General features: G+C 33.6%; 1 protein-coding gene and 1 long non-coding RNA gene across 3 annotated transcripts; both read left to right on the top strand.

Moving 5' to 3' along the window:
• Positions 1 to 32,489: 32,489 nt before the first annotated feature.
• Positions 32,490 to 34,936, top strand: LOC123524276 (uncharacterized). The gene is made up of 2 exons (XR_006681250.2): positions 32,490 to 32,867; positions 33,679 to 34,936. It is a non-coding gene; the product is annotated as an uncharacterized LOC123524276 (long non-coding RNA).
• An 891-nt stretch (positions 34,937 to 35,827) lies between these two features.
• LOC123524274 (interferon-inducible GTPase 1-like) lies at positions 35,828 to 62,410 on the top strand. 2 transcript variants are annotated; one of them, XM_045302347.2, is made up of 3 exons: positions 35,831 to 36,652; positions 58,144 to 58,315; positions 60,203 to 62,407. In XM_045302347.2, exons 2-3 carry the CDS (start codon positions 58,223 to 58,225, stop codon positions 61,334 to 61,336), a joined length of 1,227 nt encoding a protein of 408 aa, XP_045158282.2. In that variant the 5' UTR covers positions 35,831 to 36,652; positions 58,144 to 58,222; the 3' UTR covers positions 61,337 to 62,407. The 2 variants fall into 2 exon arrangements, with proteins under 2 accessions (XP_045158281.2, XP_045158282.2); XM_045302346.2 differs by lacking the exon at positions 58,144 to 58,315 and having other exon boundaries at positions 35,828 to 36,652; positions 60,203 to 62,410.
• Positions 62,411 to 72,089: the final 9,679 nt, after the last annotated feature.

Here is a 72,089-nt window from a genome sequence, read left to right as displayed (position 1 = left end):
ACTGTGTTTGAAACTCAGCACAAGTCTTCAAATAGTAGCGGAATGTGTCTGTCTTAAAACAGGCTTTATACTTTAATTTATACATTAATAGTTAATAGTATTAATTAAATTAATTAATACGCAAATTGTAACCATACATAATCTTGTCACAATTTGTTTAAATTGAATGCGCTCAAGAATCGTATAATGTTTAATGCATAAAAATTATTTATATCAAAAATACATTTGACAAATCAGAGTCTGCTTTTATTTTACTCAGTTGCGCTGTATGCTTCCGAAGAACCTTTTTAAAGATGACTGTGACTCAATGCAGACTTGGAGCGCCGGTATAAATTACGGACTCCGGTACATACCGGATTAACTAAATTTGAAGGAAAATATCTTAAATGTATATATTTTGTAACCATGGTGATACTAACCCTAACCTTTAGTCAGTATTTTATGCATACAGTACACTAAATGTATGCGGACATGCAAAAATATGCATATTTTTGCCGTGCGCTACAACTGATAATCACTTTCGGGCATGCGCAGAAGACCGCTCCAAGTCTGCAATGAGTTACATCGTTTAAAGATTTGTGTCTCGTATAGAAGATACGAGAAATCCTTCTTACTCTTAATCCAGGGATGAAAGATGACTTTCGTTCTATAAAAGTAGTTACAGTGGAACCGGAAACGTCAATATATTTCCATATTGACGCCTGAATTTCATATCGTCATATAATGTGTGCTGTTGCATTAGTAATGTTATCTATTATCCTATCATGTTGTAAATATTTATTATAGATAAGTAATATCATTTTAAATCAGAACGATTTCCATTGTCCGCTCTTTATGAAAATATGTGTAGCTTGTTTGTGTGTTTCCTTTTTGTTCACTTGACCACTGTGATAAATATGTGTAACAATTGTCTGTATTACATGGTGTCTGTCTGTCTGTCTTCTTCTTTCTTTTTTTCTTGATTACTTCAAACGACTGGGCCAACAGTGGAATGATAATCACGATAAAAACAAAACTTTCCTTTCTAATTGTAATTACATTTACCAAGCAAGGCATATCAATTGGCATAAAATTGTACTAGACTAGATGGTGCAAATGTTGTTTTTGTTTTGGTTTTTTTGGAACTGCTTAAACGACAGCCCGTTTATTGACAATTATTACATATAGACACGTTTTTTTAACAATTTGCATCAAGACACACAAAAAAGCATTACAAATTACAGCTCATACTTTTCTAACAAAAATAATAAAGGTATATTCATATTCTTCTATTCTTCTACTTAAGTTATTTCTTTTCATGTCAGAAGTTGTCTAACAGTACATGTATTTTAGAAAGTCTTTAAGAACGTGTGTACATACATTTTTATTTTCGAGAAAGTATTAAAATATCGGTATACAAGATGTTCCAAATGTCCAGATGTTTCATTCTTCTTTCACTCAAAAAATATGATTTATATATGCAGTATGAAATTGTGTTTAATAGTAAGTTAATGTCATTATACTCCTTAAGTTCTATTTTATAACAAACTATTATGCTTTTTAAATTTTTAAAAGATTTATTAATTCCACATTTTCTAAAAGTTTTGTCAATTCTAGACCAGAATGAATCTAAGTATTTGCAATTGAGGAAAAAATGGTCATAGTCTTCGAATTCGTTGTAAAATTTGCAACAAGGATTACTTTCAATATTCCATTTAAATAAGTTAGAATTAGTTGCGAGTATTCTGTGTACGGCTTTGAATTTGAATTGTTTTATTTTGTTGTCAACATTACATTTATTCAAAATATAGTAGAATGAATTCCAGTTAATTTCACAGGACAGAATATCTTCTCAGTATTTATGTATATATGATTTTGTAAATTTTGAAGAAACAAAGATATTATATATATCTTTGTTCGTGGTTTCTTCGAGAAGTTTGCCTTTGATACGAATATCGTAATATGTTTTAACTTTAGTACGCACAGACGTTTCGGATTTCATTTTATGTTTCCATGCATTAGGCAAAGATTGTTTAATGATATTAATTTCTGCGATCCAGTTTTGCTTTCTGACTAATTTTTGGTAGATAAAATTGGGATCTATTTCGCCATTGTTTGAAATAATGTCATTTACAAAAATCAAATTAGAGTCGATCCACGCTTTGAAAAACAGGCACTTCCCTTTGTGTTTAATAAATCTATTTCCCCAGATAAGTTGCTTGCGAATGTCATAAAAGGTGTGTACTTTCTCTGTTTTATCCACATCTTTTTGTTTTATTTCTATCCAAATTTTTGTAAAATAATGGGATTTTCAAGTTTACGTTTGGAAGGCTTTTAACTGAATCTATATTAGTATTGAATATGAGAAGATTTTTACCATACTGGTTTAAGAAAAAAGATGGTATTACTTTCATGGTTTTATAAAAGGAGTAAATATCTATCATATCTAACCCTCCATCTAAACTGTGACCTATTGTTGTCGTTCGTTTTACTTTACACTATTTCCGTTCCAGAGAAATTTAAAGAACATTGAGTTGAATTCACTTAAGATTGTTTTAGGTGGAACTGTATTCTGTAGTAAATATGTTATTTTTGGTAACAAGATAGACTTAATTATCAGAATTTTACCATACATAGTAAGATTTCGTTTATTCCATGCGTTTATAAGTGATTGACATGTGTTTAATTTTGAATCCCAATTTAACTTATCACATTCTTTTGAATCTTTTCCGAAATGAACTCCTAAAGATTTGACATATGAATTAATAAATGGTATTTGTTCAAAAAAGTCAAGACTTTTTATTTTAGAACGTCCTATCCATAAACCATTTGTTTTACTTTTATTTAATTCTAAACCAGAACATTTCCCAAAATTCATCGATAATTAGTATGGCTGTTGAAATATCGTTTTCATTTTTTAAGAATAAAGTGGTATCATCGGCTAATTGAGTTAATTTTAGAGTTCGGTTAAATTGACTGTCTTTAACGGAAATACCTTGGATATTTTCACATTTTCGTATCTTTAAAGCTAAAATCTCGGCAACGATTATAAATAAAAGGGCTGACAGTGGACAGCCTTGACGAATTCCTCTTGATATTTTGAAGGAATCAGATTTCCATCCATTATTTAAAATACAACTTGAAATATTCGTATAAAGCACTTTGACCCAATGTAAGAATGATGTTTTAAATCCAAATTTTCTTAAAACTGTAAACATGAAATTCCATTCAACCGTGTCGAAAGCTTTTTTTAAAATCTAAAAATAGAATAGCCCCGTCAATGTTTAAAATATCTGTATAGTCTATAATATCTTGAATCTGTCGAATGTTATATCCAATGTTTCGATTCTTAATATACCCTTGTTGATCTAAACTTACAATATAAGGAAGAACTTTTTGTAATCTTTTTGCTAGGACTCTAGCTGCGATTTTATTGTCGATACAAAGCAATGAAATAGGTCTCCAATTCTGCAAATTTTCTGGGTCGCCTTTTTTGTAAATTAATGAAAAAATACCTTCTTTTTGACTTTTTGAAAGTTGACCCTTATCGTATCCTTCGTTTAAGGAATACGTAGAAATGTTCTCCAATCAGATGCCAGAATTTCATGTAAAATTCAACAGTTAATCCATCTAAGCCCGGGCTTTTGTTTAGCTTCATATCTTTTAAATAATTGAAACATTCATTTATTGAGAATTTGCCTTGTCATAATTCTGTCTGTTGGTTATTTAGTCTTACGTTTTCTGTAAGCGCATCATCTGTATAAGAATCACAGTCTTTACTATCTGTATCTATTTTTGAGTCATATAATGTTTGATAAAAATCAACTTCTGTTTTTAAAATATCTTCAGTTTGAGTTACTGTTTTGTTATTAACTTTTAATGATGTAATAACTTTTCTCACTTGTCGCGATTTTTCTAAACTGTGAAAATATTTAGAATTTTGTTCTCCTTCTTCGAGAAATTGCACCCTAGATCTAATTTGGGCACCTTGAGTTTTGAAATTAAATAATGATTTGATTTCATTTTCAAGTCTATTGATTTGTTTTCTTATCTCATCATTTAGTTGATTCTCGGATAATGAAAGAAGAGATTTTAGTTCTATTTCTAGCTTTTGGATTCTATTATTCCTTTGCCTAGCTTTTAATTTTGAAAACTTTATAGAATATTCTCTTATATCTAATTTACAGAGTTTCCATTTTGTTTGATGATTTTCGGTATGTATAGACTTTATAAAATTTACTTTTTAGTTATATTTTCGATGTATTCATCGTTATTTAATAAGGAGTTATTAAACTTCCAAAACCCTTTTCCTCTCTTATTTGGTATTCTGAGTTTTAAAGAAATTGCCATGTGATCTGTATACTGAATTAGAGCAGATCGTATATCACAAATTAATGTCATTGGTATTAAAGTTTTCTCAATCAGCCAAAAATCAATTCTACTTTTTTTCGGAACTGTTTTTTCTTCTCCAAGTAAACTGACATTTCTCACTGTTTTTGAATTTCCAAATATCTTTCAAATTATGGGATTTTATAAGACTTAAGTTTAAGTTTGAAACAGGTACTGATTTTGGTTTATCTTTATTGGATTTGTAAATACGATCATTCACTGAAAGAACATCATTGTGATCGCCTCCTAGGATTTTTATACCTAAACAAAAATTTATCAAGAGCTCAGATATTTCTTTGAAGAAAGAGTTTCTGTGTTTTTTATCATTTGGCAAATATACGCATAAAAGTGTAAAAACATTTTCATAGAGTTCAATGTTTAACAAAACATATCTGCCATTTGTATCATAAGAATCGTCTATTTTACTGTACTGAAGAGATTTCTTTATTAAAATAGAACAACCTCTACTATTTGAACTTCTAAAAGAATAAAACAAATTCCAATTACGAAACTCATCTTTCAATAGAATTTCTAAATCACTCGAATAGTGTGTCTCTTGTAAGAAAGCAATATCTGTTTTCTGATAACTCAACCACTGAATTAATCGTAATCTCTTACTTCTGTCTCTCAGACCTTGCGTATTTATCGAAACAAAATGTAAAAAGGGTACACTATCTTTTGTAGTCATTGTGTGAAAAAAAAAGATTTTATACATCATACATGTGCATAACATGTACGTAAATTGAATATACATTTTGTGTATACAGCAAACTTACACAGATATTTGCAGAATACACTTTCATATAATATAAGTACATGCACATTATTTTCCTATTCAGTATTTTCAACATCAAAATAAAATCATAAATGATGTCTGGCACGAATTTTTCGTGTATCACAAGAAATTTCATCTCACTATATAATATATAAAGAGATTTCCGACCACTACTGTAATCACAAGAAGAATAGTGGGACTATTAACTGTCATGTAACCTGAACACAGCATTCTCATAGTAGTCGATAAAATACTCGTATATCGAATAAACATGAATTTTGTTAAAATATTCGAAAACCTTAGAAGCAATATGGTCTTTTGATGTGCAAATTTCACGAAACGAAAAGGAAAGCTTTTACATCCAACCATTGCTTGTTTTGAGTTTGTAAACCACACACGACAAGTTGATCCTTTTAAAAAAAGAAGATGGTGCAAATATAGTCAAACAAATCGATTTGTTACTATGCATCTTTGAACTGACAGAGGTCTTTGAGGGTCAAATAAATTTGACGTAACGATAATTTGCACAGGTAAGTATAAACCTCTACACAAGCCTCTCTGTTAATATAGACAAAACGAAAGTTATGGTCTTCAGGAAACGAGGTACGGTGAGAGGGAAAATAAGACGAAGTGTATTGGGATGATGTTGACGATAATATATATAAAATGTATAGTATGTCAATAGTTAATATCTAGTTAGAAATCTATCTGTGGACTTTTCTCCTATAACCCGCACATTTTACGAATTTTTACTTCGTAATGCAAATTATGTATGTCTGTAACTTTTGCTTAATCTATACAGATCTTAGTGATGTGCACGTCAAATATGATAGCTATATTTTACATACCTTGATTATGACATATGTTTGTTGCCACACATATGTAAGCTATTCCGTCTTTACTCTTTCTGGATTGTGTACATGCTTTTTCTGTACGGAATACTAGTATATATCAACATTTTACGTTTACCTTCTTTAGCTTATTTCATATGCTTAAGTATTATTTAATAGGGAACATGTACTGCTGACCTTGTATTTGATTGCATCATGTTTTATGGACGAAGAGCATAATGCTCAAGTCTAAAATAAAATGTCTGTTCTGTTCTGTTCTAAAACAGTCAAAACTAGAAGAAACGCGTTTATAGCGATTATTGATCAACTCAACATTCCGCGTTGTTTTCATTGTGAACTATGAATATGCTTAATACATAAAAATTACCATAACAAGTGATTGAATGAAAAATGATACTTCACAAATGTTCTTACATAATGTAAGTATGTAGAGTGCAGTAGGTCTTAAATTAGAATATAATGCATATTCACAAGATATTTATAAATCAATTTTTCCAAAACGATTACGCATAGTAAGCTGATTACACTAATTGGAAAAAAAAAACAATTTCTAATTGTATGAAGTGTTCATGATTTTTAAAAAATGAAGAGAAACTTTAAATTAATCCAAGCAGGAAAAGATATTTTATTCAGACTGAGGATAGGGAAAGGGAAACTGGCAAAGTTTTTGTCGGCTTTGAGGGATTATGGAATGGAAGTTAGATACCTCATGAATAGAGCAAATAGGATGTCAAACAAACAGTTTGTTGTGGCGTGTGTTGTTTCAATCGATGAAATAAGAGACGAAAGTCAATATATCATAGAGGACAGTTTTAACAGTCTAAGTCTAATGGAAATGCAAAATGTGAATACGAGACAGCGATTTCTAACAATAGGTCGTATCATCGTGTTAATGAATATTCCATATTTGCACGGGGAAGCACGGTTGCTTGATCCAGAAAGAAAATTGTTGGATACATACGTGAAAGATATATCAGATATTGAACGTGAAAGAAAGTCAAATTCAAACAAAGACTTTTTAAAAGAACTCTATGGCAAGTTTCGACATGAACATGGAAATTCAGAACGTTCCATTTTGGTCGTCTATAGTCATCTTATTCCATGTACTGATCCATTGCACGAATGTGCCAAGCTGATTGCGAAATACGCAGAGACAAGCGACAATATAATCATTGTCGCTTATAATATGACATATCAAGGTACAGACACTGAAGAGGCTATAAAATGTATGACAAAATGTAAAAATGTTTATCTTTGTCATACATATGAAATCAGACCTTATATGAATGGGGAAGTATATGAAAAAAAGAAATATTTTGACCATCAACGTATGCGCCCGTATACTCCATTTCAGCAGTGGAAACTGAAATCGGACAAACTCTGTCAATGGCTTGACAAAGAAGAGCAAGGCCTTCCGACATTCAGTCGTATAAAGCGGAGGGCAAAATACAAAGGAACTAAAGTGACATCGAAACTTTTCAGAGGCAGGTCTATCAGAAGTAAACCAAGAATAAAGAGAAAAGGGAAAGAGTCTCTTCAGCTGAAACACCGTTTACTGTGGTAGCAATTTTAATGTATCAAAATAGAGCAGCTATGCGTTTTAAGAATACCATTTCTGTTATACATGTAGCAGGTTCATGGATATACTTGACTTTGGTCTAACAGCGATGTAATAAAGTAAACTGTGAGTCCTAATTATAGTGTGACGCACACTTTATTCAATTAAATCTATTGCAATATTTACAAATAGTTATTTATTATCTCTGATTTTCTTTATCGTGCTTGATTTCTTCATTACTCGTAAAGGCGTGTGTAAACGTAAATATGCATGTATTTACCTTCAATAAAATCTGAACACTATTCCTACAAGTAAAGCGTGTCAACTGTGGAAACGGCGTGCAGCAAAAATCTGATTTCATCCAAATAATCACCCGAGAGGAAATGGGAACATACTTAAGACAGCTGTGATTAAGAATTTAAGCAATATTTCAACAACATTATGTTCTTAATTATTGTGTATATATTTATGTATTACATATTAACTTTTTATTTATCAGTACCTGATATAAGATTTTACTTAGCATGAAGGAAAGTAATAAGGCTACAGTGATACTTCAAAATACCTTCATGACATCATACTGGCCGGAAGTTTTACTATTTGATTTATTTTCTAATTTAAGATTTTATTTCATACTTATATGTTGTATGTATACATTACGCATTTGACATTATGTATTTTTTTTTATTTTGCAAGTTATTATTGTTTACGCTAACCAAAAAAAAATCCGTCACTTTATTATTTGACGTGTTTATGAATCGAGTGATAGAAGAAGAAGAAAAATTTGTTTATTAAAGTGACATGTGATATATACAATATAGCAAAAACTATAAATAACAAAACAAGAATCAACGGGCCCCATGGACCTATAAGTCACTATCGAAATATAATGGTAATAATACAGTGTAAATTTAAATTAACTATAACGTAAGCATATATATATATATTTATGAACAACTTAACTAAGATTATATAGTGGTAAGTCATACACTAAAACCCTGTGTGATCATTTATACATTTAGATAAATAGATTTACGTCTATGCAAATATGCTTGAACTAGATATTTTGATAAATTTACAAATTTTTATTATTAAGTGTGATTTTTTTCATTTATCTCTGTCCGTTTAAATGTTTAAAAAAGCATGAGTATTTCAATAGAGTCTGATCGTTCCGTATATATAGAGTTTTTATCCGCGTTACCTTAATATATTAGAACTGACTTACTTCATGAAGGGCAATTTCTGCGAAGGCTGCCGTGAAAATCATATTTGTAATGAAATATAGTCGTTAGCACTAATAACAAGGAACGCCTGTATGAATGCATTTTATGTGTGATCAAAATTTAAATCATTTAGTAAGAAACGGACAAAAAAATTACTATTGACCTTTCACGATCCTGAAGTTGACATCGTACTTCACTGTTACCGTTTTGTGTATGAATAGCTAACTTAAAGACGTGTGCAGGAACCATACAAAAATAACAAAATGATACAACCAGCTCAATTGCTCAATTTTACCACCTGCTAATAAGTCCCAAACATTTCAATGCCGTTACTGCCTATTGATCAAGGAAGTCTTGCTAAAAGCTAAAACAGCTCTTGCAAAATTGTGCTGTAAGACGCAAGACACGTGATTAATTTCCTGCACCATATAATCAGTTGCATGTTATCAGTTTTCAATAAAATCATTTCCTCATGCATTATTCAATTTCTTCTCATTCAAACCATTCTTTATATAGAAATTCTAGAAATAAATCCCTGTAAAAATAGAATAAACAAACGCAACTACAGCTCGACATTTGTAAATGGGATACTTCAACCTTGAACGTGTTAAAATTTTAGCGCACATGTACTTTTCATGCGCAGTCGATCTCATTTAAAATCAACAAAAAAAATTTCGGACGGAACAGAATTATAAAATATACACTACATGGATTATGAGTATTTTACGCAAATACAGTATTGAATTGTAACATTATAATACATCAGGCAAACCAACAATCACATGTTTTATTTATTAATAGATAGTATTGACCGTAATACTACGCCGACTGACGAAGTCATTTCATGATGAAGTTGGCAATATTTTGCCTTATCTCGGCCAATACAGGATATTCTCGCCCAGAATCAGATTCATTTAATTTGACCGATTGATCAAGTCGGTCGAAAGCGATACAACTGTTGATTTTATCTTCAAAAACTAGGATCCGTTCTTGGTAGAAAAAATAAACGCCATCTTGAATAAGTTTCGTCAACAACTAAATAACGCTACTGATGTAAATGATTGAGGAGAGCTGAAAGAAAGCTCACAAGGTATCAGACCCTCACATGCAGCTGCACTGAGAGAGGAAGGAGGTCATGGTGTATTCCTGTGGAGGTTGGCTGCCGAGGATTTCCGGCACAATCACTGTGGCGCACATTCAGTAGACTGAGGTTATCCGGACAGTCACGAAAGAGAGCGCTATCGGCTATCGCCCGAGAGACTGAATCCGCCTCATTGTGGATCTGGCAGAAGAGGGAGGAACGGTAGATTGGTGGTCAAGCATAGACAAGAGACAGACAGCCACCTTGGCACATGAGACAGGGGTAGCAGAAGCTTACTATCTCCAGGCTGGAAACTGATCACTTCCGGTCGGTGCACCATAGGATGACGTTGTGGGTAAGCGCCGAAACTCTCGATGAATATGGAACCCACCTGATGATGGAGATGGTAGCAGCCCTCAGCGTTGTGTCTTACAACTAAAATTTCAAAATACAGATGATGAATCATTTTAAAGGACCTCCCTGGCCGAGTGGTTAAGGTCGCTGACTTCAACTCTCTTGCCCCTCATCGATGTGAGTTCGAGCCTCACTGGGGGTGTTGAATTCTTCATGTGAGGAAGCCACCCAACTGGCTTGCGGAAGGTCGGCGTTCTACCCAGGTGCCCGCTCGTGATGAAATAATGCACGGAGGTGCACTTAGGTTCTTCCTCCATCATCAAAGCTGGAAAGTCGCGATATCAACTATAATTGTGTCGGTGCAACGTTAAACCTAACAGAATGAAATAAAATAAATAGATAAATCATTCTAATGCCCTATAACATTCCTGATAAATACATATTAACCATGAATTGCGTTTAATAGGCTGTGCACGGGTACTAGATTTCAACATGTTTGTGACTGAGTTGGAAGCCATGTTTTCTATAGAATTCACATTTTGCATTAAAAGCTTCACCTGGTCGTTGTTTACTTCTTTTAAAATAATTATGACTATAAATCAGGGTAGAGATTATTTATTCCGAAATCATGAAAAAGGAAATGTATTTCTGCTGTCTGTCTAGGTTTACATCACAGTTTTAATAATGAAAGACGATAAAGTGTTTAAAGTTAATTCATTATATTATCATTAATTAGATGATTTCTTACAGGCTGTATTAATTGACCTTAAACTATCATATAGGCAACGGTTTAACGGTCTCGAACAACAGTACAATCCTCGGCCTTATAACAGAGCCAATATGAAACCACCCTATTAGTAATATTATGTCATTGATATTATGTAAAACGAGATGGTCCCATCCTCGGTAATAAATGCATTTCCCTACTTATGGCGTTCTAAATACAGCAAAATGAGAAGTTTACATTATAAAGTTTTTCTCACATGTTTATATATTAAACTATATCATTTTGTGTAGAGTTTAGAATTTAAAAGATTTATATTCTGTAGAAAATCTGGAAAACAATTTAAGAAATCAAGTTTAGTCAAATTAGATCATCCAAGTGATGTCTCGGGGGAAACGAGTATGTTATAACATAACAGTCAGATTTTTCAATTTTAGCAGTCTCCTAGATATTGTTTATGTAACAGTTTTACATTTTTGATGGTTTAACTCTTCGTCTGTATGATAAAACAAAATTATACTGTCTTCTGTGGGACAGTTGTATTGAGAACACTGGTGAGAAATACTGTTATCCTCGAGACGACAGGCCTGTTCTCATATTGACAACGTTTATTTTATCACATAAAGCAGTATGACATTTATATATTAAAATGTTTCATTAATTATCAAATGAAGAGTTTTAAGAAATAAACATTCTGTAAATATTCAGCTAAATTTCTGATGCGTTAGAACTTGTTTGATACGTCAAAAGATTTGACGTCATAAGCTAGATATCTTTACCCAGTACTTATCATAATGATGAACAAACCATAATAAACAGGGTGATCCATGATATATAACAATATAAATAACTTTGTCAGTTTTTGCGATAGAGAAATGGTTGAGCACTAGTTAGAAAGCTAATTGGCCCATGTTTTTATTAGGTAGAATGGTTGCATACGACGTCAGAATGATTACAATCTCGAAGAGTCATCTCTGTTAAAGTTACATTGTAAGTTTTAAGCAGTTTTAAAACCATTATAACCTTCTTTAACAATTGAATTATATTTATTGAATTACTTCTGGCTTTTAAAATGTATGTTTATCTTTTCTCAGAATAACACATTTACAAATTCCATGTATCACTACGTCACTCCCAATGTGTCTTGATATCTGTCTTCTCGCCTGTTTCGTCGGGCCCTTAAGGGTGTTTATCTTGTTGCTCTGTCTTCTGAAAAGGCATTGAGTACATACGTTTTTGTTCTAAAGTTTTGCTTTTTATATATTTATACACGAGCATTTTTGTGTTTTACATGCCATGCCTTTTTGTTTCCATTACGTGTGTTAGAGATTCACCTGGAGGGGATTACTTTTATTTACACTGTCCCGTGTCTTTAGAACATGGTGGGGGTAAGAGTGAGGTTGGGTGCGCACCAAAAAACGGTTTAAGCTCCCAAGTGGTGTTTTTGCCACTGACCGTTCCAAGGCGGTGCCCCACTGTGTTCCTTTGTTTGTTCGTTTTGTCCTCATGTGTTGGCTTTGTGTGTGTGCGCATGTATGTGTATGTGTGTGTGTGTTTGTGGTGTGCACGTCTGCGTGCTGTGGGTTTCGTTTTGGGGAGGCTGCGTTTTTGGTACGTGGCATTCCCTGTTTGATATTTGTCTTTGTTTTTTTTTGTTTTTTTCGCTATTATAAGTGGCAAATATTCATGGTACAGACTGTACGAAAGACATTAAGACAGTTAGATTAATTAACTCAAATATAAACATTTCAATTACAGTGATACTTCAGTCATATACAGACTATCATCTGTAATAGAATATGCATAGAAGTGCAACTGCTTTGCTTATGTTGTCGAAAAACAGTTTTATATGTTCCAATGTACGTCTTTTCTATCAAATCATTCATTCAACCCATTACAGTGCCATAAATCAAAATGCGAGTGTTCAATCTTGGGAGGACTACAGGGCTTGTTTAAGAAACTTGATAATGCCATTTCGCTACTTCAAGGGTTAAAGTAATAGACAAGTACATACGGTGGATGTGTAGGGTATGTTTCGTATTTAATTGGCGGTGCACGTGGCAAGTTTATAACGGTCGTTATTTCATAAAGACAAATTCACAGAAGTCATATTGTCAACTAAATTGATTTGAACGACTGGTATTTGAGTTTTGTTTTAATATTTTTGCTAGAACCACCATTTTGTTTCTTTCCATACAACAAAAATGTTCAGTAACTGTTACTATTTCTTCAGGTTTCATATTTCCTTAGTGATACTTCTTCCATACAAAACTTATTCCGCACGATGATTATTAATGGCAGGTGTTTTATCAGAAATCAAGACCACAAATCTCATTTGAATGCAAAGTAGTTATTCAAGTGTTCTTACAAACCAGCTGAACTTGCTGAACTAAAGTCAACAAATAATGTTTTTGTCTTCATCTTAATCGCTGGAAATTAGTAGTTACGTGTTTGAATATTTGAGCTGAAGAAGGAAGTTAATTTCTCAGAAGATGAAATTGTCCCCGATACAAGACAAAAAGGGGGGATATATGTGTAATATTTATGAAAATAATTCATCTAACAGAGAGCGAACAATTAATTTCAAAAGTTGAACATTACACACAATATGCATCACTACATGTTCAACTCCTCATATCTAAATTTCATGAAATTATTCTGATATGAAATAATTATGTCTTTCTATCTCATTATGGGCATCTGTGTTACGCAGTATTGCTGTTTCTAGGTTTTAAGGTGGATTCCGGTTATACGTATGACCGCTGTTTCTGTGACCCATGAGCTGACACGAAGACTGGCTGCAAAACAACGAAAACTTTGAGGAAGTAAACAAATTAAACATATATCTTGTGAACAGATTATGTAAAGTACCGTTAAGAATTTTTATATTTGTATTTTTTAATATAGTCTCAACATAATGTACATGTTCAGCAAATTTTTACATATATAAAACACATAACATACAGTATATTGTCATTTAGATACTTGCTTATACCCATCTACTAACCCATTATAATACAAATTGTGTCATTTACTGTTACTATGATGTCACATTTTATCTATAAGAAACATAAAGAAATATAACAAGTAACCATTAAAACTAAAGAAATAGTTTCAAAATGTAAAGACCTCTTCTTAATATACTTAACAATAATTTAGTGATAAAACGTTTCAAAGACGCTAAAATTTAAAACAGATCTTTTATACGCAAAAATGAAGTCTGACTCATAATTTCTTTATATCAGATATGAAGAGAACTGAATAGCACTGATTTTATACTATGCAGTCTTGAAAAGGAAATATTATGCAGAATACAATCTTATATATACAACAAAATTATTTCTTCTTCAAAGAATTAAAAATTACTTTTTGATAGTACACCGAAGCAATTCTCTGTATGTGGAAATGAAAACAAACTTTTAGTTTTCAGACATTTTCATAAAAACATTTTCTTTATTAATAGCTATCTGAAATAGATCATCCTATATTTCACAATTCATAATTACATGCAACTCATTCCCTACATTATCTATGCATACTGGGCATACTGTTTCATGTTTATGTAATCTTTCGTCTCTTCCCGCCTCTATTCTTATAGGTGCAACACTGCATCTAAATTTAGATAGCGCAGACCTATGAGATATGACAAAATCAGTTTACAGATGAGCCACGCCATGAGAAAACCAACATAGTGCATTTGCGACCAGCATGGATCCAGACCAGCCTGCGCATCCGCGCAGTCTGGTCATGATCCATGCTGTTCACTAATGGTTTCTCTAATAGCAATAGACTGCGCGGATGCGCAGGCTGGTCTGGATCCATGCTGGTCGCAAATGCACTATGTTGGTTTTCTCATGGTGCGGCTCAGATACTATTTTTGTTAATACTTAGATTTAAAGATCATAAACTTAACATTAAAAACAAAATTTTTGCTTGTTGGCGTCAGCATGCAATGTTCACAGAATGCAGCAGCTGTTGCAACGAGCTATTTGCGCACATGTGCATTTAGTTGCAGTTATTCGGATAGTCGCGTTTATATGTATATCGTTATAATAGGGGATATGTGTATTTATTGTTTCCAAATGCACTTCAAGAGAATGATTATTATTATTATATCAATATAACCTAACATCTCAAAACACGATATCTGTCATGAAATTTATTGACTTTTGGCAAAACGAATGGGAAAAAAAACACAGCAAATTGCGAGAAATGTAGTTGTTCAGGAGAATCATTTGACATAGACAATTTCAAGGCATTCTATTGTAACCAAGTTAATTATTGGAGTCGTTTTTCCGGCCGCAGGCCGGTACTGATTTCCCTTTTACTTCCTGTAAATATCTGGGATGAAGGTCATTTAACATCTGTTTATAATATACATTTTGATTGGTGGATGAAAAATTCCACAGGTTTTCGAATGGAATAGATAATATTTTAAGGGTTGTGCAGATGTTCTGAGCTGTATTGTTAGACAGTATAATCTGTTGCAAGACTCCTGTGGAAATAGCTTATGTCATAAACCTGAATCCCCTCGGTAGTGAAACTACGGCAGAATTCGACTAGAAACATGCCAACCCCACCACACTGATACAGAGTGATCTCCCGTAAACGATTTACAGTCAACTCGTCTCCTAGTCAACTCATCCCCCAGTCAACTCATCCCCATTTTGGTCATTTCGTATCCCTTGACGATTTCAAAAATGGTCATTCCGTCCCCCACTTTTCGGCCCCTCCTTTTTAGTCTTTTTTGTCAAAGTTTCCTAGATTATAATTAATATAATTATGATGTAAAAAATGTGTTCTGTAAATATGTTCTACATAAAAAACATGAACATTTTACTATAAAAACTACATTTTGTTTTGCTTTATAAATACCCGATCGTATGTAAAAGTGCAGAGTGCATGCACGTTTCGTAGCTTAAAGTGTGTATTGAGTAATGAGGCCGTGTATTTTTTTAAAGATACTTCTTGTTGTTCATACAGTATTTTTATGCTCAGGTGAGTTATTCTGATCGCTCGGTGTCCGGCGTCCGTCGTCTATCTGTCTGTCTGTCTGTCGTCTGTCAACATTTAGCTTGTGTATGCGATAGAGGCTGTATTTTACAACTGATCTTCATGAAATTTGGTCAAAATGATAACCTTGATAATATCTAGGCCAAGTTTAAAAATGGGTTATCTGGGTTTAAAAACTAGGTCACTAGGTCAAATCAAAGAAAAACATTGTGTATGCGATAGAGGCTGTATTTTTCAATTGATCTTCGTGAATTTTGGTCAGAATGATTGCCTTGATAAAATCTAGGTCAAAGTTGAATATGGATTATCTTGGATCAAAAACTAGGTCATTAGGTTATATCAAAGAAAGAGCTTGTGTATGCAATAGGGACTGCATTTTACACCAAATCATCATGAAATTTGATCAGAATGTTTGTCTGGATGAAATTTTGGTAAAGTTTGAATGTGGGTCATCTGGGGTCATAAACTAGGTCACCCGGTCAAATTAAAGAAAAACCTTGTGTAGGCAATAGGGGCTGCAGTTTACACTGAATATTTATAAAATTTAGTCAGAATGATTTCCTTGATGAAATTTAGGAGGAGTTTGATCATCTGTGGTCAAAAACTAGGTCACTAGGTCAAATCTTGTGTATACGATAGAGACTGTATTTTTCAATTGATCTTCATGAAATTTGGTCAGAATGATAGCCTTGATGAAATCTAGGCCAAGTTTAATTATGGGTCATCTGGGATCAAAAACTAGGTCGCTAGGACAAATCAAAGAAAAACGTTTTGTATGCGATAGAGGCTGTATTTTTCAATTGAGGTTCATGAAGTTTGGTCAGAATGATTGCCTTGATCAAATCTCGGCCAAGTTTGGATGTAGGTCATCTTGGCTCAAAAACTAGGTCACTAGGTCAAATTGAAGAAAATACTTGTTTACACTTAAGAGACCATATTTTAGGTCCAATCTTAAGAAAATTGTTCAGAATATTTGTTTCCATGAAATAACTATGTCAAACATGTTTACACTGTTATAGTATGTTTCTCAGGTGAGCGGACTAGGGCCATCTTGGCCCTCTTGTTATATTGCAGATCTAAGGGTAACCTGTCAAATTGCAGAGAAGTAATGATATTTTACACAAATGTTCATAAATAGTAAGAGTATCCTTTAATCTATTATAAACGTCGTTCCTTTTTTACTTGCTTTATCAGTTCGTATTTATCAAAGAAAGGCCATGAAAGAACCTTACCGTACATTTACTCGTGAAAGTATTCGTTTAAAAAAGAGAATATGTCCTGATACAACTGAGTAAATTATCAATACATTTTCGTTGAATCCCTTATCTGACGGGTAAAAAAGTATTTATGGCTAGCTATAGAATTAACATGTTGATGTGAAATAGAATCTACCGAAATATATTCAAGTGAATATTTTCAAAGTAAAAAAGAATGATTTTTTCTCTGTTCTTCCTATTAAGTTTGATCTTTATATTATGTTTTGTTAAGATGCACCCTTTTAAAGGTGTTTCTCTGAAACTGATAAACAAATTACTGGAGAAGACGCAGATATATCTTTTAATGAAAAATAATCAAAGGCATAGACATTTCTGATGACAAATAACCAGTTGACCTTTGCGAAAATCTTAGCCTTGGACGCCAATTCTCTGGTTGGTCGACATTGACAGTACATGCTCCATAGCTATATAATACCTGTCTTGTCTTGGACAATTTAAGGCATATTCTCACCGTATCTGCTTATTCTATTTAGCGTTTTAACTTTGTGATTAAGCATTTTATGACGTTAGTGAATCAATATTGTTTCAGTTTAAAGACGAAATGAGGTCTGAACGGAACTACGTAAATAAAGTACTGTGTAAACTGATTTTTCAAATTTAAATAAAACTCTTAGATAGTAAAAACCAAAGCTTCGGTATCGTAACTGTCACTGTTAATTTGCAACTGTTATAACAAAACTGATACTTGTCATTCTTAATTGTTAGATGCAATTATGTACAGAGCAACGATATGCGTGTGCTCACATAAGGAAAACAAATGCTGCATGTCATTGCATATTGTGTACTAATGTAATAAGAGGAAATATTTTGCTCAAACTTAACAGTGAAAAAAAACGAAATTTTCATCTCCTGAGCAAACTAATGCCACATAAATATATCTTTTTTCATATTTTCTGAAAGATATATGATCATAATTGTCTCAGAACAATGCCTAAAACACACAAAAAATATTTGCGAAAACAGAATGCGGTTTCCGTACTTTTCAGCCATTCTCCGTACATAATCGATTATTTCTAATTTCATTTCATGTGCAAATGTCACATACATTACTACACTATTTGGAAATTCATTTTCTCTGTCTACTGTGCGTTACCGGTGCGGTACGTAGATTAGAAATAAAGCAACGAAGTCTAGGTTACAACAAACTAAATAGCTGTTCTTCTTTATTCTATATAAAACTGAGATATTTCCAATGGCCGCAGCACACATCAGGACCCATTTTAAATGTCTGTAACTTACATTTACTTGAAGAATATTGTCAGTGCTGAATAAAAATCAAAAGAAAAGTGGGGGTCATGTTTGATGCAAGAAAAATATTTTCAGTCAAACACACAAACTGCAAAATCAGCTAAAAATGAGACCCCAAATTGTAGTGGTGGTGTATGATCTAAGTTTCTATGAAAAATTCTGTCATGTTGTTATTTCATTATGAAAATGCTATCTACATGTCAAGCATAGATCTGCCATGTGATTTTAGCAAAAAACAATGCAAAGAAAAGAAGGAAAATAACTCTACAGAGCAAAATAACTGAGGACTATTTGTATCAGCCATTATGCGACTACCATTTTTTTCGCGCCATTTCCTATTTAGTGTCTGTATGCCTCTATGCAGAGCAAACGCATAGTGCATTTTCCCAACCAATCTATAAATATGGTGGACCCTGAAAAAATACATTCATTATGCATTTTGAAATTTGAAAAAGAACCCATTTTATTCCACCATTTAGCGATGTCTTTGCAAATGATGTGTTATTTGGCCTACATACATACATAGGCACTAAAGATGAATGAATACATGTCAGAAAAGAATATTTAATGCGAATTTTGCGTAATATTAAATCACTAAAATAATGTTTGTATAACTTAATAATGGACAGAATACTTTCGCAACACAGTACAAGAGACGAAATCTCAACTGTTGTAAATACTGTACTCACTTTTTAAAAACTTTTTAGTCGTGAAAGATCCTTTGTCTGGTTCTTCTGCAAAAAAGTCAAAAACAAGCGCTATAGATATTCCATCACTCCAATTATATCTCTTCGTTTTAAAACTTTAAAACAGATACTGTCTTCATAATGGTATTCAAAGTTTTAAAAATTGGGGCCTTCAGTGCGTCTTACCGTAGTCAGAATCTTGGACCACTAGCCCGTGTGGGGTATTTTGTGTACATTGAAAGACCACGTCTGTAATTATTACATCAAGGACCGCTGTTTTTATCATTTTTGGATCATGAAATTTCCAAAGGTATCGTTGTGTCGTCTCGTTCAATAGTCCTAATCGTGTCTTACCACTGGAAGTAACAACAAGGTGTTGAACAGGTTATTTATTTTGTAATGTATTGCACTCGTAAAACTTACAAATTTTAGCAATGCCGAACATGAGATTAGCAAGATACCTGGAAACACTAGTAGGAACAAATAGCTGCGCGCATATAACTGAAGTATTATTGAAAACGTTGAAAACGTCACAAGAACGAGGTATTTACGACAATATGAAATATTCATTTGATTTTCAGTTGAGTATGTTGTAGTAGGAGAAAAATGAAAAAGAATATAACATGTGTTTTGATCACAGGTCCTTATTTTTTTGGCGTCAATGTTTAATAAGAAAAAATATTCAGTGTAACGTCTGAAAACCGCACACCTTCGGGACTAGAAGAAGAAAGTTCCAGTATTTGGAAGAATGGAGTGATTTGGACAAGTACAATTGCATTCCATAAGAAGTTCCTTGTGATTTTGAAGGATGACCTCAATTGCTAATACGGAGCATCATTTAGCAGCATACTTAACCAAATGTGAACATTTTGCTAAAAAATAAAACTTTTTTTAAAATTTATTTGACACAATCTGATATTTCAAAACAATGTTTAATACATTATACAATGCACATGTACAGCACATGAAATAAACGATAATTGATTAACATATATTGTCATTTACTGATGTCAAATTTGTCCCATCTGAATGTCTTACAGCCAGCTAGCTGCACACATTCTCTAAAGTTCATCAATGTTAACATACTAGTATTCTTAAAGAAGGAATCAATAGTTGACTGTTTCTGAACACACTTTGCTTTCATAATATTTCGTTCAATGAGCACCTAAAGTTCTTGGACAGTTTTAAGGTAGTCACAGTCCTTTGCCGTCGCAAAGTACTTAAATTTGATTAGAATCTCAATCACTTCTCTTTAAGTAAGTTCACTTCCAGGTAGCTCTTCCTGCACATCATCTGAATCACTCTCACTGACAACATCACGTGAACTGTCAAGAGATTCCTAAAATGACTCCAATAAATTACGTTCCCACTGATCTGAATCATCCTATATTCGCACATTTTGGTTGAAATTCTCCAAGTCCTCACGAGTATACAGAAACTGTTCAGAAATGACACTTACAGCGACTTCATCGTCATCGCACTAGTCATCATCGTCACTCTGATTAGCAATTTCACCGTTTATAGAGCAAAGTCTCACCGCCTTAGTACACTACTTTTGTTTGTTTAAAGCCTTTTTTCAACAGTATTTCAGTTACGGTGGGCAGTTAACTTAACCAGTCTTCTTCTGTACCAGTACAAAGCTGTTCTCCGCAAGTAACTGTCAACTTCCCCACCCACATGAATCAGAGGTGGGGGTCGAATGATTTCAGACACAAAGTCTTTTATCAAATCGTCACGAGAACATATGCTCCGCCCGGGGATCGAACTCACAGCCCCGCGATTCGTAGATCTGGGCTCTCCCTAGTGAGCTAAGCGGACGGGTTAATACACTTCACCACTGTGTCCGCCTTTACATTGTCCCAGGCTTTAACTACCCAAACAGTCGCGTCAAGACGCTTCACATTTTTGCGCAATTCAGCCACTGATTCTGAATTGTCCATCTTACATAACAAACATATTTACACAGACTTCTTTAAATAAGCCTTAAAATGCGCGGACAATTCCCCGATCTAGAGGCTGTAGATGCAAGGTTGCAATTTGCTGGCAAGAATTTAATAGCGACATTTGACAGATTGTACATAGTTCTTCTCTTTTCTGTTGGATAAAACAATATCCAAGAGCAACAGAAATTTACATCATTGCTTACGCATATCAGACTTTAAGTCTTTAAGCAAGTCTGCAAACACTTTGTTATTCGTCCGTTTTCTCAATGACCAACGGTTTAAGTTTTTCTCCATAACCACTGCACGCAAAACATAATGGAATCGCAGATGAAATTTTCCAGGAGGTACAGATTTGCATTCGAACAGATATTTACTTTTTTGTGTCATGTGGATTTTTAAGTCAAATTGTATTGAAATAAGTCACATTGTTCAAAAATATCGTCCCGTGTTCAGAAGTTATTAGTTTCAATATGGTTTATAATTATACAAATCAGGAGAAAAATCGGGACCGAGAAAATCGCCCGTCCAGTTTTTTAGAAGGTCCGGTATTCCAAAGTTCCACTGTACTTGAATCGATCATTTAACCAGGAAAGTGTTTCAAAGAGCTTTGTAAATGCAGTTAATTCATACAACGTACCTATGCTTTACTTATTAATATATTTCAGTAATATATAATTATATTACCAGATACAAAACTGTGATATGTGTAATTACACAAAAGCCCTGGAGTTATATAAACTATGTAAAGGTTCTGAAGTTAAAATAACTGTATATATAATATAAAATTGACTGGTACTTATTTTGTAGCGCAATAATACAAAAGGCAAATTATTACAATGTTAAACACATTTTAGAAAAAACATTTAGGACCAAAGGCTGTGCCTACATCGTCAAAATGAACACCATCACTGTCATTTTGTTTTTTGGATTTGTTGCCACAACCACATGTCAGCTGGCCGGCGCACCAGTAGAAGTAGATACAGACGATATGGTCATTCAACGCATGGCAGAATTTGCCGTCGGAGAGATAGGACTAGAGTACAAACTTATTAATGTTATATCGGCAACGAAACAGGTAGCTTTTGTTTTCTGAAACTAATTTAACAGTAAAATATATATGCCCTACGTATTTATCATCATGCTTATTGACTGGCTTTTAAATTCAAAACCTAGCGCATACACATGATAAAATAAAGAATTCGAATGTATTAGAAAGATTTGATGATTTCTGATGAAAATATAGAAAATTATTGACGAAATATCAAGTGTTTATCATTTTATCTATTTTTCACTGCTGGGATTTCTCCAGTGATACACATTTTCTGGTGATTTTCTTCAAACATTTTTGTACGGTTTTTTATTTTAGTATTCGCTAGTTATAAATAATGATGAAATGAAGAAAAAATATTAAAAACATATTCATGGAAACACTTCAATATATTCTGTGCATTTTATAACTTCCATTGAAAATTAGTCCTCATTACACTCCGTTTGATGAAATTTTCGTTTGATTTAAAGACATTTTCTTTATTTCCGTTTAAAAACAAATCAAGAAAAATGTTGTCATGAAATAATTAAATCAAACTGCTAGTGTTGTGTATTTTCAGGTAGTAAATGGCATGTTGTACAACATGAAGCTCGTAGCAAAAAGACGGATAAAGGGAGGGGTAAATATATTTTTCAATGTTTTCATAATAAGTGCCCATGATCTTTAACCTTTACCCTGCTAAATTTCTAAAATGGACTGGTCTATCATTCAATTTGGGCAGTAACATTTATCATTCGAAGGGGATATTCACTGAAAATGTACTGACTGAACAGCGAACAGTGCAGACCACGATCAGTCTGCACTGGTCGCAAAGGCAGAATCATTTGCCAGCAGCAGGCTAAAGGTTAAGGTTGCACGGATTTACACTGACAAACGGAACTAAGAGCTTTTCTTCGCCTTTCCATAAATTAATTCCAGGCTTAAAATAAGCTAATTTTACAACATGTTCACAGTTCTTGGCTAAAACTTCTGTTGTTACTTATCGCATATTTTGGTTGGATATTCAGATTATATCGTTTTGAAATGTATGATAAACAATCCCTGTTTGTACGGACGCATAACGAGTCTATGAGCATTTGTCATAACTGGTATGGGCCGATTGCTTGTAAAGTTTCAAACATTATACGACTTCCGTGATGATAGAGATATGAAAAACTGTGTATTGACCATATCGACATTAAGGATAAATCCCGTTTTCCGGTATTTCCGTAAATATGGTCAGGGGGGCTGGCGAGATTAACCGATATAAAGACCGTGTACAATATTAGCGATTATTTTTGCCAGAAGATAAGGATTTAGGAAAGTTCTTACTTTCTCACAATGGAAATACTATTCTACGACCTCGGCAACATTTTTTTTTTGCAAAAATAATCTGTTTACCTTGAAAAATGCGAATAATTTCACACCTTCGGTATCGAGCCACGGAAGCGGCAGTGTAGAATAAAAGATAAAATCTCAAAAATAAAGTAAACTTTGAGGATGTTTTTGCTACATCTTAATTACAACAATGTTTAAAGGTCCAATACTAAGGAAAGTGAACATTTTAATTTCATTTAAAAAGCACAGAAACTATTTCATTTTATTGGAAAATGAAAGTTGGTATGTAGAAATTCGAAATAAATCGCAGTATATGTACAATAATTTTTCTATGAAGTATGAAGAAAGTTAAAAAGACCTGGGGGGTCATTCTGTCGATTCATTGAAATTTCAACATAATACACATACATTTCTTTGAGTTCCAAAGACCTTCTGTAAATTTTGACCTGCCAATCTTCATTATTTAGTGTCTTGCAGAAGTCTATGCACTGGCTATGAAAAAAATTGCCAACTCACTTTCCCTTAGTAATGGACCTTTAATGATAATCTGCAATACTTTTTTATTAATTTTCTTTATTTAAAACTTGAAAAATGGATAATCTAGACACTACCGCCATGTAGCGTAATGGCCGATACCCCCCTCACCGTAAAACCGGGAACGGGCGTTTATTAGTGGTTTATACCGGAAAACGGGATTTTATCCATAACATCCCCAACTTTGAGCGTGAAATATACGATAACCGCAACTCTTGTCGGTATTGATTTTTTGCCTTGTGCGCCGTTGTAGTTGTTTCCCTTTACACTAAAATATCGATAAACCTGCTGTTTGGCATTTATAGGTAAACTCGGCTCTACATTTTCGAGCAACGCATCTTGGTTAGACAGAATTATTGAAGTATGCAAGTTAAAGCAGAACATAACACATCTTTAAGCTACTGTAATTAATCGTATTTTATGGACTTTGCTAGATACCGACATTGTTCCATGAGTTATAAATAATTATATTATATTAAACAATAAGTAAAATGTACGATTTTACAGTAAAAATACTTGTTTATCATGCGTATGTAATGTTGATTTTCTGTCCTGTATATGCTGAGTGAAGTTATAAGTTTCGTTGAATGCATGGACCGAAAATATAAAAATAAAAAATGCCACTTTTCAGTGGTAAAGGATATACATAAAACATCACACAGAACGATTCCTTTTCTTTCAAATCCCTTTTGAAAGCCTTTCCTCATTTTGCTGTGAAACGTGATGTTGTAAAATTATGTTCTCGAGCTTTTTTTTTTAAATTATCGCCCTGAAAATTTCGATTTTGACAATTACTGCATATTGACTGTAAGTGTTTTACGCGTGATGTTTTATGGACCTTTGCGAATACACCGGATGGAGACAAGTTAAACACCCCAGGCTATGCTAATTACCACCAAAATACGTCTGTAATAAAAATCATCAACTGAGACATACAGTAGAGATGTTCTGCCATATATATCTTCTTAAAACTGATATTTATTTATTAAATTATTTATCGGCAAATTGATCATAGATGTACTTTTTTTTACTTATTATACTTTTTTGCATAAAATTTTAGATGGGTGTAGAAAATTATAAAAGAAATTTAGGTGACGGTTAAGCAGTTTGTTTCAGAATAGTTTCGAACAGCTGGACAATACAACCTAAACTGAATTAAGCACATATATAAATTTTGGCAATTTCTAGTGTCATGTGTGTTTTTAAATGCCTAGATCCACTACTATATAAGTTCAACATTTCATTTGAGTCATCTTTGTGCACATTTACATTATACATACATTTGTTTGAAAAAAACAACAACACATTTTATAATTGTCTAAAACACATACTATCTTACATTTTACAATTAACCTAAAGTATCTATTTGCTATTAAAAATTATTGTATTACAATAAAACTTCACTTTTTCACAATATTCGCAGTAAGACCATAAAACATTTGTGAAGAGGTGTCCTACACGACAAACCAATCTAAAACCCCCGTCTTATCTGCTGCTTATCAGCGATTATGTAATAGTCGCTAATTGATGGGCAATGTTGCACAACAGGGGTCCCCGTGGACCATGAAGATTTGTGGAGTAGGAATTAATTTTCCTTTATGGAATGTAGAATAATAATATAGTTATAAAAATGTCTTTGTTTTCATAAAAGATTTCTGCCAATATCATGATAATGAAAAAGGTCATATACCGGCGAAAGTGATTATTGTATTTGATAAACATATACTTTTTTTTTTCAATTTGAATAATAAGTTTCGTAAAGTGTATCTTTTTTCATCTTCTACTGAAATGTACGCACGGGTAAATAAATCAAGTTATCACCACAGTTAATATGACCATCATTCATTAATATGTAATTTATACCTTTACGTTCACGCAGTGATCAGTGAACGTAAAGAAGCCATGGTTGTATGTAATATTTTAGGCCCATACATAACAACATTTTCGCGAAATGTTTCAATTATTGAACAGTTTATTGTAATATCGTCAAAAATTATACCGGCATACAGTTTGTAAAGCAATTACATAGATTTAATTCTAATTGCCTTTTTAATTTAATGCGGACTTTTTAAGACCAATTTATTTCCAATGAAAGATGTGACTTAAAGTTTGCCAATTCATAAAAGTTTTACTTTTAATCATAATAAATAAATAAATAAATAAATAAATAAATAAAATGCTCGAACAGATATGCAACACATTGATAAGCATTGCCTTGTGCCGTCGTACCGTCAAGTAAATATTTCTGAAAAGCGTGCTCAAGATTGCGATTACTTCATTTTCAAATTAAAATGGAAGCAATTTGTCATAATTCAATTTTAAAATAAAAAATACCCAGATAAGTTCAGACAATGGAGAATACTTCACGAGGTTATAAATAATGTCATTTTGATAGAAATGTTTTTATAGCCTTTTAAAACCTGACATAACCGATCTTTTCAAAATTTCTATATAGAAATACATAGAAACCATAGTCATCAACTTCAAACAAAAATGGAAGCAATAAGTTTTTGTATCACATCGATAAAAAATATATTGAAATAAAGGGCAAAAAATGAAGATTACTTCACGAGGTTATAAAATTTTGTTAAATAACGATAAAAATACGTTTTTAATGTTTGAAATATATTTTCCTATACAAATCTATAGTAAAACTGCTTATCGATAAACGTTATCGGGTCCGCGATCCGTGTATATTCAAGGGAGACTACTTTTGCCGAAACTACTGGTCAGTGTATTGGAATGTTGGCCATGATGTCGATATCGAGAATATTCGATACAGTATGCTGCGATTTCAGTAAGTGTATTCAATATCAATCGTCTGATTTAAGAAAGATCTGCATGTTAGTGTTCTATTTTATCAAACCATATTTGTTTCAAAGCTTCATTGTATCCGAAAGAAATTCTGCCAGTAAAAATAGGGCCGTGTACTTATCTTTTGGAAATAATGACCAATCAGTCAATTCGCACGGTGGGCTTCTATGGGAAAATCGCTATTTTGTGACATTTCCCCGTACAGAAAAAATTCCACAATGTAGATTTTTTATGAAGCATTTTATAAACGCAGATTTACCGACTTTCAATTATATGGACAAATAAAATCTATGGGTCCGTGTACTTATTTTTTTTTTCACAATTGCCCAAACATTAATAGGAGTCCTTACATTGCTGCATTTTTACGCTATAAATTGGATAATTTTACATCAAAACCTATCTGTTGTCAAAATAAACCTCAAGAAAGACAGTGAGGCTTAAACGGGATATAGGTGATTCCCGACAACATTTATTCTACCTGTATAACGGATAGCAGACATTATTCTTGGTTTTCCGAATAAATGATGTTACGCCGACACTTCCAGTCAGTCAAACTTAAAGAACATGAATAAAAATGCTCGTTACACGTTTAATAACTTTAAACTTTGGCACTGCAAGTACTCTTTTTACGTGCACGGTTAATTGCGTGAAATTGTAATACACTGAATATAAACACCGACGTTTGAAAAAAAAACTCTAATGAAATCCTGTATGGACAAGAAGGAAATCACAACCACTCTATTGCAAAAAAAGAATGGTGCATTACTAGAGAAACTTTGTATGAACCAAGTGTTTTTGTGCCTATAACTTTTTTGTGCATGTATTGTGTACGGAATCGTATAAGGGCAATATCTTTTTCGCGATAAAACTGCGGAATTTGAACTTGGCATTTTCGCATTGTCAAATTATGAAACAATAAAGCATGTCTCGCCACATGTATAATATATATGAATAAGCATTTGCTTTCACAACGTGATCAAGCTAGAGTGACCGAATACCTAGAAACTGATAATAATGCCAGTACACCACAAGGATAGACGTCATGATCAACTTACTCATTGTCGGTCAGCTCGATTATGCAATAAAACAGGATGGTCAGTAAGGTGTACAAGAATGACCTATCATTAATTAGGCTAGACCATTTATGAACTTAGTTTTCAAGTATGCCACGTTTTGGCCGGGCTAGATCCGGAATGCCGTGGACGTCTCCACCTACTTGTCCATGTTGGTTATGAAACCAAACCTCGGCCAATCGTTCCACAGTAATTTCAGTGTGGTCTAGTCAGATGATCAGTCCAGGTCATATGACTTGGTCAGGTGACTATGTGCATAAATAGAGGACCGCACGACGGCGTGGCAGTCAATTTTGGAGGGAGTTTTCTTTTGAGAGCAGTTAGGTTGTAGGCTGGTTAAGTCTGGGAGTTGGCACGGCGGACTCTAGTTTGATTTGCGTAAATAATGTTACGCTAGCGAAAAGTTTATTTCTTAAATGAACGTATTAGAGGTGTATGGACATTATTGTGTATAGAGAAACAAACTATTATAAAGAACACAGTGTTTTTTGTCTAAGGTGTTACAATTAAATGTAATGCAAAACTAAAAGAAACCACATTTACAATTTTTACCATTGAACCCATTTTGCAAATTTTAGGCCGCTTGCAGTGCGTAAGCATACAATTTACAGCTTACTTTTCGCTTGTCGCAAGGACACTTGTAGGATTATGTATTTGCGTGGTAACAATTTTGCTGCATTTCAAAGTGACACAAAAGCACAGAGCAACAATTTGATTACATCGTAATGTTTACTGTGAACTGCTTATTAAGCGTTGCAACATTCCCGTCTATCTATGGTTTAACGGCCACGATCGGAACCAGTGAAATCTATTTACTGATAACAATAACTTCAGCTGACATCGTTTGTTTATTCAAAACCCTTAATCAGAAGTCGTTATTCCTACCGTCTAGCATATGTTCGTAATACACAAGAAATATTTTTAAAACGGCATATATTTTAAACTTTGCTTATCTTAAGCAGAAACCAAGTCAAGTTATAACTCTAACCTTATTACATTTATTTTTTGTCATTAGCAGTTCTGCATATGAGGTAACGATTTTAAATGACAATATATGTCACCATGGTAAAAGTACCAAAAAAACCCATGTTTTCAGGAAATTGTTTCAACATTTATTTGCCAATGGCAAACTAATTGAAGTTAAAGTTACCAATGGTGAAACACCACAAGCACACATGTAATCAACACCGTTTAAAATTCAATGTTTGCAATAATTGTTGGAGATTTTGCTACGTTGACATTGGAATTGTTAAGTCAAAATTACCTCCTATTGTTTATCTTTTCAGAAGAACAGAAAAAGAAAATGCAATGTTCTTGTGTATGAGATAATGCACGAAGATTATCTCGAACTGGAAGAATTCCACTGCCGTTTTACAAACAAGCAGCCAAGCAAAAATTAACATTTTGTTTACGTGTATTGATCAGCTAATGTTTCCTCCGTCAAGTGCAACGCTTAAATGAAATCAAGTAAAAAGATAAATATTAGATGTATAGTTGTTTTGTTTTATATTTACTTCATTTAAACTCAGTGGGCAATAAAATAACTTTGCACCTTCCGAGTTACTTCCAAGTCTGCTTATTCTAACGACTGATGCCAGTCTAGCGAAGTTCAGCATTTCAGTTTATTAGTAAAGACGCGAGTTGAACATGCATTGTTTTCATGCAATACAGTTACAACATAATAACAGTATGTCAAAAACGTTTCAGTTGCTACATAAAAAGACAGCAGAAATGGTTATGGTAACATGTCAAATCCCTTTAGGGCTTCCAGAATGAGCAGCTATCCCTAGCTATTTAAACTCTATAAACTATATTACCACGTTGGTTTACGGCAACCTAACGCAACAGAACTAACATAAATAACGATGTACAGTACACCCAGTCGGCGTCTTATCGCCCGACACGTCACAAAAGTAAACTACAAAAACTCGATTTATTTCTTAAAAAAATACTTTGCTTTTGCATTAGCAATAATACATCTATATGGTCCTTGTGTTTCATATAAGTCTAATAAACTTACATGTCTATGACATCTGATAAAGACGGAACATCGCTCGATGTGCTACTATAGCTTGCATATATCACGTGGTCATACGAGATACGTGTATTTTACCGGACGTTACCCGTGGAAAGCGTGCGTTTATGAGTAAGAACACTTGTTCTTGTATGTTAGACAGAATTTTCCTGTGCTTTTGCCGGTGCTGGAAAAACTCACGTGACTCACATGCTGAAATTTATTAATGAATGCGTAAATTCATAGCTAATAGAATAAAATAGTACTTCAAGGAAAAATATTGTTTCATTTATTTCATTTATTAATTATAAAATAAGGTATACAAAGAAAAAAGAATCTAATACTACTTGAAGGTGCGGATGGAAAGATCTGGCTCATTGATAACTGTTTTGCGTAACTCGATAGAGCCTCGTTACTGCGTAAACAGTAATCGTCACCTCAACGCAACAAAGTCGTATCTCTATATAAATTTATAATAAGGTACGACTTTGTTGCGTTGAGGTGACGAACTGTTGCCCTCGAGCCAGATATTTCCATCCTCACCTTCAACCAGTGAAAGATTCTTAATCTCTCCCACAACTTCCGTTAGAGGATGATTTTGGCAGACCGAACGGTTAATATACGATCACGATTTAGTGATTTCCATTTTGATATGAAATACAAGGCTATGTTTAAAGTACGCACGGAGGACTTGTACTTCATAACCAAACCCCAATTTATTTTGTTAACTTTAAATTCCTTATAATTTATGTGCAACAAAAAAGACAAGTAATCCAGGAAAAGCCTTGTTCGAAGAACGCAGATCCCCTCAATCTGCAACTCCATGTATATTTGTGTTACATTTAAGATTTTTTATCTGAAATAAACAAATATGTTCTCTCTCTCTCTCTCTCTCTCTCTCTCTCTCTAAATATATATATATGTATATATATATATATATATATATATATATCTTAATTCTAAAACGCATAACGAGACCAGCTATTGCAGTTATGAAACTTAGCTCAAAGATATATAAATGCAATAAGGAAAGATGACATTTAAGAAAAAGAAAGAAGAATATGAAATAAATCAACTTTTCTGTAATTTAAGGGATTTTTAACATTTAAATTATCAATTAAGGAAAGGTATGTCTTTCAATTCGCTTCATTTGCTAAACCTATGCATGAGTTAGCTGAGAACGGTTACCGTAGTAAGTCTGCTTGGACATGCGCATGTGAGAAGTCATTCCAGGTGATAAAGTATGCTTTGACAAATGCTCCAATATTAGCTTTTCCGAGATAAACTGGACAGTTTAAATTCTCAACTGGAATGCGTCACTGGATGCACAAGGATCAGACATGTCGCAACGCATTGGTGGGAAAAATGGTTTTAGCGTTTTAGCAAATCTTCAACAAAATCTGAGAGGCGTTACTGTGTAACTAGAAGAGAATTGTTATTTATTATCATTGTAAACCTAATCTATGGTAGATATGCTATTTTCACTGATCAGTCGATCTTAAAATGGTTGTTAATTTTACAAAAAGGTGAAGACAAGATAATATGCCAATACAGTGACGTATTTTGTTCCAAGGGAAAAAATTCACGATTGACTGATACTAGTTATTGTAGCATATTTCATACTCTTGCCTTGATTGATAAATAGATCTTAACAAAAATCAGAACATTGCAAAATACTGGTGGTGCTAGTCATGTTATAACGTGGGTCATGTCAGAATATCATTCTATTGCCCGTAGTAATACTGACAAAAACTTTTCATCTTCAGATTTTGCGTTTGATCATGTTTCACATAGTAGCAATAACAAATGGTCAAAAGCAGGTACTGTTTAAACTTAGTATTTTTTTGGTAGATGATAACTGTAAAAAAGATCTTATGATCTATTGATGTACCTAGTATAAGTTAAGCTACTGATCAAGATGATACTAAAAAAGTTGCTATTCGGGGTAGGTCTAGTCAGTATAATGTTAACACAGCATAAGAAGACTCTGATGGAGCAGACATTGAAGGTGCTGACTTAAATATTAGGTTCATAAAAGATCTTATCAAACCAAATTGTCATAACATTACAAATTTTAAATACGAAGTGAAATATGATTATACGGCTTGACTTAATTTAATGGTTGTGAAAAACAACATTTTATATAGAAAAGGGAGAATGGTGACGGTTCTTCGTTCGAATAACTGTTGATCATTCTGATAATTAAAGGGATTTTTTGTGGAACTACATGATCACCTCATGAAATATAGACTGCAATAACATTAATGATTTTGTTTTTTTATAGTTCAAAGACGTTGGGTTCTATTTCAAGATATTAACCAATGTGCATCTTTCAATAAATTGTTACATTTTTAGATATTAATTTTAAATGTAGAAAATCCTCAAATAATGAAGTAAGCTTGACTAAATATATAAAGTAATTGTGTTTGTAGAGCTTCATTATTCACACAGTACTGTGCTTAACTATACATGTATTATATGTGTACTGTTAAATGTAATGCATAGTACTGTTTATACACACGTACACACACAAAAATGTTGGTTTTATATGTACATAGATATTCTGAAGTGTTTACACAACTGATTTACTAAACTTCCTGCTATCATTGACGTAGCTTGTTTACGCGATAAAACACTATCCTACCAGTTTTATCAAATACAAACGAATATGTGTTAAGTTTATAATTATTTCCTTGTTATAAAATATTCCTACACAAAAAGGCATGTCACGCGGTTTTAAAATGCATAGCTAAGCCAGGTTTACAATTAAAATATCATTGTTTTATAACTGAGGGCGTATAAAGTATGATAAAACAGCTTAATCGATGAGCTGTGACCTTAACCAAACCCTCGCAGGAAAGAAACTTAACTGTCCCTTCACTAAACACGGTGAGGATGCGTACACCGGATATTGCCACTTAATGATAAGGTATTTTCCGAAAACGTGTTTATTTTCCGTCAGCAAGGTAAGTAAAACACCTATTTACTATTGTATTATACTAATATAGAAGAAAAGAGCATTGTTTTTTATAACTAAATACTGTGTATATGCTCTCACAAGCGTAAAATGAGTCAATGTTATGAAGAAAGGCTAAAATTTGTGATAAAATGGCAACTTTATCATCTGATAAATGCAGGTCGGGGACACATTTCTTCCGATATCGTCTCTTATCGCTTATTGTCTCGTGATAAAAATTCTGAATCGTATGATTTATTTAGTTACATACAAAGAAAACATGTGCAAAATTTTCAGCTTTGTAAATGTTCAAATGACGGAGAAATCGATGATAAATGAGCGTCGATGGTGTACTGTGTATTGCAAATATATGTACTGCGTATTGACTTGTATCACATTTTACTGTACTGTGTATTGTTAACGTTATCGCTGAGTTTTATAGAATTAATCTTACAAAATGTACATTATCATTTCCTTTTCAAAGTACAAAACAGTAATTTCTTTAGCCCTGAAGATACGTGATGTTTTACATTGATATTTATAGCGTTTACTCTGTTATAATTCATGTAATAAGCTCTAAACGTAACTCTCAGTCACCAAAGTGCAACAGCGGGCAATATTTTTTGTTATGCTTACCAGTTGTAAATGTATATATATATTCTATTCTTCCATTGAGCATTGTTTAAGTTGATACTAGTATAACACGAATTATCTCAAAAACAGTTAAAGGTATCTTTTAAAATTTTGCATTGGGATGCCACTAAGACTTACTCTAAATATCTAGCAGAAAGTCCGGCCCTACGTGATTTTTTTCGTTGCAGATTCAACTTGTTTATGCGTGTTTATAGCTGGCTCGACGAACGAATTTAAGGCCATTGTATGTCATTTTGTTGAACACCACCCAAAAGACGAGAATATTATAGTACGCTAACGACCAAAACCGCAAAGAGGGGAGCGGTGGTCTAGTAGATAAGGTGTCGGCCGCTCAATCCAGGGGTCGTGGGTTCGAGCCCCACTTGGGTCACGACCATGACTTCTCATATGACACCAGTACTGGTTTTTCCAGGAAGCACACTCGAGAGTGGTTACAATAAGCTTGAAGCTTTCATCACAATCGAGCTAAAACAAATTAGTATAAACTAAAACCGCAAAAAAGTAAATTACAAGATAGCACCAGACACATGCAGAGAAAAAAAAAGCAGAAAAAATACTGTTGATTCAGAAAATATTAAAATACTTGTTTCAAAAAGGAACCCGCTTACAAAAGGGACCAATTTGCAACAGAAAGAAACCTTTGATTTGGGCAAATGGTGAGGAGCCTATTCACTGACGACAGTGGAAATGTATGCTACCTACCACGCCATCTATCAGAACTCAAGATTTACACAATGCTACCAGTACAAAAATATATAAGTAATCTAGAGACATATACACGGCGGTGTACATGGAATTTTCAATGTTACACAGAGTGCAATTCCATGGACAGACAAGGTTTTCAGAGAGTATTGTTATACAGTCTATGAAAGAATGTGACAAAATAAATGGATGAATAAATAGCCTTTAATCAGTTTGTTTGCCAAGAAATGTTTTCTTTAACTGATTTTATAGTTTCCTATATTTCTTGACGTCGCAAAATGTTTTCATCGACAAATTGGTTAATATGAGGTATAGTGAAGACTGCAAGTTGTTTTGAAGAGCAGGCTTATAACTCTTTCAATGATTTTACAATTATACAACTGCTTGCATAACAGAGACCGCATTTCTGACGCTAAATTAAGAGGAAAGAGAAATGCAAGACAGAAGAATACTTATCGACATTAAAAGAAGCAGCTAGTTACTGCATAAATGTGATGAGTGTACATTACTTCCACATAAGATTGGGCATTGATACTGAAATAGGTTCTGTTGTGATAGATTTATTTTACCAAACATTATTTGACAAGTAATATTGTAAAAGCCATGTTTTACTTTGATATAGAACAAATAGTCATGTACATTGAAATATTTACTAAACAAACTTGAAACGTAAACACAAATTCATAAAATAGCAAAGATAATAATAAGATAGTAGAAGAACTCTGTAAGACTTGTCTTTCGTTCTAATCCTTTCCACTATCTGTACTTGTAATGTTAGTATATAAATATAGTTATGTATATTGTTGGGAATAAATATGTTTAAACCAAAGATCATAAACATTTGACATTCAACAGTTTGAATACATGAAAAAAATCGAAATGATCTTCAAGTCAGTTCCCGATCGTTTGTTATAGTTCGAAGTTGACCTTGACAATAAATATACTATTTTGGTTAACAGGGAAGTTGATCACATAAAAGTGATAACGAACTGTTTGCATAGAAATGACATATATCTTGCAAATGAAGTGTGCAAAATATATTTCAAAAATAACACATGGCACTGTTTCCTCCTGCTTTTAACACAGATTGCTCAGTGCATATGACACTTAAAGCAATAAAATAGCTTTTATATTATTTTAAGAAAATTTCAAGTGAAACTAGTTCGAAGGTTCTACGTGAAATGAGTCTAAGGTTATTGAAGAGAAAACACTTTAAAAGTTCAAAGCCCCTACGATATTGACCTTTGAACTATTGACACCATAAAGGTCATCTATTGACCAAGGTTTATGTCTCTTTGTAGTATGAAGGCGAAACGATAACATATTTTCATGTTTGCTCTTCTTATAAGGGGAGACCTTTTCCACACTTGTCGTCATCATATCCTGTGTTACATTATTATAAAACTTCACGGCTGAACTTGTGGCTGGGTCTTTACTCGGCAATGGCTAGTCTTTATACAGTTTCTCGGAGTGACTATTTGCATGCCGCTGTAATTGTAAGTTGTAATATCAGTGTTCAAACTGGTGCTTGTTATTTTCGCTGTGAAGTCTAATGTCATCTGCGAACAGAAAAAGACATTCCATCATTCGGGCCAATGGAATTACATGCCTTGTCTATCTAATGACTATAAATGCTGAAAATATGCACGTTTTTCAATATCAATACTCAGTACACCAAACTGCAATACACAGTACAAATATTACTTTGAAAACTCAAAACACAGTACACCATCGACGCTCATTTATCACCGATTTCTCCGTGATTTGAACATTTACAAAGCTGAAATTTTGCACATTTTTTCCTTGTATGTAACTAAATAAATCGTACGATTCAGATTTTCCCCACAATGCAAATAGGTTATGGTATAGGGACAAATATGTTTACGGCATGCATTTATCAAATGATAAACTTGTCATTTTATCACAAATTTTAGCATTTCTACTTAAGATTGACTCATTTTACGCTTGTGAGAGCATATACACAGTATCTAGTTATGAAAAGTAATGCTCTTTTCTTCTGTAGTAGTATAATACAATAGTAAATCGGGGTTTTACTTACCTTGTTGACGAAAAATAATCACGTTTTCGGAAAATACCTTATCACTTAATGGCAATATCCGGTGTACGCATCATCACCGTGTAAACCCCAGATTAAGAAAACTTAAATTTGTCACATGCACACTTGCAACAGGTTATCTTGTTACATTTACTATAGTGAATAGTTGAAGCCATGGATGTCTATGTTTTTGTAGTTGCCTTTTTGGTGCTGGTTTTGGCAGTTTCACTGTATTATAACTTTTCCCATACTAGGAGATTGACAACAAGAAAATGTCGTTAGAGAACAACACCTGACAGGAGTGTAAAGAAAGTTCAATTCAAGGAAGATGCTAAAATACAAAAGGACGAAACGGGCAAAAGAAAAGCTGCTTCTACACAAAAGTAACATATTATATAATTATTTCAGCAAGATTATTAAATATTTTTTTTACTTTTCATAATTGAAGGAAGGTAATGACTTTTTTTTCTATATCTTTATCTGAGGGTTTTCCCTGACGCACAAATCCTGCGTCATAGTCGCACTTTTCTGACAAATGACCCGTAAAAATAAATTCTGTGCGTCACAGTGGACGCAATTTCTTGAAAATCAAAATCAGGCCAAGTTTGTTTACAATGAGCGATTTTCTGAAAATGTACTTTCAGTTTCGTAATTATATGCAGACTGTGTCACCAATTTTCTATATTTGCGTCGATTACATTTCACAAATTTAATACCAAGTCTGATACTTTGACTGATTAACACTTTGTAACAGTTGTTATCGCTGCTCGCTACTACTACCAGTAGTACCAGTCTGCTGTTTACTAAAAAAAGATGGTCAAAATCAAAGCAAGCTGACGATGTTTATGACATCGTCGGCAGCAAGTACAGTAGGACCCAGTGGTTCAGATCGCCTGTCTCTACTATAATACTGCCTGGTAAAAAGTACTAAAACCTATTTTAGCACATATATAAATAAAGGCAGTGGCTACGATTACGGTACCGTAATCCTAGCCTCCGGTTCTAGGATTACGGAAGTTCCGTATTCCTAGACAACCCTATGAGGATAGGCTAGGATTACGGAAGTATTTTAAGAGGCATAAAGTATATGTTAGGACACGCATAAATGATGTTGTAAACTTACTTATTTCACTTAATTTTTCATGCCTGCCTTATTATTTCGTGTTTTCTATCCGCCATTTTGGGTTGGCGGCGCGTGGAAATATATTAGAAATATGAGTGTCAAAGTTAGATTAAAAAAAAGAAAAATCTATACTTTGAATTTTATGCTTTATAACCATATTGTATGTTATTAAATACCATTTGTGTTGACTTGATGAAAAGAATGCAGGTATATACGAAACATACACAATTCTATAATATTTCCGCGCACCGCCATTAAAATTATACTAACCCAAAACGGCCGATCGACAGCACGAAATATTTAGTGAAATTAAGTGAAATTCGTAAGTTTACAATGTCATTTATGCATGTCCTAACATAAATTTGATGCCTCTTAAAATACTTCCGTAATCCTAGCCTATTCTCATAGGGTTGTTTAGGAATACGGAACTCCCATAATCCTAGAACCGGAGGCTAGGATTACGGTACCGTAATCGTAGCCACTGCCATAAATAAAAGTCAAACATCAGCTGTTTTTATCATTTTATTCAGTGACAAATACGAGGAAAGACTTCAATCTGTATAATTACTAGTATAAGAAAAACAAAGTTTTATTCAAAATACTAATTTTAGTATCTCTGTATGACCCCCAAAATTTGAAAATGACCCCCACATGTGAAACACTGGGGGTCACAATGACCCTTATTTTCAAAAGCCAAGGGAAAACACTGGTAAATATAATCTGTTCGAAATGGATATTGGGAATAGTACTTACTTTAGTTAAGTCTCCATTTTCAACAAAATGCACAATAAAACCAACAGTATAGTTTATACTTACAAATTTAATATTGTTGTAAGCATTTTGAAAAGAACTTGACAATTAAAAGGAAACGGATTACAGATTGACATTGAATTGAACTGAAATAAAACATTTCTAATAAATGGATTCAAGATCGTCGTAGTTTTGCATGTAATTTGTATTTATTTTTATGCCAAAACGTTGTTAATACCACTCAGTAATAGTATTGTTCAATATATATATTATATAAAGCCTATATTGTTCAGGTTTATAAGTTTACAACATTTCGATATCGACCATTTAGACTATATACCAATAAAAGAAATTGTGCTTTGTTTCATATAAAATTCAGCTACTTCAGAACAATTTAGATACAGTTTCTAGATTTTCACTCCGTCTTAGACTTATTTTCCACAAGATATCCATACATTTGCTCCAAGAAAACGAAAAGAAAAAGGGGTGTTGAATAGTATGCAGTGAAATGCAAGTCAACTGAAGTCAGGTACCCTCATATTGCCGCATTTCAGAAAGCGGTCCGCAGAATAAACACCCTACTTTCGTTTTCAAGTAAACAACTCGAAAACATGCAAATATTAGCATGAAAAGTGTCTTATTTTATGTAAAATTCATTCCACGAATAAAATAGTGAGCATCTGGCTCCCGGTTTACGCGCAAATGCGCGAAAAATGGAAACATTGGGATCTATTAATTACGGACTTCTTTCGAAAGCACATTTCTGACCGAATTACTGCTATATAACCTATACATACATACAGGGACATTTTTGCTTAAATTAGAGATACACTATCAGTTTCTAATGTCAAATGATAACTGATATCGGCAAAGTTGTCTATTGCCAGCATTAAACCATTACACAAAGATAACACCAATGAGAGATAGTACGGGGGCCAATAGGGTCTACCATGCATCCCCCCTAGACTTTTTTTCATAGGTACCAAATTGTTCGGCAAGACCAACCCTTTCGAAATAAAAAATGTTCCGATGAAAAAACTCTTTCCCACTATATAAGATTTCACTGTTTCCATGGCAACCGTTCATTTATTTTTAGAAAATACGACCATATTGAGGATAATCAGTCATATCTTGGTCAGTTATAGAGATAAAACAATAAAAATGGTGTCAAAATGGAGCTAAGACATAAGCATTTTAAAAGCAGCATTTTTACGTGAATTAACTAATTTGCATATTCATGAATATTAATGAGAATGTTAAAATAATAACAAAATTTTGTTAAAGAAAAACATTTTCCAAGTTTCAAATCAATTTAAATGTACTAATCAGCTTTGTTCTTGTCTTAAAGTCTCTCAGTGTCTTGTAATATATTATTTTGTTACTTTTGTGGCACATTTGTTTTCTCAAAACTGGATGTGCTCAGCTAATTTGCATAAAATGAACCAGTGTAACAAACAACGAATAAAATTCTGAAACCCCTAAAACTGAATAAAATTATATAATTAATCGTTATCAATGAAAAACCAATTTTATGTGGTCTATAATGTTTTTAGACATAGAATTAACACTTTATTAAAGGAAGAATAAAAGTGTAACATACATCACACATGTTACGTTACCATTTCAACAACCTTGTTGTATTGCATCAATTATACAGAAAACATTCCATAAACATGGTTAAAATTAATTATTTTGTACTATAATAATACAATATACTTCTTTACTTGTCAGAGAGTGTGATATGTTTTCCGTAACACACTTTAGAATACGTTACCACAACCATTGCTTTTTAAAGATAATAAAAAAGAAGCTGAAGCCTAAATTGTCGCATACTGATTTATTTAAACTGTTAGCAGTTAGTTTTAAGAAGGTTTTCTTCTGCTATTTCAGAAATAGCCTAAATAAAATATAATGCACCATCCATGTAACTCTAATTCTAGATGGAATTTCAATTAAACATGCAATAATATCCATCTGTGCATCCATAATATCATGATCATACAGCTGATATTTTCATTCTTTCTGTTAGTAAAAGTAAGTCATATTTTATAAAAAATACTTTTTGAATTTTAGGAAAAGTAGCATTAAAAGAACATATACAAAACCAACCCTAGGATGAATCATAGGATCCTGAGTCAGATATCTGGATGAGGCATTTGCTCTCCGTGGCGATTAGATAAAGACATCGTGTCTAAAGTCAGCTTAGTAGAAGTAGACTTACACCCACCTGTGCAATACGGAGAATTTAGCTGTTGCATGCAGAGAACTGAGTAGTTCCAGTACAGAATCCATCAACACTTGTTAGGTTAACTGCTCAATACTACATGACTGAATTTCTTTTGCAAAGTTGTGCTAAACCAAAACTAATAAACAAAAGAAAATATGCTGGTATTTAAAGTAAAAACTTTAGATTTAAAACTAAAAGCAGCTGAACAAAATTGTTTTAGTGATACCAAATCAAGATATAAGAAATATGTAAAACTTTATACATATGAAATAAAAAGACTATTGTAGACATTTTGAAACATTTACAAGAATGACAGAATGTACAAAATATTTTTGGTATTCTAAATTGTACAGACAAGGCCTAAATCATATTATGTGTTGAAATATTCCTTGATATACCGTAACATTAAGAGAAACACTACTAAGAGTAATTGTGCATCAATCATAACAAAAAAAGTTTGATTATCAATTAAATTACATGTCAAAAGTTCAAACTGTAGCAAGAAACTCAAGAATATGACACAAATTGCTTCAGAATCAAAGTGTAATCAAATTTCATTAAAAATAAAGTGATTTTGAGAGCCTATGATCTTCTTTTGTCATTTTCTTTCTAATTCATGAATGATATGCTATAAAGCAAAATATTATTCATAACAGATAACCAGCAAGAGAGCAAATTTCATATGCTTTTTAAGGTAACATTAAAGTGAAAGCATCGTAAGTAACATCTTAATCAAGACGTGCAGAATTTGATTCCTGTAACACTACTGCCTCATAATTTATGCATTCCATATTTTTCAGACATTTCATCTGCTTTTAAGTTCAAATTTTAAGTAATCTATAAAATTTCACTATAACAGAACACTGTTTAAGCTAGAGCTAGGGGTTTGAGGTCAGTTTCACATTTCACTACATTTAACGAACAGACATAATCAAATCAAGTCAGCTATTATTTTGCTCGATTGTGTTGTTATGCTTCAAAAGGATAAGCTTAAAAAACAATTTGCTATTAGGCTTGCGTCAAGGGGAGGTAATGTCTCCTCTGCTCTTTGCAATGTTTGTTGAGGATTTAGAATTGCAATTACAGTCACCCGAAAACCCCGGCCTATGTGTAGATGATATAGCGTTGATTTTACTTCTCTTTGCCGATGATATGGTCATTTTAGGGAAGACCCCATCTGAATTACAGTCAAGTTCAGACCTTTTATACTTATATTGCAATAAATGGGGGTTGGAGGTTAACTCAGATATAAAAAAAATCATAGTGTTTAGAAAGCGAGGACGTGTATTATCAAATGAGTGTTGGACCTACAATGGCCATAACATTGAAAATGTAAATGACTTTAATTATCTGGGAACAGCGTTTAACTATACTGGCTCTTTTGCATTGAATCAAGAACATTTGTCAGGGACAGCCTTAAAAGCCTTAAATGTACTCTTAATAAAATGTAATAAGTTAAAATTAAAACCTAGAATTTTATGCCAGCTATTTGATGCTTTTGTTGGTGCTATACTAAACTACTCGTCAGAAATATGGGGTTATACAAAATCGAAAGTGATTGAAAGAATCCATCTAAAATTTTGTAAACGTATTTTAAATGTCAGAACTTCAACATGCAGCGTAGGTGTTTACGGCGAGCTAGGGAGATATCCTCTATATATAACAAGATACAATGTATGTAAGAATAATCAAATACTGGTGTAAATTATTACACTCAGATAATATCATATTGCAAAAAACATATGAACAAGGTTTAAGAGATTGTAAAAATGGCCATACTAACTGGGTTTCAAATGTAAAAAAGTTACTTAGTGAATTTGGATTTGCAGATGTATTTTTAAACTCTAATATAGTAGATGTAAAACTGTTTCCAAGTATCTTTAAGCAACGTGTCATTGATTGTTATACTCAAGAATGGAATGCTGCTGTAGCCAACAGTGCAGTACTTGATCATTGCAAACATTTTAAGCAAGATTTGTCTTATGAACCATATTTGGATATATTACCCTTTGATCTTAGAATGTACTACACACGATTACGGTTATCTGCACATTCTCTTAGAATACAGACTGGTCGTTATTCACGTAACAGAACTTCTAGAAATGAAAGATACTGCTTACACTGTAATTTGATAGATTTAGAGGACGAGTTTCACTTTTTATTTAAATGCCCGTCTTACGAAAACTTAAGGAGGAAATATATTAAAAGATATTTTTACCAAAGGCCTAGTATGTTTAAAATGATACAATTGTTTACAAACACTAAACATGCTGTTATAAAAATCTTAGCAAAGTATGTTAAAGCTGCTATGTCTGTAAGACTTTCACTGTTAATAAATAATTGATACTGTTGTTCATCCTCTATTCTTTGTACCTTTAACTGTGTTATACTGTATAAAAATGTTTTGTGTTTTTTTTTTGCAACAACCACTTCATCACGTGATACAAACTATTTATATTTATGAACTATTTGTATGACGATGTACTATGTACAAGTCTTAAATAACATTTCTGTTCTGTTCTGTTCTGTTCTTTAAAAGGATCTTCTTAAAGTCTAATGAAAAATGTTTTCAGACTCATTAGTGTCGTTCATATAGTACTCAGTATCTCTCTGTCAGTTTTAAATAGCAATTATGTGATTGTTTTCCTAACAATTTGGTTTTTATAGACTTAATATCATTCACATTCTTGACTGCTTTTTCCAATTTTATAAGTTTAAATCTAAAGATTACTTGAAATTTAATTTTGTTTTTTAGTTTTTGTTCAGTGCAGCTTTTCATATTTCATCAATAAGTCTTTCTGAAACTAAAAAACAATATTCTTTATTTCTTACGTAAATAACTGCATTGATGCACTTCACAATAACACAAAACGAGATAAATATTCCATTAAAACGATTTCCGTGAAAGGAAGCCCAAAATTGTAACCCTATTATCAGTGTATGAATGTTAGCAGGGATGTATAAATGTTTAATATATACAGAATATATACATAAAAATATATAATCAATGTAAAATGTAAGTATTGACAACAATTTTGAAACCATCAAATAAAAGAACAACATATTTAAGAAACAGATATTAGTATAATTAAACTGATAGATGCATTAATTTAAAATGGACATTGAATGTGTAATGAATGTTTTAGATAATGTCTTTGTTGACAAAAGTGAAGAAAGAATGTTAGAATTAATACTTTAAAGATTTAACAAATCCATGATATCATAATATTGAGATCAGATTTCTTCATATAAATTTCTAAATACAGCAAAGAACAGTGGTAATGTACTTTTAAGCGCCATTATGGAAAAAGATCTCATTGCTTGGAAAGTATGGAGCTGTACTATTTTGTAGAAGTATTTAACAACTTGATAACTAAATATTCCTCTACCATTTTCTGAGAAAATAACAATACAATAAAACAAGATTCCTGGAATTGTAACGTAACATGTGTTAAGTATGTTACAAACAGATTCCTCCTTCAAATAAGTATTTACATTATAATTTCGTGTGCTTCAGCTCAAAGAACACAAGTTTATTGATCACAGTTTAGTTCATCATGTTGTTCAGGTTTTGTTATATCTTGATTTCAGAGGTGTCTGTTTCAACATAAATTAATTTGCTAAATTTGCTAAAATACCTAATGTAGAAAAATTATTTACCTTCACAGTAATAAAATACTATTCTAGAAAACACTGAGAGACATTAAGACCAGATCAAAGCTGTCTGATCTATATTTTCTAAATAATTGATGTAAAAAACAAGGTTATTGAAATGGTAAGGTACATGTGTAAAGTATGTTACATACTGATTCCTTCTCCAAAAAGGTGTTCAAATTTCATTTCCAAACAATATAGCTCACATAATTGTTATTCCATTGATACCATTTAATTATATCATTTTATATAATTTTAGTGGTATCTTGTTTCCTGAGATGTTGGTTGTGGTTATGGTTAATATTATGCAAATTAGCTAAACATACCTATTTTGGAATAAAAAATGTTACTATCAGTGTTACAAAATACTATTTAAGAAAACACTTTCAGATCAGATCAAAACTGTCTGGTACATTTAAATTGATTTAAAACTTAAAAAATATAATTTTCTAATAAAATTTTGTCATTTTGTTACATTCTCATTAATATTCATGATATGAAAATTAGTTAATTAACATACAAATGTTGTTTTTAAAGGCCAATGTCATAGCTCCATTTTGACACCATTTTTATTGTTTTATCTCTATAACTGACCAAGATATGACTGATTATCCTCAATATGGTCATATTTTCCAAAAATGAATGGTTGCCATGGAAACAGTGAAATCTTATATAGTGGGAAATAGTTTTTTCGTGGGAACATTTTTTTATTTCGGGTTGGTCCTGCCGAACAATTTGGTACCTATGGAAAAAAAGTCTAGTGGGGATGCATGGTAGACCCTAATGGCCCCCTACCTATATCTTTGACATAAAACAAATTAGAAAATGGGACACAAAAATAAGAAATTGGGACAAAGAATATTACAATATTAATTAACCATTGTATCAATGTAATTTAAATGCAAGAATAAGTTTTTTAAATGAATAGATTTTTTACTTAAATACCCTTCCATAAATAAACATATAATAAAATTATGACCAAATAAGATATTATTTGAATGAGGAAATTACACTACTTTTGTAGAAATGTTGGTTTACCCTCGTCGATACTGTAAACAAGCGCCGTAAACAAGGCTGTAAAACTCCACTTGCGGTTCCCGGTGTTAGGGTGTTTTACTTGAGCTACGTGATCCAACTCGACTCAACTCTATCAGGGGAATAAACGCTCGAGGACGCCCATGGATTTTGCAAGGTCGGATCACATGCGGCGCATGCGCGCCTCGGGAGAACACTTCTGGCAGAATCCACTAGAGCCGAATACTTAGGACCCTATTGTTCCACATACAGGGACACATACCTTATATTTCAAAGCCGATCAGGAGACTTCAACTTGTCAGAAACAGCAGGCCAAATTTTAAAACAATTTTACACGAACGTTTCTTCGATATTTACAGGTTTGACTGTCTACCGTAGTTGTTCAAATTGTTGCCCTAGGTTCAAATATGGCCATGCCCATCTATATATATACGCTAATATGAAAGAAACTTTACAGATCTTCTTTTCTGAATCCACAATAGGTAGAGCCTTGATATTTATATAAACCTAACTGTGTACTTGTACAATTATGTTATACAAACACACTTAAAGCCTTTTACACAGGTCAGCTTTAGGGTCAATGACCCTCTTGTATGAAACAAAGCAGGATTTTAATTACTGACCTTCAACCTATATAGGAATTTCAGGTATTATGTTGCTAAGAATATACGATGATATCAGAACTACATATGTCACTAACAAATCTCTTTCATTTTTGCATGTTGACATAATTACCTCAACCCACTTTTCCAATAAAAAACGCAATTAAAGCTACAAAAAAATCTACAGCTAAGATTTTAATCATATTTTGTGCTGCTTTAATGACAAACAAATATGCTTTAAAATAGAGAAAACGTGTTTGGGGGTCACTGTGCATCTAAGAGATATATTTCGAGAAAACCTGCGTGTAAAAAAAGTGATTTTTTGTAGTATTAATTCTTTTTGTTTCAATGATATTTTTAGACAATATTAAGTGCTATGTTGAAAAAATACAAAGAAAATCATTTCAAAATAGCGGTGATACTGACAAAAACCTCTCGTATATACTTCAATAAACCATCTTTAAATAATGTATTAAATGAGACGTTTCTGTCTTTCATCAAACTATGTTACTTGTAAGTTTAAATATTGTGGGTGAATATAAACAAGTTAAACTTTTGATCCTGTAACACAAACACATTGGTTGGATTTAGATCAATAGTTTGTACGTAGCTGTGTAAATGTATATGCGTTCGTTTAATAAAAAAGAGAATATTAGGTTGCTATTATCATGTAAGTCGAAAAAAAATATAGGAGCCGAGGCTTTTAGCCGACACTTTTATCTTTTCGTTGGTTAGCCTACAAAAATTAAATTTATAAGGACATACATACCTTCTAATTCTAATTCCGTTTTGATAATCAAAGCACTGAGAGGACTGATGTGGGCAGCGGTTGACAGCTTCTGATAATGGACATGAACAGTTAGCTTAAGTTTGGTGTTCTAGTTAAACTACTTTTGATTAATAAGCATTTTCAACCTTTCTTTTACCAAATCAAGGGGTGAAACTTTGCTTTTACTCTGTCAAAGGGGATAAAATAATAAATGGGCAAAGCTCGTGTGCTTATTGAAAATTTTGTGAAGTTTGGTTAATTTTGCTAAAAATCTTTTTTGAATAATAAGCACTTTTTTTCAACAAATAAATGGGAAACATCCTGCTTCTACTGTAACATGGGGAATAACAACAAAGATCATGGACTAATTGATAATTATGTGTTGTTTGGAGGTTCTAGTTATAACAAGAGCTTGTAGAACACTTGCATGAATTAACTGATAAGGAACAGAAATTTTTTGGTCACTGCTTACTGGACATTTAACTTATTGATCTTAAATCAATAATCATGGGTCATTTACCAGTCTTAAATGACCCCCGTATCAAATGCGATCTTAGACCAAATCATAATCTAGTTTTCTGGCAAAAAAGTTCCATTGTCAATGTGATATTGACCCTTGACCTACTGAGCTCAAAACCAATAGGGGCCATTTGCTGGTCATGTCAAATCTCCCGATCTCATGATCCTAGGCCCAAGCGTTCTCCAGTTATTATCCGGAAAGTGATATGTCTACAGGCCGACCAACATCCATCATCCAACATTAATATTTACAATATACCCCTCCTCCTTTGAATGAGGGCAACTAAATTTCAAATTAGAAGATGCCCATGTCTCCCTAGTCCCGAATGCATAGTCGTAATAGGCAAGAAGTCAATAGAGGATGGGAGCGAAAGACAAAGAGACACTTATATTTGGCTGCAATAGAGATCATCTACTTGGCATGTCCAATCACCCTATGAAGTTACAAAATTCTGGATCAAATGGTTCTCAAGTAAACCGTGTTCAATGTTCAGGCCCCTGTGACCTTGATCTTTGATCGAGTGAGTCCAAAATCAACAGGGGTCATATACTCTGCATGTCAAATATTCCTATGTAGGTTCATCATTCTGGTTCAACTGATTCTCAAGTTATTGATCCAGAAAGAGTTTTTCCATCTTCATGCCTCTGTGGCCTTTCCCTTAAGTCAAGTGACCCCAGAACATTAAGGGTCATCGACTTTGTAATTCCTATCTACGTGATTGAAGGTTCTGGGTCAAATGATTCTAAAGTTATTGGTTGGAGACCGTTTTCAAAGTTCTGGTTCCTGTAACCTTAACTTTTGATCAGGTGATTAAAAATCAATAGGGGTCACCTACCCAACATCCTATGAAGTTTCAATATTCTGGGTCAACTAGTCATCAAGTTATTGATCAGAAACGGGTTTCTATGTTCAGGCCCCTGTGACATTTGACATTGACAGGTGATGTTTTTTTTCAAATGAGATCTCATCTTGGTAATAGCAGACTATGAATATATTGTACATAAATTACATAGATAAAAGACACTTCAGAATAGTTCTTAAACTAAGAGCAACCTTAAAAGAATATTTACAATGAAATTAAATGTTTCGTTCAATTTTAAAACAACCAAAACAACTACTGTTATCTCAAATATCAGCACACATCATGATCTTCGGGTTGCATTCAGTTATTTTCAGCTGTAGATTAATATAATCCCAAACAAACAAAAAGCCCAATAAACACTGTCAATAAACGCCACTAAAACCATGATCCGCAAGCGAGTTGTTAATCCAATAAACAACATCAAAACCATGTTCCAATTTCACAAGCAAGTGAGCTAATGGATCGCTAATTAACATAAATGTGTCATTTAACAACACGCTAATGGAGCGCACAATAGATCGCTCAATGGAACGCATAATAGATCATATAATGGAATGCATAATAGATCATATAATGGATCGTATAATGGATAGCTTAATGGAACGCATATATAATAGATCGCTTAATAGATCACTCAATAGAATGCGTTTCATCAAACTGATACATTCCTAACTACAGGCTGCATTTAATTGAAACCTGATGTATTCAGTTTTGGCAAATTGTTTATGTGACTGGGTATAGCCTGGATTTGCAGAGATATGCAGTAACTGTTGAAAAGGTATTTCTGTTAAAATGATTCAAATATTAATTTTTGATCCATTTAATAGAACACGTTCCGTTAGCGATCCATTGCAACCATTTCTTGATTGTTTCAATAGATCACTAATGGAACGCACTAACAAACACCAAAAAAGCGGTTTTGATAGTGTTTATAAGGTGCTTTTATAGTGTTTATTAGAAAAAAAAATTGTTTGGGATATGCCTCATAATCATGACAATATGCATGTTTTAGTGTTGTTAAATTTCTGGTCCTTTGGGTACATGGAGTCCATTCAACATGTGTGTAATAGAGTTCTGCTTAAGCCGGCGCTGGGGGAGGGGGGCGGCACATTTCTGAATCAAACCGAGTCTGTTATTAGTCTTCTTGGTTGCATTCTATGCTTCCAAAGGATCTTTTTACGAATATTATTGTTCAAATTCAAATATTGAAAACTGAAATTTTAACTTAGTTTGAATGATCTCAAATGATAACATTGCAGTCTTCCGAATTCCGCTATTGTATAATTATCCGAGAAGAGATCGTACGCCAGAACGTGAATATTTGGGGACGAAAACATCGCAAACCTAGCGGCGATTAAAAGGCGAATTTGTTATAAAAATGTTTCTTTCGAATTAATTATACCATTTAATGATATGTCAATCACAAACACCAGCTAGAATGTAATATTAAATCAAACTGAAGTACATACGTTCGTATTTTCGGGAAACAGGTACGAATTTTTCGCCCCCTCCGTTACGGCTGCAATTATTTTCCTAAGTCGTGCAAATAAAAAATATTTACGTAAATATTATGAAAGGATCGTATCTTTCTCTGTTGATTTCATGCAATATATTTTTCCATAAACCCATTTTTATGCTACAAAGTTCAACGGATACACGGGTGCAATTTTATCCGCAAATAGAACGCACGCCGTGCTAGTTATATGTGACCAAAACAAGATCTTTGGTGTTGTTATAATAATAAAATTTCGATTAGCTTTTCTAGCAGGAACTGAGTTTTAATTTAAAATGTTCACAAAAGACTCAACTTGGTTTTAATACCGATTATAGATCTACACGGATGGTGCTGAATATACTATAGTATTTTTGTAGGTTATTTACAGTTTATTTTGGTCACATGATGAAGAATTGTTTTGGTCATGTGATCAAAGCAAGCATGCTCATTTTCATACGCGTAGTTTTTGTTATAAAGTATAGATTACGACAAATTTGTACTTAAGCAGAGCATTTTTGATAAAGTTGAACCTCAGAAGCTTTCTGAAAATTAAACATTCTTGAATTACGTAAATTTATGGAGGACATGGAACTACTTGTTCTTCGGTTTCGGATAAGAATTTTGACCGTAAATTTGTGGTATGGTAAATCTGGGGCCACGCTTCGCTGCCCACAAAAGTGTGCTGCTGAACATAATTAAATAATTTCAATTTCCTGCCAAGTGAACTTTTATTTGAAGTTCAGTTGCAAGTCTACGGAATCCTGTTTGGACCATGTCGTATGTCGTATGTCGTCTGTCGTATGTCGTCTGTCGTATGTCGTCCGTCGTCCGTCGCGCTTTGAGGTCGACGGACGACAATGCGACACGACATTGCGACAATGCGACACAACACACGACAATGCGACGCGACATCGCGAGAATGCGACATGACACACGATAATTTCTTTTAATAAGTAGTTGGAAATATTGCTGAACTTTGCCATTTTTGGCTTAAAATAAGGAAAAAGTGCTTATAAAATACTTATTTTAGGTAAATACCGGCAGATAGAAAATGACAAAATCTGGAAGTTTGTGACAGGAAAAAAAAACATACGTAATTTAGGATAAAAGCTGTATTTCATAAACTTCAAATAATTATGCAATGTTCCAAACACAAGATGTTTTATGAAATAACTTGTTTCAATTAAATCTAAACATTGTCTAAACAGATATATAGTTTGAATATTTTTACCGCCAACAGTTTCTTCGGGGGACCGTCTCAAAATATACCATTTTTCGTGAAAATATGCATACTTCTTCATATATTAGATAGAGGGATAGGCCTTGTCAGAGGAGTCATATCTTCATAACCTGATATCCGATTTCAATAAATGATACATTGTTGCACAGTACACGCCAGTAGCTAGATCAAGCAGGCCAAATCGGGTTCAAACCCGATCGGCTAGGGGTCAAGGTCATAGGTCAAAGTCCGGTGATATTCTCATAATATGAACTTTTCAGAGCAGTCAAGGCAGTCCTGCAAACTTAAGCACTATCTTCACCGAGTCCAACGACACCATTGGTGCAATTCTCACGGCTCCCCGGGTCGGGTCAGCTTAGTCTTAGCCAGGACCCTAACGCATAAAACAAGTTTGGTCATTTCCTGATACCTGTCCTGAACTCTTATGGCATCATGTGGATTTGTAAGTAGCTTAAATGTAAAGCTAAGACATCTACAAACATATTCATATATGTTATATGTAGGTACCTGGGGTGTAGAGACTCAAACAAGGGTCAAAATCTTACATAGTGCCATAACCAACTGAAATTCAGTTTACTCACGCTGAAGTCGTGAGTAAATCAATTATTATCTTATCTTCATTATCATACCACAGAAACAAATCAACAAACATCAAATAGGTTTAGGCTATTGTATTGACAGCTTACATCGTTACAATACTCGCGGAATAAATGCAACATTTCAATAATGTTCTGTAATTATTCCCTGTATCCTTGGTGCCTAGGTTCTGTGTCTGAAACGAGACTAAAAGCAATTGAATTTCAAATTATCAAAAATATAATACATGTACTTCCCAATATCGTAACATGAAATAGACTTTGTACTTCGGATTAATATATAATAATTATATGAGAAATAATGGTAATCTTAACATGATTATGTTACGATAGAAAAACTCATGGATGATGTGAGTAACAGTCATAAGTTTGAACCTGTTGTCAAGGCCTGTTTACGACAACAACCTATGTACTATAACCAACTCTTATATTATGTCTTATATGAAAGTCTGTATACAACGACCAACTGTATACTATAACCGTAGCTATATTACGAACACATGCATTTATCATTACCTGTATATTACGTCCATCTGTAAACTATGGTCACAAGTATACTAAGACCACCTGCATATTATGATCACCTGTATAGTAAGACCACCTGCACAATATGACCACTTGTATACTTCAATTATCTGCATATTATGGCTCCCACCTACATAATATGACCATCTGTCCCAGACCCAAAAAAGGGTGGGAGGGTTGGCCATAGTGTACACGTTAGCTGTCAATATTCTAAGCCTCAAGTGGCGAATACACGACTGCACAATCTTTTATACCATGACATATAACACGTGAACATCATGAATTATTCCCGCTCAGCCAAATCAACCACTACCGTATTTACCAAAACAACAAGTACCGTATAAATGATAATTACGAATCGATAACAATTACATTTAAATTACATTAACGTACCTTCTTGTATTACCTCCTCTGACACCTATGGCTATCTATCTATCTATTTATACTGCCAGGCCCTCTTTCCGAGTATTATACATGCAGGTGCGCAGAAATGTACAGGAGGGTAAAAGCAATACTAATTTATTTGTGAAGTGTTGAAAAATCAAGACGACAGTGTTATTATAAAGAAGATTATAAACAGTTAAAGGAGATTAAAAACAGCATTCTTCACGTTATATCGCGTGAGAACATTTGGTCACTCCCTGTCTGAATTGTTCCAGGGTAGGGACCTGCACAACCTCGGCTGGAAGAGAGTTCCATAGAACTATAGTAGCTGGAAAGAAAGAGAATTTGTAATAAGTACAGGATGTACTGATCTGCTTGTAAGACAAGGATGCATGTGTATTGTGAAGCGGGAAGGGGGTATAACATAAGGGGGCATGGGCACTGCAACTAGTCCATTCACAATTTTGTAGAACATTAATAACCTGGCATCTGATCTTCTGTGTTCAAGCGAACGCCAGCCCAGTTTATTTAGCATTTGCGAGACACTGCTGTATGTGGAGTAATCGTTTGAAACCAATCGTGCGGCCCTGCGCTTAACCATTTCAAATTTATGAATGTTTTGTTTGGTATATGGACTCCAAACAGAGCTGGGGTATTCAAGTTGGGGTCTGACTAGAGTTTTGTAAGCAAACTCTTTTACTTTTGGGTTATTAGTGGGGATGTTCCTTTTCAGGGAGTTAAGAGTTTGACTTGATTTGAAGGTGACCTGGTTAACATGTCGGTTCCAGTTAAGGTCTGAGGAGATAGTGACTTCAAGGTATTTGGTATCTCTTACTGTTTCAAGGATTTGGCCATGGATAGAGAATTTGGACCAAAATGGGGTTTTTTACTTAGTGATATTAATCACTGTGCATTTTGATGTGTTAAACTCCATGTCCCATTTGCTCTCCCAGATCTGTAACCTGTAAAGGTCTCGTTGAATGATACTTTCATGGGAAGTGTTTTTGACGGTGATGTAAACAGCAGTGTCGTCAGCAAATAACCGGACCTGTGAAGCTAAATTTTCTGGCAGGTCATTTATTTAGAGTAAGAAGAGAAGAGGGTCTAAAACAGAACCTTGGGGTACTCCGAATGTTACTGGGACTTCGTCAGAAGTTTCCCCATCAACTAAAACTGACTGGCGCCGGCCTATCAGGAAGGATTTGATCCATTGCAAGTGTTGCCCTGGACGCCATGTTGGTGAAGTTTAAAGAGAAGTTTCAGATGGTTGACCTTATCGAACGCTTTCGAGAAATCTAACAGTACTAAATCTGTTTGGTGCCCTTGGATTAGGTTTTTTGACAGATCTTCAACTAGTTCTAGGAGCTATTTTCGCGTGACCTTTTTTCCCTAAAACCGTGCTGTAAGTCATAAAGAATATTGTTGATCTGGAAGTGCTTAGTATTATTGGATGCAACAGTATATGTTCTAATAGTTTACAGAGAACACATGTCAAAGAAAATTGCCGATAGTTGGCTCGGTTACCTTTATCCCCCTTTATAAAAAGAGGAGTGACGATTGCTTTAGACCATTCAGCTGGCAAGGTACCAATGTCAAGGGACATTTGAAATAACTTGGTAACTAGTCGCGCAATTTGGACACACATATTTATAAGGACAGTTGGTTTTAAACCATCTGGGCCACAGGCTTTGTCAGTTTTAAGGGTTGACAAAAAAAATTGGACACCTTTAACATCAACAGTGACTTTTGACATTATTGGGTATTTACACCTTAGGCTTTGAGGTAGAGCATTGCTAAGGAGGGATTGTACTTTCATTTTGCATTTTTAGAGGTGACATTTGTGTAAATACTGAAACTGGCGATCTAATACATCTGCTTTGACCTTACTATCAGTATAGAGTTCACCATTCCCTTACAGTGGAGAATACCCTGCGAGTCCTGTTTTGCAATTTTTGTAAGGGAGAATTATTTCTTACGGGAAAAGTGTTGACCTGTTAGAGGGTTATCTAAATCTGTATGACCAGTTTTGGATTCCAGGATATGTTCTATGTAATCATTATATGCCTGTTTGATGTTTCTACGGACTTGATTTCTGAAGTTGTAATAGTGTTGCTTGACCTTAATTTAAACTAGTATTCTTTTTAAGTTTTTGATATAACCTGTTTCTTTTTTCTTATTTGGCGTTTTATGCGCTTTGGGTAATCCAGGGAAGGGTTGGCTTCGAACCTATTCTTTTAGTTGGGATGCATAGTTCCATACCTTCATGAAGGACTTCCTGAAATTCTGACCATAAGTCCTTTACTGACTTTGTGTTGTAACCTGTGAATAAGGATGGGGCTTTAGATTCAATAAATTTCTGAAACTTGAGCCGATCTGCTTTTCGGTATAAAGGGACTATTCTGGGTTTTTGTTTGTTTAACCTAGGTTTCACATCCGATGACAGGTGTATGATTTTATGATCAGAGATGCAATATATGGTAATAATGCTCCTAACCAAAGTGGGATTTGAAGTAAGGAATAAATCCAGGGTGTTATCTAACCTAGTTGGTAAGCTTACCATTTGATGTAGAGAAAAATCATTTATTATGGCAGTAAATTCATCATAAATTTTGGGGTGTGAGCATCCTGCTTTTAGAGTTGGAGTGCCCTCGGTGTCCCATGATATTTTAGGAAAATTAAAATCACCGGAGAGCAAAGTTTTACCTTTTATTTTCCTTACCATTTCAAGTGACCTACGAATTTCATTTATGCTATTTTCATCATATTCATGGGGCCTGTAATAGGAAGCAAGGTAGACGAGCTGGGAAGCAAACACGTCTAATTTTAACCAAAGTATTTCGCAATTTATGTTTAACCTTTCCATTTCTGGACAACAATGGAGTTTTTGACAAGGATGAAAATGCCCCCACCTGTTTTACCTGAGCTCCTATCTTGTCTGTATGGGGTATAACCTAAAGCTTGGGGAAATATTGCATTGTCTTTATAATTAGGCGTTAATCAAGACTCAAATTTGAAGAAGAGCCTGAAATTCTAATTTTCTATTGACAATGGACTGACAGTTGACAGTTAGGGTTTTCAGACAGGACATATAGTTTTGACTGTGACTCAATGCAGACTTGGAGCGCCGGTATAAACTACAGACTCCGGTATATACCGGATTAACTAAATTTGAACGAAAAATACCTTAAATGTATATATTTTGTAACCATGGTGATACTAACCCTAACCTTTAGTCAGTATTTTATGCATATTGTACACTAAATGCATGCGGACATGCAAAAATATACATATTTTTGCCGTGCGCTACAGTTGATAAACACTTTCGGGCATGCGCAGAAGACCGCTCCAAGTCTGCAATGAGTTACATCGTATAGTTTTTGGTGTTTCTACTTATGGACTGCCTGATTGGAGGGTTAGAATCGGTCTCGGAATCTGAATCAGTGAGGAGCGAAAAGCTGTTATTTGATGCAAATGATGATAGGGCTGTATTACTAGAACTGGAAAAGTTTGTAGAGTTGCAGTTTGTGCAACACCATGTGAAGGACTGGTTGCAGCTAGCTAATTCAGTATACTGGTCTTGACTTATTGGTTAATAGTGTATGTGGAACCATAGGTTGCAAGAGTCACATAAGATAGCTGGGTCTAAAACCACAAGAGCCACAGGGGTAATCTTGGCCTGGGTACATTTCTGTATCAGCTGAGAGTGATAACAGCAATACAAAAAGATACCTTTTTGTAACCTTCTGGGCATCATGCTTTTTCATTTTAAACATTAAATAGCCTACGTGCATTTTTATGGCTATGAAATCTTTTTGGGTGTTGACAAGGCCTGGGGGTTCATGTGTTATGGTCTAAAGGATATTTTCCATTACCAAAACTTACAATACAAAGGGAAAATAGTGTCGTGTACAGCAAAACGGAAGTAAACATTCTTACTTTCGGTGAGTACTATGAAAAATTTCAAGGTCAAGGACGAATGGCGGGAAAGCTACTTTCACGAAAAAAACTATTAACTGATGAATGCTACAGGTTCCTATCAATGTATGAATGAAACTACGGCTAAATAATATTTTATAAACCAAAATTTCTGTTCGTCGACTCAATACGTCCGTGAAAAATCTGGTTTTTAATTTTTTATAAGAGGAGAGCAGAAATCAGCTGCGAGTTGCACGACGCATGCGCAACATCCATGGCTCACCCAGGTTTTTGAACATGGACTTAATTTGTAACCAGGACCCTTACCTAGTCGACCATGTATACAGGTGGTAAAGGTTTAGGTCAAAAGGGATACAACTGGGTCGAAAACCTCCCAGACATGGTAAAAAAAAAAGCCGTTTCGAACCCAACCTGGTAGCCGTGTCATTTTGTCATTTATTAAAATCGGTTATCAGGTTATGAAGATATGACTCCTCTGACAAGGCCTATCCGAATATTTAATATATGAAGAAGCATGCATATTTTCACGAAAAATGGTACATTTTGAGACGGTCCCCTGACGAAACTTTTGGAGGTAAAATGTATATAAATTACATATCTGTTTAGACAAAGTCAAGATTTAATTTATGAAAAGTTATTTCATAAAAAATGTTTTGTGTTTGGAACTTTCTACAATTATTTGAAGGTAATGAAAAACTCGGACTACGGAAATACAGCTTTTATCCTAAATTGCATACAGACGGACGAACAGATGTCGTTTTTTTTTTTTTTGTTTTTTGTTTTTTTGTTGTTGTTTTTGTTCGCGACAATGCGACACGACACACGACAATGCAACGCGACATTGCCGCGACATCGTTTCGCATTATTGCGATGTCTTGTCGCATTGTCGTGCGTCGACTTCAAAGCCCGACTGACGACATACGACATGGTCCAAACAGGATTCGGTAGATACCTATTCTCACCAAGCAACATCTCTATAGAGGCTATAAAGCTGCTAGATAAAAAAAACGGCGATCCGATTTAATAACATTGCATTCCTGGTACAATAATGCAGACATTAAAAAATCCTGCATAGACGCTATGGATGAGTCATCTTCAGTTGCCCTGAGCGACCGTTATATCAAAAAATATTGTGGTAATTGCAAACAGCAATGGCGGTCTCGCGTACCTATTAAAAGCTCGTTTATATAAATGTATATTAGTAGTTGTACTCAAAAAAACAGATAGCATCATTTTGAAAAAGTCAAAAAGAAAGTACGGCAACATTTTTGTCACTGACCTAATGAAGCAATTTATTATAGCCATACAGTTTATCCTTTATTTCGCATGGAGGTAGGTTCATTATATAAAATAAAAGATAAGACAGAATATTCCATGGATTAATGGTATTGTTTCTGTTAAGCAGGTGCGCTAGTTAGGTGCTAGGTAGCTGGAACGGTATTGCACATTTCTTCACCTCATCTGAGCAGACTCCTTAATATTACTTCGTTGGTTTCTATCTGTGTCCTGGTTCCGGATTTTTTAGAAGAGTACATACTTGTATATTTTAGAAGAACACCTACATGTATATGGACATCACTTTTTCCTTTACCTATTTTTCATGAAAGTTCTTTCATAAACTAACGAAAAAAAATGAAAAGAAAATAAACGGTTGAATAGTTCCTAGTGAAATGCAAGTCATTTCGGGTCTGCTAGACTTAAAATGGCTCATATTTGCTCTTGTCCACACAATAAGTTCGCTCTGCAAAACTTTCTCTGTGGTATGTATAAACGTGAAAACCGTCTCATTACATGCAGAATGTATTCTTGCAGTGAAAAGGTGTGGTTAAAGCACTCGTTCTAAACGAATTTGCGCAAAAATGGGAAAATTAGGATTTATTTACTTTGGACTTCTTTCGAAGCACATTTTCGGCAGAATAACTGATCCTATTCTTATTGAAACCTATGTTTTGGTTACCTCCCTTTATGACACTGACTAAATACGTCAATGGGTAATATTGAAAGAAGCGTTTTTCTAACTGTTTAATTATGCATATTGTTTATTTGGACAGCTGCTTTATCTTATTATGATGTAAGATTAACAATATTATGGGATATTAAGAGAATAATGTGATCCTCACTTGTCATACAAATGACGAAAGAATGTTTTATTCCAGTGACTTCGGCTCTTCAGTCAAAGCATTTCAGGGAAACTATGAATTGGGAAGTGAGGAATTTAACCTATCTGAAGATGAAATGGATGCTGAGGAAGATGACTACGAACACCAAACGCAGGTACTAAACGAGGAAATTTGGAGCCAGGACATACGAGATGAAAATGAGTATAATGTAAGTCCTTGCTATGTACAACAGAAACAATATAGATTTGTCAACATTTCTTATCAATTATACCCAATATCTTTGGAAGAATACGCCTTTTCCTTGTGCGTAATAAGCGTCCACATAACTTGCCCGAACCGCAACGTGTTGCACATCAGTACAAATATGAGCAGTATTGTTTTTTTTAATTCCAAAATCTACCTTTAAATGGATACAAATGCATATTTCTGGGCAAGCTGATGGACTGTAACGATTCCTGATTGAGGCATTGCCTTATTTCATATTAAAGGTAATCAAACCGTCTAGTAAGCTAAAAGGGTGGAGCGCAAAATTATAATTTGAGACAGATTCCTGTTTCGTAATGATTTAAAGGAGTCGGAAGATTGAATGTCTGAAATATTCCGTCACCAACTCTGACGTTTCCTGCTGATAACTAATTCAGTATAGTAGTCGCAACTTGACCGCGATGGTTGGCCTTTTGGCTGATTATTCATATCGATTATTTCATTGTAGAAATAAGGGGTGTAGCCGTATATCTAATTAGTGTGTTAAAATATGTACTTACAATGGATCAGTTAAAACTTTCCAATACGCACATTTATTTTCATTTTCTCGTGCATCTCGTGTTTTTTTTCAACAAAAATTTCTCGACAATACTTATAAAAACTTAGAAGCGTTACCGTACAAGCGTTTTACGTACACTCCTTTTCAGTAGTAGGTTTTGCCTCATTGCGTATTTTAATACAAAGGTCAACCATCGGGGTCAAGTTGCGTCCACTATACTTATAAAGAATGTGGGATCACAAGGTAGGGAAAAGTGCGGTTATATAACTGAAAAACCGTTGAAAAGTTGGCCAAATAATCATTTGATATTGCCGGTGCAATTTGTGTAAGGCCATAAAGCGATTCAGATGGAAATAGCGTTTTTGTAGTTCTTTTTTGTTGTTGTTGTTGTTGCTGCTGTTGTTTTTAAGGATAGCTCTGATAACATTAGAATTAGTTGAAATTGTTATAGTTTACATTCTTCATATATAAGCGGCTACATTTCTTGTAAAATCTTCATAAAGCTTTATGCGGGTACGAGATTTAGCACAAGTTTGGATAATGTGCAAACTTGCTCCACCACGGGCTTTACGGCCCTTGAATTATTCAAAATAGTCATATCTAACAGTGGATATTTTTAACTCCAGTGGGCATATTTTTCTGTCTGTGATCAAAGTGTTTATCTTCTAAGTCTGATGCCAGTGGTTAGACAATGTTATGGTAAATACATAAATACTCTTAAATTAGATGAAATGTTCTGAAGTTTACAGAGTGAAATTAAGTATGTTTTAAACTGCTAGTAATGGTGCCACATGAGAAGGTGTGGTCGTGATAAGGGGGCCTCAAACCCACTTCCTTAACGTTACAGTGATTTAGGAGTGTTCACACATGAGTGGAAAAAAAAACTAATGACATATATAATTCAATAAATTTGGTTAGAAAAGTCTGCATATAGCATGCCTTTGCTACATTAACAATTTATAGTGATGGATAGCAGTGTTCTTAGACCGTGTCTGGGACCGACCTTCGGCCCCATTCCCCGACAGAAAAGTATGTTTTTTCTCCCTATTTCTGAAAAAAAATCCCCTGCTTTTATCACGACACAATTGTTCCCCTATTTTAGTTGTTACGGCCCCGCCACCACTCCCCCAAAGCGGATAGGCCGAAGAAAGAAGAGTTAAGTACATTAACAATTAGAAACTACGCGTATACATACGTAACATGCACATAAATTGACATAGATAATGTCTTCTATCTGTATTATTTCATGTTGATATGTCGTGCATCATTGAAATTTTGTTTGAAATAATTTGAAAACGTATTAACAAAAGTATCATTTTACGTACGTTTCAGATTTTTCGATCATTTGTAAACGAGGACCAACTGACAAAACACATGCAAGAATTTGGTATATTTAAAGGGCTTTGCCATTACGTCGCAGATAACGTTGAAGACTGGAAAGAGAAGTACGTGAAAATCGCAATCGCAGGGAATTCGGGCACTGGTAAATCAAGTTTGATTAATACTTTGAGAGGCATGAGACCAGGCGATAAAGGCGCTGCGAAAGTTGGTGTAACTGAAACAACTACAGAAGCAGTTTCTTACCGTTTCCCAAATAATGACAGAATCCGCATATTCGATCTCCCCGGAATGGGAACAATACATTTTCCAAGACAAAACTACATGGAGGATATGAAAGTTTCGACGTACGACGCTTTTATTATTGTTACATCAGAAAGAATAACAGAGAATGATGTATGGTTTACCAAAGAAATTATGTCTAAGAATAGGCACGTATGTTTTGTTCGCACAAAAATCGATACGGAGCTTGCAAATGAGAAGAAAGACAACCCAAAAGGGTTCGTAAAGGAAAAATGTTTGGCTGAGATGAGGAATGAAATAATTACTACACTTAAAAAAGAACTAGGTCCTGAAAAATTATGTGGAATCTATCTACTGAGTTCCCGTGACAAAGACCGATATGATTTTCCAAAACTTACGGATGCACTACAGAGTCACCTTAACATTTTAGGACGTGCTATACGAAAATTTCTTGGGGAACATATAAAGTTAGTCATCGATGAAAAGAGGGAGCTAAATAAAGGAGGATTCCTTCCCCAAAAAATCTGGCAATTCATGTCTGGCTTTTCAGTGCCACATACGCACAAATTGTCCAGGGATATGGAGAAAATACGTCTTATTTGTCTCAGAGAATTCTGTTTAGACAACATGTCACTAGAACTAGTGTCTAACGAAACTGGCATTTCGGTGGACGATCTAAAGGCCAAATTAAGAACTTTCAAACAGGATGAAGACAAAGCAAAGAAAAGTGGGTTTCAACGTGTAGCATATGTGATGCGCTATTACCATGCTATGCAACGTAATTTGGCGAATATGTGTGATGACATGGCATCAGATGAAATGTGTCTTGTTAATCTAAAACTAGATAGAGTTGAAGAGGAATTAAGTCCGTTGTTAAGCAAATGAGTCACAACATATGATATTTGAATCTGCAGTAAAAACAGATAAAGTAAATGTTATTTACCCCAGAGAGGACTACTCACTTATAAAACATCTTATTTTATCATTCTAAAATACAATTTTTACCCAGTGTAGAATTTGTTTATTTCCTGATAAAAGATAAAAGAAAATAATTTTCAAAAATAGCCAGGGAATGATAAATGATATTATAAACTTTCCGATAATCTGGGTGTTTAGTTTAAGCATATTTTATTGCCAATATATACATATATAAACAGATAACTACGTCAATTGTACATATAATAGGCAAAAGGGTCGACCCACAAGTTCTCGCAACATTAGTAACGGGTCTTCCCTAATGCAAATATTTACATATTTAATTTACAACAATGACAACTAATCAGGTACATGTGTGGTAAATAATAAATTTACAATATAATAGCTACAAAAAAATGGAAAGAAAAAAAAAGAGTTGAAATAAGTATGAGGTACAAGTACATGTGTACTTATAAAAGCAATCACATTTGTGACTAGTGGCAAATGATGCAATTAATTTGCATTAACATGTACTACATTAGGGAAAAAAACTTTAAAAAGGAGAAACGAGTACATGTGACTTATATAGACAAACATATTTGTGACTAGTCAGTGTACAAAAAGATGTAAGAGTACAAAAAAAGAAGATGCAATTCAATTGCATTAACATGTACTACATTTGGGGAAAAAGAACATAAAAAAGAAACAACTGGGGTCTTGTCAATAATAAACTTATATAATTATATATGAATAAATTGAATAATATTGCCTGCTAAATATGGTGAGTCTCAAAAGCGTTTGGTTGATTTTATGTAATGTTGGACTGAGCAGAATATTTTGCAGTTGTCTTCATATGACAATTCGGAATTACCAACTAAAAGAAGTTGGGTATTTAAAGGATGAAATTGCCTTAGGTCGTGGAAAAGTTTAATCCTTTGATTTGTATATTTCGTACAAGTGAAAAGAAAATGTTTAACGTCTTCAATATCTTCTCCACAAGAACAGATTGAGTCCTGAGACAGATGGTTGCAGAATAAATGAAAATTCAAATTACTGCACGCGTTTCTAAGCCTTGCATGAATTATAGAAAATTTTCGTTCTCCTACAAGATACCATTTTGGAGTTTCTGTAGTTGGAAAAACGGTCGTTATTAACAATCTTTTAAAACTTGATAAGGTGTTTGTGGCTCTTATTTCAGGACTCAAATTGTTCCAAATATCAATAGCAGAAGGCACAAAGGAATTAGAAAATATTTGAGTTCTTCGACTGAGGATTATAAATTTTCAGCGTTTCTTAAGTTGTAATGTGTAGAATTGTTGACAATGTTTGGAAAAATATTATTCAAATACTCGGGCGCATCACCGTTGCGAATTCTAAATGTGATTAAAAGTTTTGATATAATCGTCTGTCAGATAGTGAGAGCCAGTTAATTTCCTGATATAAATTTTGAATTGAGACAGACCTGGTAAGTCCAGTTACAATACGGGCTGCTTCATGTTGAATTTTTTCTAGTGTTTCTTTTTCGTACTGAGTACAGCCGTCCCACACTACAGAAGCATATTCTAAAACAGGTCTTAAGAAAGATATATATATTTGATAAAAAGTCTGTCTATTAAGAGTATACTTTAATTTTCTCATCATACCTAACAATTTTGAAGCTGATGTAGTTATTTGGTCAATGTGGTCATGCCATTTTCCATTTGAACTTAGTGTTAAACCTAAGTGTTTATGTCGTTCAACAAATCTAACAGGTACGTTATCAAATGTCAAAAATGGTTTGTTGATATTTTGTTGTAAAGTAAAAAACATTGCTTCTGTTTTATTCGGATTAAAATCTACAAGCCATTTTTTAGACCATGCATTTATCATGGCAAGATCATGGTTAACAATTCCTTCAAGATCAGTCAAAGAAGATGTAGTACATGCTAAAGAAGTGTCATCCGCAAAAAGACGTGCAATACATAACAAATTCTCAATGATGTCATTAACATATACTAGAAAGAAAAGGGGCCCAAGGACTGAGCCTTGGGGCACCCCGGCATTGACGCTGAGAGGTTCAGATAAAGAAGAGCCAACAAAAACTTTCTGGTTTCTGTTTTCAAGATAACTCTTGGTCCATTTTAACAAATTTCCTTTGATACCATTTAGTTGTAGTTTATAAAGGAGACCTTTGTGCCAAACTCTATCAAAGGCCTTAGAGATGTCACAAAATACAATACAAGTATAAGTTTTGGTATCTAGAGATTGAACAATTTGATGGTACATATCTAATAACTGATAAACCGTAGAATGTCCTTTCAAAAAGCCGGATTGTTTAGAGTAAATAAGTTGATTAGCTACCAAATGGTTATACATGTGTTTGTGTAGAATTCTTTCCATAAGTTTTCCTAGACAACTTAGAAGTGAAATAGGACGATAATTAGAAGTCAATTTATTATCTCCTTTCTTAAAAAGTGGCATTACAATTGCTGATTTCCAAATTTCAGGAAAAACACATTCTGACAAAGACCTATTGAATAATGTACAAAGAGGTTTGGAAATTGTTTTGCAAATATTTTTCAATACTTTATGACTAATTAAGTCTTCACCGACCGCTTTATTAATATCTAAGATTTTAATTATGTCCTGAATTTCTGATTCTTGTATTTCTATAGTAGATAAACTAGCATCTGTATAGTCGGGCATATGCGATGGCACTTCATCAACGTCATCAAGGTGTGATATTGATGCAAAGTATTCATTTAGACAATTAGCTTTTTCAGAGTCAGAGAAGTGGTACGTTTCTGTGCCGTCAGAATTACAAGTTTTTAAAGGAGGGATAACTTCTGAAAAATTTTTAGTTTTAAGAAAACTACGCAGAAGCTTCCAATATTGTTTTTGATTGTTTGTATTCAAATCGACAAGGCTGTCCTCCAAATTAACATAAAATTTTTCTCTGGCATGTTTTTTTAAATTGTTTACTTTGTTTCTTAATTTTTTATAAGTATTCCAATGGTTTGTATTATGAGTAGAAATTGCAATGGATTTTTGTCTATCACGTTTGCGAGAATACAGTCTTATGGTTGAATCATACCATGGTTTGTCGTATGGTCTGATAGTGACTTCTTTATATGGTATACACTTTTTCATATAATCTAATAGTTTTTCAGTAAATAAAACTGCACCATCATTAACGTTAATAGAGTTAAGAAACGACCAATCAGCATTTGCAATATAGTTATTTAGGGACTGAAAGTCGGCTCTATTGTATAACCATACTTTCCTTTTATTGGACATTTGACAAGAAAACGGGGCTTTGAAAAATGCACAAGTCGCTTTATGATCACTGATATTGTCAGGAACTGTAAAAACGTCACTGTGTAGACACGATAAATCATCAGAAACTAGAATTGGATCTATAAGTGTAGATGAGGTCGCCGTGACCCGTGTCGGATTTGTGACTACATTATCTAGATTATATAAAAGCATGATCTGTTTTAAGTGGCAATTATGTTTAAACTGATCTTCATTTATATCTCCAACGACAATTAAGTTTTCATTCATGTCTAAAGCATTGTCTAGCATTACCGCTAAATCGTTCCAAAATGCTACAGGCTTATTTGGCGGTCGGTAAACGCAGCACAGTAAAAAAGACATAATACCTAATTTAACTTCTAACCAAATAGCATCTACTGAAGGATTTTCAAATTCTAGTTTTCGGCAAGATACTATTTTTTCAGAAACGTATATCAAAATTCCACTTGAGTGTGCGGTAGAATCTCGACGATACAAACAGTTGTTATAACCTTGAATAAACAATTTTTCATTTTCAACAATGTCAGTAAGATGTGTCTCTGTGAAGCAGAGTATGTCGAAATCAAGGAGGTTATCTTGTATAAATTCAATTTTATTTCTTAAAGATCTTATATTTAAGTGAAGAATAGATATACTGGGATTTTTGTTTTCATTATTTTGAGGGCCTGGATTTTGTTCAACATCTCCAGACATTAGTACTAGAGTAAATAACATAAATGCAAATTCTATGTTTAGAAAACAATATGTTAAAATGTGACATAATTTCTTAAGCGAAGTAATGCAAGATGTAAAGAAAATAATTAGCAAGTCAGAGCAAAAAAAGTGCATGTACATTTTTTCTTTCTTGAAAAGCTTTTGAACTTTACCGTAAAACAACCCTATGGCCGCTCTATAGAGGTTTAAATCATTACCCATTGGGTAAGATGTACAGCTGATCACTTGAGATATGCAACCAAAGATAAAGGGTAACAGTACAAGCAGAGATAATAGTATTCACCGTAGACAAGACAATTGTATAAGCTGGACAAAAACAAAAATATAAACAAGCAGGAAAACAGAAAACAAAAATAACTAATACTAGAAACAAAAGCGTAAAAAACATATTCTAGTGAAGAGGAATGGTTGAGTAAAAGCTTGAAGAACTTCTACTAGTGTAACTGGTTTAAAAAATGATCAAAAGTTATATTTTGACTTTGATTTACATAACGTGTTAATATCAACTATTTAAAGAAAGTCACGGAGATATAACAGCCTGTTACGATAAATATAAACACGTGAACACAAATATGTACAAACATATATACACATTTACATATGTATTTATATACATAAAAAAAAATGACCTGAAGTTGTTGTGACGTTGAATTGCAACGCATGTATTATTTAATATTTGGAAATAGTCACGGAGATAAAACAGCCTATAAAGAGAAATAGAGACATGCATGTGTACACAACTATTTACATACATATATACACATATAGCTCTACAAATGATTAAAAGATATTGTGACTTTGCTTTACCTAACGTGTTAATATCAACTATTTAAAGAAAGTCACGGAAATATAACAGCCTGTTACGATAAATATAGACCAGGTACACAAATATTTACATACATGTATACACATTCATATATGTATTTATATACATAAAAATGACCAAAAGTTATTGTATTACAAAGCATGTAAATATCAATTATTTAGAAATAGTCACGGAGAGATATAACAGCCTATTAAGAGAAATATAGACATGTGCACAAATATATACATACATATATGCACATATAGCTCTACATATGCATTGATTTTATAAACGGCTTGAGGCCAGACGTACAAAAATACAAATATAATTAATATCCTGTCAAAGAACGTCTGCATCGTTTATACATGTGTAAAGTATTGACTTGTCTGTGCCTGAATAAAGCAAGCTACAAAACGCTATTTATAGTTACCGCAAATAATTTTGTCAAATCTGGAAATTTTAGCTCTATATTTAGTAACATGACACTGTATATATGTTCAATATTGGAAATGTGTCGACTATTTGGGTGTAAGATCCATTAGTCCATATACCACATTTCCTTATAGTTAACCGACGACCCATTGGTGCTCACCAATGAAACTTTATACGATAATTGAATCAAAGTGGTTGTCATAATATGTCATTGAAGTTAATCTGAATTTCAAGTCATACCCGTTGGTGTGCTCTGTGCTTCCGGGAAAACTAACATATTAGGTATAAGGTCAGTAATTCGGTCGAAAATGTGCTTCCGTGGTGTATCGAAAGAAGTCCATAATAAATAGATCCTAATTTTCCCATTTTTTGCGTAAATTCGTGTAGAACGAGTGCTTTAATCACCGTTTTTCACTACTAGAATACATTCTGCATAAAATGAGACGGTTTTCATGTTCATACACCCCACATGGCAAGTTTTGCAGATCGAAACCGGAAGTAGGTGTTTATTGCGCGGACGAGAGCAAATATGCGCCATTTTTAGGGTAGCAGACCACAACTGACTGGCATTTCACTAGGAACTACATAACCCCCTATTTTCTTTTCATTTTTTCGTTAATCTGTGATAGAACTTTCTTGAAAAATAGGTGTAGGAAAAAGTGATATTCTCTAAAGATATGTAAAGACGACCTGAAGTTGTCGTTTTTTATATGAAACAAAGAAGGATTTGAATTACTGACCTTTAACCTATTAGTTTTGATAATGAAAACGATTCTTAATCAATAACTGCATAGTGCGTTGACTCGGGAACATTCTTTAATTTGTCTTGCATATTCAAAGTTTGACAATGTGTTTCTATGTTTACAGTTACTTATGCAAGGGATTTACCTGGCGGAAAGTTATCTTATTTAAACAGCGTTCATTGAATGTGCTTTTTTCTGTTTGTTCTTGTGAGCCCACCTGAACACGGAGTGCTCATGGTGAGCATTTAGAATCTTTGAATGTTCGTCGTCCATCTCTCCATTTGTACGTCAATTCGTCCGCCTGACGTCCATAATTTCTTTAAAGAACATCTCCTAAACCACAAAACCAATTTCAACTTCGTAAAAATGTTGTTGTTTTTTTTTTTTTGGTGGTTTCTTTTTCAGGTCACTTCAAATCTTGGTCATTTATGCAGAATTCCGGTTGCCACGGCAACGCAAAGGAAAACCTTTAAAAATCTTTCTCTCAGAAACTGCTGGCCCGATTTAAAAATAATTTCACAGAAATGTTTCTATGGTGACTCGGTACCAAATTCATTCAAATCGTTCTGTTTTAGTTAAAAACATGGCCACCAAGGGGCTTTAATAGTTTTCCCTATATGGCTACGTAGAGAATTTTGAAAATCTTCTCTGAGACTGCTGGCCCAATTCCAAAATATTTCCACGGTGGTGTTCCTTAAGAAACACTGCTCCAAAATTCTTCATATCATTCTGTTACTTTGAAAAGCATGACCTCCAGGGGACGAGGCTAATTTTTCCTGTATGGCTTTGTAAAACAGTTTGAAAGTCTTCTCCTCTGAAACCGCTGGCCCGATTGTAAAATAATTTCACTCAGATGTTTCTTGGGTGACCAAATTCCTTCAAGCTCCCACCCACATTACCTCCAGCCACAATCCCCCCCCCCCCCCCCCACACACACACACAGTTTTATTATTACTTTTACCTTGTTGTGTTTCTTTACATTGTCTTTTGGTATCATATCATCATCCCCTCAGTCTTCCCTCGACCCACATTATACCACCCACCACCACCACCCAAAAAAGTATATATTAAAATATTATAATAAAAACAGCCCATTTCAAAGTAAACATTAAAGGATAAATAAGTAGGTATTCTCAACACCAAACAATTATGACAGTAATATTTTATCGTTATTGAGATAAGCGAAACAAATCGTGCAGACTCCTGATACTCATTACTACTTTTCTCTGTCGATATCATCCCTGAAAAAATCTGTTGCAAAATTGAAGGTAACGTGAATTGGTGATGGCTGTATTGGATAAATCGGAAGACTATATATTATTGTAGAAATCTGACTCGGCAATTCCATCCCTATTGACATTTTGACTAAAACAATCTACGTAATATAAACAATGAGTAATTTTATACCCATTCGTTAAATAAAGATGCGTTTATTCACATTACTTTCATTCATTATTAACTGAGTAACGGTACAAATTGGTAAATGAAATGTGATAGCAATTAAACTGAAAACAATTGTGTTAGGTTAACAATAAGTTTCTATGTGACCGCGGTGGCGATACATGACTGGTGTACAACAGTGTCTGGGTTCGAATTCCAAACAGACGTAATTTTTCAGAGATATGTAAACGTTCTTTTGTATCAATTAATGTCTGGTCCAGACGTGTCAGTGTATTTTGTGCCAAATTTGAGATATCATTTATTATTAGACATTTTTCATCCACATTAATCTTTTGTAAAATGGCTTATAATTGCGTTTGTGCTTGTTCATTGGTTTACTTGTCAGCGTCCTGAGAAAACAAACGATAAACTGAAGTCTGTATTTCCTGTATGGATGCCTTAATTACCACTTGCAGATACAATATTTACTATTTCTTGGTATTGTGTCTTAGATTCTTGTGTTATCATTCAATCCCGCCCCCCAACCCCCACAAACACACAATATCATTACCAGCCTGTATTGACTTAGTGGAAACTTAAAACAAAAACTCGTCAGAAAACACTGCTCCTGTTTCAAAACAGTTTCACTGATATTTTTCTTCTGTGACCCACTTCCAAAACTGTTCAGGCAAGCTGTGAAACTCAGGTGAACGATCTAGGGCATTACGTCCCTCTTGCTTTTATTGATTTAAGCGGAGTATGAAATTTTACAGAAGATAATTTGTAGTCTATGCTACTCAAAACTCGCTGTATCTCACTGTTTTTACTTTCACTTGTTGTTTTATTTTTTATGTTTCATGCCTTGCGTTGTTTTTTATTTTAATAATTATGTGTCTTGTATATATTTTTTGTGCTTTTTTACCATTTTAATTAATAGAGTGACTTATTCGCTCTTACGTATGACGTCTTCTCAAAATTTGTTCAAAACACGTTTCGATAAAGTAGCCTGTGGTGAAATTGAATTTTTAAGTATATGAAGTTTGCCAAGGTAAAGTAGAAAAAAGTAAAATGTTTTAAAGAAGCGTCTCCGGTGATTCTACAGTTTAAACAAATATTTGGTAAAGGTTTTCATTTTTGTAATTCCTTAATGTAAGATATACGTTTTGAATCAAGATATTTCATTTCAAAAACAATTGCTGTTGATTATGAGCACTCGAACTTTAACAATATGTGATTCGTATATCTACTAAATAGGTAATACTTTTTGTATCCTTTTGAATATTTGAATACTACTCACTGTAACTTTTATGTTCAACCTAGGAGAAGATTTAAAGAGAAGAAGTTTTGGTTTTTTATGCTTGTCTGTAGTTGTTGTTTTGTGCGGGGGCGGGGGGTGGGGGTGTCATTTTTTCTTTTTCTTTTTTTTTTTTTTTTTGTTTTGTTGTTTTTTGTTGTTGTTTTTGTTTTCTTTTTGGTTATGCGAATTTTTGTTATTTTTTCTCCCTTTTGCTTTTCCATCTATCATTGTATCAGGTTATATAAAACTCTCTTCATTGGATTTAAAGTTGTTGTCTTAAATATACGATGTTAAAAAATGTGAAACTGGAAAGAATAAAAAAAGGAGTTTGATTTTATAGATATTCATGTCAGAGTTATGGTTCTTCTGCTATCAGTTTCACTTACATTTTTATTCATTATCAACGTTTTTTGTGTAAAGCCACAATAAATTCTCTTATAAATGTGAAGTTATGTTTGAAATTATTGAGAGAAAAAATAAGCATAAAAAGGATATAACTTCATCATTATTTGGGGCAGATTAATGGTTATTGTGCCTTTCAATTCCTCATTTGTTATTGTACCAAGTAACATAAAAATTGCCTCGGTGTATATAATGTCATTCTCTTAAATATTGAAAATGTGCAAAACGAAGTACAATTAAAAAGGGAGACAAATTAGTTTAAAACTAGCCCAGTTACGTGGCTTGTTATGTTCATTAATATTTCACTTTGTACAGTCATATTAAATTCCTTAAGCGAGTCAAAGTTATTGTCTTCAATATTAACAATTCCTTCTAGTGAATTTAATGTAATTCTCTACTGTATTAAAAGTACAAATACAAAGGGAAACAATACTGTAAAACTAAATGGAGTCCGAATTATGAGACTTGATTATCCAACTTGCTTATGAGCCAACAGGTGTATACCCAGTAAATTTAAGTTCCAATGAAATACTTTCATTGTTTTCAGAGCTATAAGGAAAACAAGATCCAAACTCTTTTCTTGCATTTTGCTTAATGTCAAGCACGTAATGACGATTGCTGGCCCTTGATATTTGTCTTTAGATTCTTTATATTTGAATTTATGACTAGTTAGTCTGTGTGACTGTATGTAAATAAATAGATTGCTTCAATCTAGGGACTTTGTGTTCACTATAATCCTGTATATAACAATGAATTGAATTGAATTTTGATCCATTCCAGGTTTTGACATAAATTGTCATACTTTGCTCAGAGAGATTAGAGCTTGCTTATAAGCATAGTATTACAAGTTTTTTTCAGTCTCGGTATTCCGGTAGGATTGTTATTTGAAAACGATATTTGAGTTACGACATTTCTTTGGCTCTTCAACTTCAACTTTAACTTTATACTGCCATAAAGTCAATACTTTTACACTTGGCAGGCGCTTGTCAGGAGCAGTTATTAGTTTAAAAGATATGTTATGTGCATGGGGGTTAGCTTAGTTCAACTTCCCTGCCTAGCTTCCCTACATCTGTCTAAGGATTGTATTCAGTTTTGTTTATATCAGCTATGCATAATATGAGAATACTTCAGTAAAAAGACATTCCTACATTGTTACATGCAATATTATGTAAAAATATATCTCCGTTTCCTGATTAAAATTTGGGAAGCTTTTGAAGTACTAGTACTGAATAAAAATTTTACCATTGTCTTGTTTGCAGCTATGGTGTTTTCTGTGTATAATTTATGCAAGTTAAGCCACTGAAAATAATTACGTATAACGTTGAATTTCATAGACCTACTAAATTTTGAAAACATCAAAACAGGCTCTAGTTGGTGGAGGATTTGGACGAGAGGGCTCAGAAACTTTCGTACGGGGCGTAAGGCCCCGGGAGTGAATCATGGTTTCTACCACTGCGGTTTGTTCTTGGGTAAGGAACACTTTCTCACGATTACCCGAGTTGTCCCAGATGTAAATTGGTTCCAACAAATAACTTGGAGTTAAGATCTTTCTTAAAAATAGGATTACTCAAAAGCTTTACGAAGCGTCGCGGTATACATTCTTGTCTTTTCCTTCACCTATACCGTTAAAGGAAAAAGCTATACCTATCTATCTTT

This window comes from Mercenaria mercenaria, chromosome 3, assembly GCF_021730395.1.
Source record: "Mercenaria mercenaria strain notata chromosome 3, MADL_Memer_1, whole genome shotgun sequence".
NCBI classification, from domain to species: Eukaryota; Metazoa; Mollusca; class Bivalvia; order Venerida; family Veneridae; genus Mercenaria; species Mercenaria mercenaria.
This window is presented reverse-complemented; position numbering and strand designations above follow the sequence as displayed.

Excerpts from the sequence above, each read along its gene's own strand:
- LOC123524274 (XM_045302347.2), top strand. The coding sequence starts at position 58,223 with ATGGATGCTGAGGAAGATGACTACGAACACCAAACGCAGGTACTAAAC. Across the intron at positions 58,316-60,202 it reads GAGATGAAAATGAGTATAAT|ATTTTTCGATCATTTGTAAA; the intron begins GTAAGTCCTTGC and ends CGTACGTTTCAG.